The 72089-nt window shown below is 35.1% G+C and overlaps 7 protein-coding genes across 7 annotated transcripts; 3 read left to right on the forward strand and 4 right to left on the reverse strand.

Moving 5' to 3' along the window:
- Nucleotides 1–11044: 11044 nt before the first annotated feature.
- LOC123916642 (cation/H(+) antiporter 15-like) lies at nt 11045–14538 on the reverse strand. Its single transcript, XM_045968150.1, has 3 exons — nt 13625–14538; nt 12535–13533; nt 11045–12433 (listed from the first exon to the last, which is right to left on the reverse strand). The coding sequence occupies exons 1-3, from the start codon at nt 13832–13834 to the stop codon at nt 11114–11116; spliced, it is 2529 nt and encodes an 842-aa protein (XP_045824106.1). The 5' UTR covers nt 13835–14538; the 3' UTR covers nt 11045–11113.
- A 293-nt stretch (nt 14539–14831) lies between these two features.
- On the reverse strand, nt 14832–18681 carry LOC123916643 (2-oxoisovalerate dehydrogenase subunit alpha 2, mitochondrial). The gene is made up of 8 exons (XM_045968152.1): nt 18270–18681; nt 18001–18183; nt 17131–17288; nt 16918–17017; nt 16430–16541; nt 16196–16335; nt 15878–16063; nt 14832–15290 (listed from the first exon to the last, which is right to left on the reverse strand). Exons 1-8 carry the CDS (start codon nt 18561–18563, stop codon nt 15123–15125), a joined length of 1341 nt encoding a protein of 446 aa, XP_045824108.1. The 5' UTR covers nt 18564–18681; the 3' UTR covers nt 14832–15122.
- A 14772-nt stretch (nt 18682–33453) lies between these two features.
- Nucleotides 33454–35373, forward strand: LOC123917092 (ABC transporter G family member 5-like). The gene has a single exon (XM_045968717.1). The coding sequence runs from the start codon at nt 33454–33456 to the stop codon at nt 35371–35373; it is 1920 nt and encodes a 639-aa protein (XP_045824673.1).
- Nucleotides 35374–35649: 276 nt separating this feature from the next.
- LOC123917091 (pentatricopeptide repeat-containing protein At2g13600) lies at nt 35650–39041 on the reverse strand. Its single transcript, XM_045968715.1, has 2 exons — nt 36172–39041; nt 35650–36080 (listed from the first exon to the last, which is right to left on the reverse strand). The coding sequence occupies exon 1, from the start codon at nt 38448–38450 to the stop codon at nt 36351–36353; it is 2100 nt and encodes a 699-aa protein (XP_045824671.1). The 5' UTR covers nt 38451–39041; the 3' UTR covers nt 35650–36080; nt 36172–36350.
- A 1948-nt stretch (nt 39042–40989) lies between these two features.
- Nucleotides 40990–43843, forward strand: LOC123919031 (pentatricopeptide repeat-containing protein At2g21090-like). Its single transcript, XM_045971253.1, has one exon. The coding sequence runs from the start codon at nt 41884–41886 to the stop codon at nt 43660–43662; it is 1779 nt and encodes a 592-aa protein (XP_045827209.1). The 5' UTR covers nt 40990–41883; the 3' UTR covers nt 43663–43843.
- A 1186-nt stretch (nt 43844–45029) lies between these two features.
- Nucleotides 45030–46309, forward strand: LOC123916428. The gene is made up of 2 exons (XM_045967884.1): nt 45030–45677; nt 45955–46309. The coding sequence occupies exons 1-2, from the start codon at nt 45073–45075 to the stop codon at nt 46043–46045; spliced, it is 696 nt and encodes a 231-aa protein (XP_045823840.1). The 5' UTR covers nt 45030–45072; the 3' UTR covers nt 46046–46309.
- Nucleotides 46310–47759: 1450 nt separating this feature from the next.
- On the reverse strand, nt 47760–52069 carry LOC123917364 (tRNase Z TRZ2, chloroplastic). Its single transcript, XM_045969065.1, has 8 exons — nt 51594–52069; nt 50277–50439; nt 50131–50201; nt 49874–49969; nt 49689–49802; nt 49051–49119; nt 48623–48697; nt 47760–48230 (listed from the first exon to the last, which is right to left on the reverse strand). The coding sequence occupies exons 1-8, from the start codon at nt 51969–51971 to the stop codon at nt 48141–48143; spliced, it is 1056 nt and encodes a 351-aa protein (XP_045825021.1). The 5' UTR covers nt 51972–52069; the 3' UTR covers nt 47760–48140.
- Nucleotides 52070–72089: the final 20020 nt, after the last annotated feature.

Raw genomic sequence — 72089 nt, forward strand, 5'->3', positions numbered from 1 at the left:
TGTTGCCCGTTTGCCTTCCATTCAAGTGTAATTATCCTACGTATATATATAGATCGAGAATTTTGAATTTAAAAAAAAAAAATATATATCTGCTATGTAATTTCAGTAACCATATTTAGTGAGATCTCTTTTAACAAATATTTTAATTTTTCTATTCACAAAATTCAAACTAGATATCTTATTTTAAGTTTTTAAGTCTAGTTTAATTCAGAACCATTGTAATGTTAATGAGAAGACTGTGGCATTTGTTTTCTTTTGTTTTATTTATTCCATTTTTTTATGTTGTTTACTATTGATTGATGTTTAATAGAGGAATGAGCTGAATTTAACGGTCCTCATAAGGCTAGTGAGTGGAGACATAATAATACAAGAAATCACTGGATGACAAAGAGTGAATATTCTATTTTGTTGGATTTTTATTCTCTCTCTCTATTATTTTCCTGAATTTCACAGTGAAGTTAAAATGAACGAAAATAACCAAATGATTGATGTCAAGTGAAGATAATTTTTTTAAAAAGAATTTGAGTTGGATTCTTAAAAAATATAATATTTTGTTAGTATTTTATTTATTTTGAAATTAAACTTCAAATTATATCAGACTCTTTTTTTTAAAAAAAAATCTGAGAGTTAAATAACACTTGACACTAGGGGTGTATATGTGTTGGACAAATTCGGTCGACTCAGTTAAACTCACTCAATCCAATCCAAAAAAGTGGGTTGGTTCGAGTCATTGAGTGAGTATAGATTTCAAAATGAAAAATCCATTAAACAAAATCGGGTTTTGGGCAAAACCGGACTCATACCCAAAGGACCCACTGATACATTATTACTATTATTATTTTGAAATATTTTTCATATAAATAACAAAGGTTTTGTTTTTGCCATTTGATCATTAAAAGAGAAAAGTCAAATGTTCAATACTCCAATTTTCAAAATAAGTTGTATTTGTGTATATTTCAAACGACAACACACAATACTCTTTTGTGCTTCACATTCTCAACGCATTTTCTGGTCATCTTTTTCGAGTCTTTGCTATTCGAGTTCCTTTCATCATTTAAAAATAGTGATGTTGAAAAAAATAATATCGTTTTTTGTGGACTAGGCGAGACCCAAAATTTTAGAAGTGTATTTGACCCATAAAGAGAGATGGCCCTGAACATTGGTTGACCCCTTCAAAGGGCTTGATCTGCTTATCTTATCCGATAAGGGCGGGACTCAGTCGCACCTAATTAAGTGAGATATGCCGAGAAAAATAGGGACACATGAGATACCTCCACTACTTCCTCCATTACCTCCACTATTCATATGACATGACTATAGACATCATAACATTAGAAAGAGATATTTTTTATTCACGTCAAATACACATATTTCATTAAACAACATAGGTAAGAACATTTGGCGTCGACAGTGTGGCTCGAACCCACGACCATAAGGTTAAGAACACTTTAAAATATGATGATATTATCATTTTATGATAGGTTACACTATTTTTTAAGAAAATAAAAAGGTTGAGTTGTTATTTTTATGAAAAAATATAATGATTCATCATTATAGTCATTTAATATTAGAAGGAAAAAAAAATGGATAACCCACAACCCATCCAACCCAACCCAAAAACAAGTGAGTTTACCCAACCCGACTCAATGCTAAAATCGGCGATTATTTTTACTCGACCCAATCCAAAGTACCTTATGTTGTTCGGGTTTTGATTTTAGTCAAACTCAATCTAATCCAATCCATGTACATCCCTCCTTGACACCGTAAAAAATGAAAAATTTGTTCAACGGTCAATTTTGTGATAATAACAAGGGCCATATTGACCAACCCTCTCATGATATCCAAATGGACCTTCAACAAAAGCTTATTGCACACATTGCCAGATAAATAACTCATCATTTGAGTTCACATCAAGTTGCATTCTTCCATTTTCGTCTTTTCCCCATTATGTTATTGGCAAGATTCAAAAGAAAGAAAATAAAGAAAAGGTTAAAGAGGTAGCTTCTAAGAGAGTGATCATTTGCTTTTTCATTCTTTTGGGAGATTGAAAAGTATGAACAAATTAGATTCATTCTTTAATGAAATAGTCAAAGTGTTACTATAAAAACAAATTATAATAGTATACTATAATTTTATTTTATCAAATAACTATTACGTACTACTTACGTCGTCTCTAATTTTTCACTCTTTAGGATCTGTTTGGGAGTAGAATTTTGAAAAATGTTCTTAAAAATGAATGAAATATTCATGTAACAAGGACATGTGCAAATTTACAAAATAAATTTGTCAAATTTTATTGGAACTCTAAATTATCCATGGCTTTTTCCTTTATTTTCTTTTGAATCATCCAAGGTCTCTTTCCTATAAATGAAGAATCAAGACAAAAACTTCTAAATATTCAAAAGTTTTAGTCTATGTAATTACAGGTGAATAATGTTGGATATTTTGATCTTATAATTTATTTTAAAGTTATTTAAAATAATTTTATAAATAATTTTAAAAGAATTAATGTTGTTATTATTATTATTATTAATGATTTGTTAAAATGTGTTTTATTATTGGTCAAAGAAACGTTTATCTTTTAATCCCCATTATTTGGTATCAATCCTTATTAATAGGGCCTTGTGGTATTTGCAAAAATAAGATGAAAACATAATGATACATGTATCAACGTGAAAAGCTATGATGAGAAAAAGGTTTATGAACCGTGGCTTAAGAAAAGTGGGTAGAATTGAAGCAAGCTATACTCACGTTTTAACAAATAATTATCCTCTCCTCTTTTGTTTTTATATGTGACCTAAATAGAGAAATTATTTTCTTCTTCCTCACAAATTGAGTTGTTATCTTCCTGGGTTATATCACCGGTGTCTAATAATGTCTTGCTAGTTCTGTCACCTCGGATATGATTCATATCCGGGAAGGACATGTTGAATCCTGGAGGGTTTGCGCTTATGAGGCGGATAAATCCTTAAGGACAGTGCGATCAGCACGCCTCAGGTATTGTTCGATGGTTCACTATTTTGCAGGTCATTCATGATTTTGAAAGTTCATGGCTGCTTATGTTGCGGTGGTTGACGAAATCAATAAAGATAAGTTTCTATAATATCTATTCTTATTTTATGTTATTGGTTATTTGATTACTTATATAAATATATGTGGTTTATTATTCTGATTAGGTCCAATTTTTACAACAAATAATACTATAAGGGTATGTTTGGTGCGTATGATATAAGTGACATGATATATAGTATCTAAAGTAGGATAATGATAGGATATGATACGAGCAAGAAAACAATTATTATATCATGTGTTTTGTGTACACGTGATAACAAACATCCTACTGTCTCACCAAACACTAAATTGAAATATATATGATACAATTATCATATACTATCTTTTATCATGTGCACCAAACAAAAAAATTACATGGATTAAACACAAAAATAGTTATATTTGCAGAGACTACTGGCATATTTAAACCTTTAGAAAAAAATAATCACTTTTATCATTTTAAAAGTGTTTGTTGTAGATTTAGATTTTTAAACAAGTGTTTTTTAATACTTTTACCATTTTAATAGTGTTTGAGATATGCCGTGATCGGTGATCGGTGATCGGTGATCAAATGGTTAAAATTCTTCTCGAAGGTATTATCAGTATCATGAGCTTTTGTGACACAATGATGTGCCACAAAAAATTAGAAAATTAGTTTAGTGCCTAGATGTGAATGCTAAGCATGAAAATGTGAAATGAGATGTTGACGAGGTCCTCCTAGGCCATAGGACAAACATGTTGATGAAATATTGACTTACAATCTTATACCTTAAAAAAAAGTGAGCTAAATTAGGTTAACTTGTGTTTTGGGTTAAATGTTCGGATAATTGACCAATTTTTTTAGCATTATTATATCTGAAATCATTTCATCGTGATTGAAAGAGAATGTATATATCTTTGAACTATTTGGAACCATGAAATACCTTTTTCTCAAGATTCACCAACTTATCATCAAACGATTGAGTTGTTATACTGTTTAATTAAACAAATTTGCAAGTACAAGTGTATTAATGGCAAGCATGTTTAACCGTTTAAATGAGTGTGTAAAAGTATATTTAATCAAGCAAATGTGTAATCTAAAATCTATTAAGAAGTAAAAAAAATCATGCTTGCACATAAGTGTAAGTACAAAATCTATATATTAATTGTCAAAAAAAAAAAAAGTACAAAATCTATATATTAAATAATTTAGAATCTACTTGCTACTTATTGAATTAAGAGTCAGAATCAAATAACACCAATGTGTTGAATGAATTAGATAAATGTAATTTAGATTTCTGTTAGTGTTCATTATGCAAGAAAAAATAAAATTACATTTACATAGAGAAAAAAAAAATCTAACTAACTAATATTCCACATATTAACAACCTTGAGTTTATTTTGCTACCAACTCTATATTTTACTATATATTTCACTACTACATGTTTATTTAGCTCTAAAGATCGTCACATTTATGGAGTAAGTGAAATCAACCTAAAATGTAGTCAATGTTTTTTTGCTATTTTTCTTTATCGGATAGCTTAGTGACTAAAATTTCATATTTTAAGATGAATAAGTGGGAGTACAAGAAAAAATCTTTAAACAAACTTTTAGTCACCAAATTATCAATCATCTATAGCTTTTGCCATATTATTCCTTCACCACCAGTGTCATTTTGTCAAAATTCTACTGCCGTTCCTAGCATCTATAATCAAGATACTCAGTAAACTCTTCATCTACATAAAACACTACAAATACAAATACAATATTTTCTATTTTGGCTTAATTAGTAAAATAATCCCTTAAAGATATTTTTGGTTTTACATTGGTCCCTTAAAGAAAAAAAAAAGTATGAATAGGTCCCTTAAAGAAGAAAAAAAAGGTCCCTTAAAGACATATTCATTAATCAGTTTGGTCCTATTTGGACCTTTTTTAGGGACCAAACTGATTAACGGAGATGTCTTTAGGGACCTATTCGGACCTTTTTTTTCTTCAAGGGACCAATTTGAAACCAAAAATGTCTTTAAGGGACCATTTTACTAATTAAGTCTTCTATTTTTATACCGTGCATTGTGCACTAATTAAATATTACTCGTCGTCAATAATGGGTAGATTCAAGTGGTAAGACATTTAAGTTATTTAACTTAGTGATCGGAAATTTAATATCCGACTTTTGCGTATAAAAGAAATTTTATTTGGAGAAAAGAATTCGGATTGGTGCTTTCTCTTACTACAAAAATTTCTTACCAATAACATAATAACTTGGGTAAAAAATAAAAAAAAATACTCCAGCCATAATAAATTAAAAGTAGAAATTGATATCAAGAAAGATAGTTAATTTACCAACAATGAATTGATCCAAGTAATAAGGGTCTTGGTCCTCTTAAGCATGCGGTCATGGAGATTATTCATCGTTAATGGTGGTGGAAACTTCGTATCAATATCATGGTAATAAAAAAATAATTTTTTCATGCCAATTTTTTTAATAATTAATAATCCTTGCAATTTTAATAAGAAAAAGTGTGTTGCCTTAATTGCACTCAATGACTATTAAATTTGATCATTGTAAATACCAAATGTAAAATTAAGTAAGGCGTGATTAGTCTTCACTGTTATGCGCAGAGAATACTTTTGGTTTACAAAAAAAAATTAAGTAAGCAATGTTTTCACACAATTGAATTTGATGACGTTTTAAAGTTTTTCGATGTAAATAGTTAAAGTTATTTGAAAGAAACTCATCATCTATTTAATTTTTTATTATTGCTTTAACAAATTTTATTTCTAGGAAAATGCTAACCAGTGCCCCTGAGGGGCAATAGTTAATATGCATAAGCCTTTTCTTATGTATGGTGCATAAGTTATTCACAGCCATCAGATGATTTTACACATGTAATAATCATAACTAAAGAACTTTATATTTTTGCTTGCTCAATTTCGGCCACATTTTACATGCGATTCGATCATCGATTTCGAAAATTAATACCGGAAACATTCATAAAATCGAACGACGATCAAAACGGTTTAAAGAACGTCGAGTTTCGTTGATTATTGAGGGAGAACGAACCGGGTCGATGAACCGGGTCGACGTGACCCGTTTCTGCAGAAAATGGGTGAGGAAGATGATGAACAGTGACGCGCGTCCATGCCCACTCTCACTGGCGGCGCGTGCGGTGCCAAGGAGACTCCAAATTTTTTTATTATTTTTACATAAAAATAGTAAATAATTTTCTGAGAATTTTGGGACTAGTTTGGTATTTTTCTGAGACCTGAAACTATTTTTAGTTAATTAAATGAGGTAAATATGCTTTTATAAATATAATATATTAATAAAATTTTCCCAAAATTTTATTTATGGTATTTTGAATTATTTGGATCGGTTGGGGATACCTCACTCTCTTCGGTTTTATATCGTCTTAAAAATTTAAATTTATTTCACAATTTTTATTAAGGGTTAAATATGTTTTTGGAGAACGACTCTTTGAAACCATTCCACAGCAAAAATGATTTCATACCGTTATACGCTGAAACAATTAGTCTAGTTAAATGGTTTCATGGCGTTATACACCGAAACCATTATTATAGTTAAATGGTTTTATATGAGCATTAGTGTCAAGATGTTATACACTGAAACCATTAGTCTTGTTAATTGGTTTCAAGATGTTATACACTGAAACCATTTGTCTAGTTAAATGGTTTGATACTGTTATACACCGAAACCATTATTTTAGTTAAATGGTTTCATATGGGCATTAGTGCCAAGATGTTATACATTGAAACCATTGTTATTAAGTAAAACATCACATAACCATTTTACAAAACCATGCTACATAAAGCAAAAAATCATATAAAGCAATTAGGGTTAGTTTAGTTGAAATTTTTTTGGATAGTATGCATGAGATATTGGATTCGATCATTTTTTTATTGTAAAGAAAAAAAAAAAAATATATATATATATATATATATATATATATATATATATATATATATATATATATATGTAATTAATGTATGAAATTTTATTTATATTGTGATTATGATTGATAAAACTTAAAATTAAATTGTATGTTTGACAAGTATGCTTTATATATACATGAACCATTCGTTATTATGTTGGGCTTCGAGGGGGTGTATGACGAAAATTAATTAAAAATGGATTTTTATAATATATACTTCAAAGGAACAAAAGTTATTATTTAATTGGAAACGGGGACACGCTAGAAATTTGGGGGGGGGGGTGCGCTAGAAGTTTGGAGGAGGGAAAAGAATTGGGGGCGCGCTAGAAATCTAGGGGAGGAAAAAAAATTAGGGGGCTCACAAGAAATCTAGGAGAAAAAGGAAAAAAAATTGGGGGGTGCGCTAAGCAAAAGGGGGGGGCGCAAGTAATGGGGTAGTATATGGGGGGCGCGCGAGTAATGGATTGCCTAATTTTGGGCTTGGGCTGACCTTTGGTTGGCTTTTGGTGTAGGAAGCAAATATGGTGGGTGTAGGAAATAAGTTTATGCATGGTGCATAAGTTTGGGCTTATGCACCATAACCACACCCCCCCTGAGGCACTAGTTAAGGAGGTAAATAAGGTATAAATGTATTGTAAAGTGTGTAATCTACTTTTTATAAGTATAAAAAAATGTTTTTTTCAATGAAAAAATTACTCCTTTTAGTATCCTTAACTAGTGTCCCCGGGGCACTGGTTAGCATGATCCTTATTTCTAATAAGGTTTATATACTTGTTGTAGAGAATGAAAGTGTCAAAACATGTGAAGCTCCGATACTCCAAAAATGGCGAAGTATCGTGTTCGATACGTACTCGATACCGATATTCGTCCGATACTCTTTGATACCCGTATCGGAAATTAATATTTTTTTAAAAAAAATATAACCGATACGTGTCAGATACTTCTCTGATACACGTATCGGAAAAGTATCAGACAATTAATGCTTTTTGATGATGAAAATGTAGGAAAAGAGACTGATACAATTTGTGTTTTCTCTTAAGTATTGAATGTTAGAGTATGATGTTACCAACTATGTCTTTGGGTGGGTGGAGGTTGTCTCAAGTCACATTTTTTCCCTGTGCAATCACACTCATTCATTCCCTTTGGCCCACAAAATTTTAATTATTAAAAAATTAATCAAAGGTGGAGATTTCACCGGATATTATCCAGTACGGGAGAGAATCTCTTCCCGTCTTTGGGTAGTACGTATTTTTTTTTATAAACAAATTGTTAGTATATTATATTGTTATGTTAATTATTCTCCTTGTCAGGACTTGAACCATGGATCTCCAACTCCTTAACTCTTAGCGCAACTAATTAATCAGTTAAGTTACCCATCTCACTCCCCTTTTTGGATAGTACTTAACTTAAGATATGTAATTGTTACTTGTTTGCTCAATTTGAGTAATTTGAATGTTAATTTTTTTATCATTATCGATTTTAATTATGTTTGTATATTGTGCATTTATATATATTTAATTTTAAATTTAATTTTTAAATAACGTACCGCGGCCGTATCGTATCGAGAATTTTGAAAATTTTCCCGTATACCGTATCGGTGTCGTATCGTATCGATATCCAGGGGCGTCTCCAACTTTTTGGAGACCCTGTGCATTATTAAAAATAGGCCCTAATAAAAGAAAAAATGTAAAAAAAAAAAATCAAAAGAATTATCATCGGTTTAAATTATAAATAACATCGATAACACTAAAAAATAATCATTTTTTCACTAGTATAAAAAATGTTTGATAAATAGGACAATCTCTATTATGCTATAGTTTTATCCATTTGATAAAACTATAGTATAACAATTAGCTATAAATAAAACGTCTAAAAAAATTATTCACAATAGAAAAATATCTTTTAGGATTTTTGTACTCCCTTCCATCCTATATATAAGAAAAGTTTTGCTTTTTAGGTTCATTGTAAAATGAATGTATCTAAATATAGTCTAGATACATTCATTTTACAATGAACCTAAAAAGCAAAATTTTTCTTATATATAGGACTGGAGGCAGTAACTAATAAATCTCTCGTTTTAGAATAAAGATAATCTCAAATATCAGGACAACACAATCTCTCATTTAAAAGACTACAATCCCTAATTTAATACCTCTCATTTATTAATACTACTATCCTATAATTTTTTTTAGAGGCCCCTATTTTTTATGGGGCCTTAAGCCATAGCACATGTGGCACATGTGGTGTAGACGCCACTGTCGATATCGTGTCACGTATCGGAGCTTCATAGGTCAAAACAATATAATTGTTCTCATAAGTATAATTTAGTTGGTAGAAATTTCGAGAATGTAATATGTATGATAAAGATATTTTTTAGGCATTGCTATAGTTTTACGTTGCAACCACAAATGTGAGCACAATATTAAGTAGCGTTTCTGTTTGCAACCACTTAATTACCTAGTAAGCTAGTGTTTTTATTATTTATTAATTAACTCTATGATATGAAACCCTGATAATTCAAAGTTCAGTCGTAAATAAAGTCTAATTAATAATTATTTTTATTAAAAATCAAACTCAAATTTTTTGGAACAATTTATTTTAGGAAGAATTCATTAATCACTTAAACATAATATCTTGATTAATTACTCTGCATATCTCTATCAAGTGGGTAGGCAAGACAATTGAACCAACTTAAATAAATGTTCCCCTAAGAATAGGTAAGTTTGGCAACAAGGGGAAATGTGAATAGGGAAAAAGACCAAACAAACAACAAATTGACTAAAAGATAGCCACCAAAAAATCTTTATAGTAAAGATTACTGTGAAGGAATTCAACCTTTTGAACCCTATTTTGTCTGTTATTGGAACATAAAATAATACTGACATTTTAGTTTAATTAATATAACATAATTTTTTTTAGAGAATAATTATTTCTCATGAATTCAAATATTAAAAGTGGACTGGGCAACGATCCAATGAGTATTTCTATCAGGTCCAATAACATCTGATCCATTAAATGCAAGCTCAAAGGATTCGAAAAATGAATAGGCGGGAAAAATGCAGCCATGAACTCCATGTTCACAACATGGCCATCAAAGCTTAACTCCACCATCTCCATGATTTGCACATGTTCTTAGAGTAACCGCCCATTATCCTTGCTTTTGAAAGAAGGTGGAGTGGTTTTTTAAGAATTACACATAAACATGTACATCTACAAATAAAAGTGAATCTTCAAGGAGGAGAGGACAACTCTTTCATTCTTGTAAAGAGAATCAATATTTTTTCTCTGATCATACTTGTACGCATTATCATTTTTGAATATCAATAATATAAACCCCCTTAAATGTTCACCAGAACAATAAGTATCATAGTTGAATGAATGTCAAATATTAAAAACTAGCTACAATTTGAGTATCCAAGTGGATTATGGATCCGTTTGAGTTGCCTTATTTTTGAGCTTATGAAAAATAGTTTATGCAAATAAATAAGATTTTATGTTAATTCATAAGTTTTTTTTTTGTTTACCAAATGTTAATTCATAAGTTCTAACTAATGAAAATTGTATCTTCATAATTTTTTTTTCTTCTCATAATCTACCTTCACAAATTTATAATAATACATAAAACTTATTTATTTATATAAACTGTTTCACATAAGTTAAAAAATAAGTCAAAATCCAAACGGGCTCTATATATAGTTCATTTATAACTTTTTAATATTAAAATCTTTTGTCTAACATGGAAGACTTCATCAAGTCTTCCATGATGTACAAGTTGCCAATATTATTATAACAAATACGAATTTTACAAAATTCATTGTTGGATTGACGATGGCCATTAAAGAATAAGTATTTATGAAAAGTATTCAGTTAGAAATTAGTCTTACTAAAACACTCTGCAGAGGATCTGGATCCCATAAAAAGCAAGAACAAATATTGAATACAACATCAGAAACAAATTAAAGAGCAAAAACTAATCATACATCAATAAATAAAAAAATTGTACTCACATAAATGTATGTACATTCTTAATTCTTATAAGCTGTACCTCACATAAATACACTCTCTACTTTTCTTAATCTTAATATATCTGAAAATGGTAAGGGCTAATAAGAAGTGACAGAACTAGTATATTACAAATTATGAGGACTGATTCTGTCTGTATTAAAAACAGTTTGTCCTCTTGGTGGTGCAGAATGATGATTTATGTCAACATTATTATTATATTCATCACCACCATAACCATTTGGTGTTTCTAATCCATCATCATTTGAACCTGTTCCAACATATTGTTGAACTACTAAAATTGAAGCAGTTGCTGCAAAATCTGAAGAAGCTAATAAATCACCAATTGCACCCATTTCAGGACACTCACTCCAATCAGTAAGTCCTGCTGTCAATGGTGATATCATTCCTTGACCTCTTCCAACAATGAAAAGATCATGAATATCATCCATTGTTCTTATTACTGCAACTGTTTCCTCTCCATTGTTAACTACTTTTTCTAAATAATCAACTGAATTATCATTCCCATATCTCATCCTAAACTCATTTATTAGTTTATCATCAAGTAGTTTATCTATATCATTTTCTGTTTCAACTGTTACCACACTTGGTCCATCTAAACCGGATCCATGTTGTTGTCGAACCGGTCTGCTTACTTGTTCTCCTGGGACAAATCGCATTAACGTTAGGTTTATACCAGTATGTTCCAACATTCTCCATCCGTAGCATAACGCTTCTCTGTCGTCTGGACCACCGAAAAACATAACAGCTACGTGATGTGATGTTTGATTTGAGACTAATCGGTTCGAACCGCTTAAGCCTCTATCAACTAGAATTCCGACAGAGCAAGGTGCATTTGCTAGTACATTTTGGTTGATTGTTCGAAACGCCACGTTTATTGTTTCCATTCCACCATCAACTGTTTGTTGTTTATGAAACGGAACGATTATTAGTGATACACGTTTGTCTTCTGCCAAATTGCATATATCGTCGTGCATTGTTGGGTAAGGGGACATTGCTGTTAAGGGGTGGACCGAGACATAGGATGTGTGTTGTTCGTAGTTTTTAAATGCGTTGATTATGTGGTCGGATTGAGCTTCAGTTCGGTTAAGTGCCGCATGTTCTGGTTTATTGGTGTTGTGAACAATGAGCATCGCTGATGTTCGACCGCTAAGTTCGACCAAATGGAGCACATAGACACATATTGGCGACCCCTTTGTTGGATTCGAGGCTTCAATGAGGTTGATCATTGTTGGCACGTTTCGAGGACTATGTACACAAACTAGTACTCTAAATTCTGCATCTGGTTTTAATATCTGAAGTGTTCTTCTATTGTAATATATGTTTCTCCTTGATGGTCTATAAATTATTGATACAAAAGGTACAATTATTCCTGTCATTAATAATGTTATAACCACCATCACTGCAAATGATTCTTCATCAAAAATCTGCATAATGTTGTAAATAATCAAAATGAGTGAGTCCTTGAAAGGAATTAGCAAAATAATGAAAATACAAATAGCAAATTGTACTGTTATAGTATTTGCACCTTTTGGTCCTTTCCAACATTCAGCACAATCATTTCAACAAGGCCTTTTGTGTTCATGAGTAAACCGAGCGTAGCGCCTTCGCGAATCGGCATTTGATAAAATATTGCAACAGCTAGAGTTCCAACAATTTTGCCAATGCAAGCAAGAAAAATGACAACAATAATAATAGTCCAAGTGTGAGAACCTTGAACAAGTCCTATATTGGTTTTTAGTCCGCTGATGGCGAAAAATAGAGGGAGCAAAAGTCCTGAAACAAAGTCCTCAAGCTTTTCCACAAGAGTAACACCGAGCGGTCCACTCGGGATCGCCAAACCAAACACAAAAGCTCCGAAAACAGCATGAGTTCCAATAGCATCTGTGATGAAACCGGAGACCATGACACCGGCTAATATAAGAGATATATAGAATTCACTAAAAGATTCTCCTTCGGGTGTTTTCTTAACAATCCATGAGGCTGCTGGTCTAACGGCATAAACACAAAAGGCGACAAACGCTGCGCCGGACAATAAAACCCAAAGGGAAGTAAAAGAACTTGTTTCATTCTCAGCCATGGCAATTGCTAAAGCCAAGAGAATCCAAGCACAAACATCATTAATGAGTGCAGATGAAAGAGCAAGCCTTCCTAAATCCGTGTTAATAAGTTTTAGCTCAGCAAGGATCCTAGCTAGAACAGGAAATGCAGTGACAGAAAGAGCGACACCGATGAACAGAATATAAGTTCCTTGGTTCATCTCACTGTTTTTTTTATCATTTAAAAGGACGGCACAAGCACCACCAAGGATGAAAGGCAAAATCATGCCGGCAATTGCTGCAGTGACTGCCTTTTTACCTACGCTGCGCAAAATGGTTATGTCCATCTCCACACCAACCAAGAACAGAAAATAAAGAAGACCAACATTTGCCATTGTTTCAATCACCATCACACTTCTTAGAGGAAACACTGCATTGGCGAATGTTTTGTTTTTTCCGAGTACCGAAGGACCTAACATTACTCCTCCCTGCACCGAAGATAATGTCACGTCACATCACATCTATCAGCACTATGAGATGATCACTGAGTTTTTTGTGTTTGAAAAGAAAACAACTAACCAGAATTTCGGCTATGACGCGTGGCTGGCGAAAGGGCTTGAGAAGAAAGACGAATATTCGAGTGGCTGCAACAACTAAGGTTAATTGCAAGATGAAAAGTGGGAGAGAATAATCCAAAGGGTTATCTCCTTCCCATATTCCATTTGTTGTTATCATGGTTGGTGCATAACACACTATATATTCATCTGTTTTATTTCCTTTATCTCCCATTTTTTTCCTCTATTGCTATATAACAACTTTCACGTCCTGTTATATGCAATCCTAATAGAAGACTATTTCATGTGTCAAACTTGCATTACCAATGAACTAGCAGCATATAATAAAATATATCACATTACAGCAATAAAAAAAAAATCTGAAAGAATATGTTTTGGTCTTGTTCTTGAAAAGATATTGCAGATGGATGATAAGGAGGGAAAAAAATGTAAGAAGATGAAGGAAAACTATTATATTTACTTTGTTTGACAAAAATTAGAAACCAATGGGAGAGAGAGAGAGAGAGAGAGAGAGAGAGAGAGAGAGAGAGAGAGAGAGAGGTTGGTTTTGTTTTGGTGGTTTTCCACTCCAAGTGGAAATTTTAGTTAAATTCTAGGGCCTATGTTAAAGGGAGGAAAGTCTATTTTAAGAAAGCTTATGATTCTATGTTTATGTTTTATGTTATATGACGCAAAGTCTATGGTACACAAGTGTCTTAAGTTGTGCACCATGCACAAGTCACCAAAAACACTATAACGAATACAAATTTTACAAAATCCGCCGTTGGATAGAAAGTTTATATCGTGTAGATCATCCATAAATTTTTTAAAAAAAATTGAAAATCATTTGATATGTTATTGAGACCTGTCAAAATTAACAGTTTATGAATTTTTATTGAATACCGTTAATTTTTAGGGGTCTCAATAAGATATCAAATGATTTTCAAAAAAATTTAAAAAATTCATGGATGATCTAAACGATAAAAATTTTTCATCTAACGGTGGATTTTATAAAATTCGTATTCGTTATAAAAATATCGAAGACTTGCGCACCATACACCATTTAATCAAGTGGTGCATGTTAAACAAACCCGTTATATGAATGATTATTAGTTGAAGAATGGACATGTGTATATGAATGAATTTGTGCACAATTTAAGAAGAGCATACTTGTGGAAATGACAATGATAATTTTGATCTTCTGATGAATTTTGAACCCTCTAGATATTAAGTGAAATTAGTAGCATCTCTTATTGATCAAAATGATATTAAGTTAAAAAGCTTCAAGCCTTCAAATGAATACTGAAGTTGCCACGTGTATTTTTTTTATTAACATGTATTTTTTAAAATAAAAAAAAAAAAAAAAAAAAAACAAAAACTAAACATATACTACTACTGTAACTTATTTGAAGGATGTCACTTGTCACACCTCTCATTATTAGACCATATTCTCCGAATTATAATACAGAGATCAAAGTTGAAGATAATATTCTAGTATCTTCAAACTAAATATTATGGTGAAACTAAATGGAAATATTTGTTGGGTACACATGTTGATGATTTTTTACAGTCTCCTTCAGCCATTTCTCCTGTTCACGGAGATTCGACGGAGGAACATCATAGACATCACTAAACATGTCTGCAAGTGGAGGTTTTTCTACACTCTCGGCAACTTGAATAGTCTGTAGAAGCTGTAGCAGGAAAATTGTGAGTTAGAATAACTATTTAACAATGTTTTTACGGATCCACCTAAATAAATTCAAGTAAATTATGATTATAAAACTGCAAAAATTTTGGTACAATGTATCTTGAAGTTGCCGAGTCTAGGTATCAATTCCAAGTTGACCCAGCTGTAGACTCGAAAGTTAGTAAACTCAAAATGAAACTGATGCTAGACTCGTAGTGAACTCGGGTAAGCTCACCAATTTTTTTAAAAAGTTTTTTTTTTAATCTTATTTCCATCTTAATTTCCACGTCTGGTTCCTTTTCTTGTTTGTTAGCTTAATTTTGTTCATGTCAGTTTTTTGCTTTATAATTGAGTTGAAATTTTGAATATTTATTGTATTGTGTGTGTATATATTATTTTAACATGAGTTCAACTCGTACTAGTCTTCAAGTTGAGTTTACGATTCACATAGGCAAATTGTATTTGCTTAAACTCTTGATTTAGACTCTCTTGGTTGGCTGCGGCAATTGTGTTGGTACAAGGAATATATTTGAAACAGAAGTTTGGTATCTAGTATCAACCAAAGGATTTTTCAGGGAAAAGATGGTTTACCTGCTGTCTCAAACTGTTCCTAAGCTCAGACTCGGCAATGTCATTCCACCAACCATTCCTTTCTATCCACTTTCTAAATCTCGCCACAGGATCACGTGACAATCTCCACCATTCAATCTCGTTGGCGGGACGATACTTGGTAGAGTCATCTGATGTGGAATGGTGTCCTACTCTATATGTAAGGGCCTGCAAAAACAGAAGAAACAGATACAACATTGGTCTGCCGTTAACATGCTTCAATACAAGACCAAATACCGGCATACCGCCATTTTTCTTTTAAACATCCCAAAGATTTGGCTTCAAAGGTTATCACTTTACTTCTATTAGAATTGGTCTCTCTTCGCTAACTGCCATTTGACGAGCAGCTTGAACAGCGCTATAAATGGCCAGAGCATCATTCCCATCTACACGAATGCTACGGACTCCATATGCCTGTCCTTTCACAACAATACCATCACCTATTTATAAAAAGGAACAAGCACAACATGTCGTTAAACACTGCAAGACAATGCTAAAGACTTAGACTTGAAACAGGAGGAACCGAAAAATTACTTCGAAACTGATCTGATGTAGGGGTGCTGATAGCCCATCCATTATTCCGGCATATAAAAATGACTGGGGCCTCCATTACCGCTGCAAAATTTAATCCAGCATGGAAATCTCCCTGTCATAGCTCATAACTCAATCTATTACAATATAAAAAGCAAAACAAAACAAAATCATAACATATTGAGGATCTTTGGTAAGAATTGCTAATGAAAACAAAAGGCCAAAAGCATTCTATCACATTCATTTAACTGGATGGGAAAACGGAAGATTTTTTATTATTTTTTTTATAAAAAAAAAACAAGTACGCGACACTCCTAAACCACAAAACCACAAAAAGATACTGAGAGTTCCTACAGAGATACAGTATAACCTAAACTCCTTCAAAATTTCGAGAGCAAAGCTCTCAATCCATGACGCGTTTAAATCACACAGAAATTTCCTTTAAAAAATGGGGGAAATGAGTCTGCTGTTATGGAAATTGTACAATTTACCTCACTTGAACCACCATCTCCGAAGTAAGTTACGGCGCATGCATCCTTTTTGTCCATCTTTAAGGAATATGCAGCTCCAACAGCATGTGGAATTTGCGTACTACAAATGAAAGTAAAATTTTTATTTTGTAACAATAATAGTATACACTAACAATATTATCATTTTCATTATCATACATTGAAGTCTTGTACATCAAAATTTTCAATACTTACGCAACAGTTGATGCTACATTCATGTAATTGTGCTTGTTGGACCCATAATGGGCCGGCATCTGCCTTCCTTTCCCATTATCAAACTTGTTGGAAAAACACTGATTTGCAAATTCTTGCAGAGTGAAACCACGCCATAACAAGACTCCCTGTTCTCTATACTGCATGCAATCATTCATATTTTCTGTAAGATCGTCTCTGGTCATGAACAAGCCAACTCTTCAGCAAAATAATGACAAAGTAAAAAAACAAATCCCCAATGAAACTATGGAATTCATACAAAAAATATATTTTTCATAGTTTTTTGTTACATTCTAATGCAAGACTGTCAATTGTGGATCGCCAAAAATAGCAGTTAAATTTCGCTTCTCTAGAGTACTACAGCCTGCTATTTGACAGACTTTATAGTTTATACTAAATCGTGTATCACATAACAATAGCGGTTTCTTAAAAGAATAATGCTAGAAGCACACACTTTTTAACACTCTTTTATTGGTAAAATTAATATAATGGGTTCCACCAAATTTATACGGAACCCACATGATTTGGTGGAGCCCTTGAGTTTTTTTTTGTTTTTTGCATTAACCCTCTGGTAAGGGGGCCCGGTAATCAAGAGTTCGGCCGCGAGGTAAGTAAAGTCTGGTCAAGAATTGTTCCCACCAGGAATCGAACTCAGGTTCTCCCAAACAATTGGTCCTAGGGGAAGCTCATTAACCACTTGAGAATTTTAACTAATGAAAGATACTTAAGATAGTGTGTTGCTAGCACAATTTCGACTACATTGCGCTATAGCCACTATTTGTCAACACTTGTTTATTGCAATGAAGATAAAGTCACAAAAATAAATATAAATTTGTTTGTATGATAAGTAACCTGAGGGAAAATAACATCATCCATGGAAAGTGCTGCAGCTGATGCAATATTAATAGCCTCTTCCCCATTTGTTGTTACATAAAATGAAATTCTACCTTGTCTTTGTGCTTCATAGAAGATAGTATCCATAGTTTGAAGTGCAACCATGTCATTATACATTTTAACAGCAACATCTTCACTAACCTAACATCAATTAATTTCACTTCTAAGATATATTTATCTATAGTAAATGCAAAATCAATGAAAGTGTGAATTAAGTGCAAACAAACCTGCACAAAATTAGTCCCTAAAATTGGTTCTCCATTCTCATCAAGAACACGGTAACAAGGAACTCTGTGTTGAAGTGATTCAGATATAAACCTCATTTCATGAATGAATTTGACATTTCCTCCAGGAAAATCAATTACTTGATCATGAATGGGATTGGAAGGGAAAGGATTGTGTGCAGTGGTGGAGTTAAAGCGGCGTGGATGGAGATTGGTGAGATTAGGGTTCCGATGAGGAGTGGAAGATTTGAAGTAGGTGAAGATGGTGTTGATGGATTTCTTTATCATCATGTTCATGCAAAATTACTCCCAACAAAGAAATCAGAAATTAAATTAAACTAGTGAAACTGGGGAGGGAGATAGATAAAAGCGATTATATATAAAAGTGATTATTGCGTGATAGAGTCACACACTTAGGGTCTGTTTGGTAAAAATAAGCTATAAGCTAGCTGATAGCTGATAAGCTAGCTGATAGCTGAAAAGCTAGCTTATAGCTGATAGCTGAAAAGCTAACTTATTGAAATTAAAGTGTTTGGTAAAATTAGCTTTTAAAGTGGTTATTAAATATAAAATTACATAATTGATAATGGGTAGTTTATTTTTTAGAGTGGGTAGTTATTAAATTAAAGGGTAAAAATGGAATAAAGTGTAAAAAGCTATAAGCTATAAACTCAAATGCTACTTGAAATAGCATCTGAAAAAAAGCTATAAGCTAGTACAAAAAGCTTGTTACCAAACACCTCTAATTTTTTGAAACAAGCTTATAAGCTCATATAATAAGCTATAAGCTAGCTTATTTGTGTTACCAAACAGAGCCTTACTTACAATGGCAATGCAATGCCATTTAAATTTGTATAAAAAATTATTTATTGGATAAACTTGAAATTTGGTAAGAGACAAAAATGTGTTCTAAATTGAATGAAACTATGACAGATTAGTCCATACACTTGACAAGTTTACGTGGAAGTCAACTTACTGCCACGTCATAAGGATTAAGGACTATATTGACCAGTTACTTATTTTATCCAAGTCTTATATTTTTACTTTTTAGAATTCTTTCGATTAATAATAATGTATTTCATCTATATTATAGAAGTATAAATCTTCCTTATCACGGTTGATTTTTCATATTCGATCTCCCTTATCACTCATTAATAATATATTTTGCTTATAAACCCAAGGTCTCTTATGAGTTTTGTATCATTGATTGATTCGTTGTTGTTCCAACACCGGACTCTTTAATTTGAAGATTGTATTTTTATTTTATTTTGTAAATCAAGTATCATCGTGTAATTATGGAGATTAATCTCTCGAGTCGTGTAAGATTCAAATGAGACAAACTCTTTTTAAAATTTTTAACACTGCTGCTATTCAAACTAGGGACGAAGATTGGATTATTACATAAACAACAAACCAAAAATATTCGAAAAGTTTACGTATTTTGCATTTATATATTAAATTTTTAAATTTAAGTTTTTATAAAGTGTTTCAGCCGTATTTTCTCGTATTTATAGAATTAGATGAGAGTTGAGTGAAATAAATTAATCATGATAGTTATTAACATTTAAAAATGCTATGTTGTCTATAGCGGATAAATGACTCATATCATGAAATATTCATTCTTCATTTCACACGGTGAACTCACGAGATAGTTATTCACATCATCTCCTATATATGCATGCATATGCACTCATCCTCAAGGTACACACATTTTACCCATTATACACGCTCATCTTAAGTTATTATTGACTTGAGCGTTAATATGCTAACATTCTTGCAGGTACATTTCTCTACTATACCGGAGCTCATCATCATCGCCGGCTACACCAGATTCACCGGAGGAACCATCCAGCTATGCCCGCTCAGAGTAGTGTGGGTACCCTTTCCCACCGTACTGAAGCTCATCATCATCACCGACTACACCAGATCCATCAGAAGAACCATTCAATTCTTCGCGTTCAGAGCAAATACAAATTGTTTCATTCCCCAGATCTTTTGATATGTTGCTTCCATTAATTAGCATTGTTTTCATGGGATTTGTTGCTAACCCAGTAACCTTAATTTCTTTTATGTTCAATTTCTTGTCAACTGATGCATGATATTCAAAATTTACCGAGACATGTTGGTTTTTCATATATCATGCAAAATTTGTGCTTGAAAAAAATGATTGATTAAAATGGAAGAATCATGTTTCTAATGTTCACGAGGATATGCTCGAAAATCCAACAAAGATTGTTTCCATTGAAATGGATGAAGTGACGTAAGGAGCAGAGGAAGATGAACATTTTATCAGTGAGACAAAGTTTATATTATGGACTCACAACACTCACTCCCTTGTCACGAAGTAGTTGGCAGGTCACTTTTAGCCTGCACGCGGCACTAATTCAATAATCTATCTTGCTTTACCATTTTTAGATAGACGAAATGACAATCGTTATTAAAAATTCACAGACGAGGTTAAAATTCCGATCACAACATTCAACCTAAAAAATTTGATATTTTTTATTAGTTGAATTAAAATTTGTGAACTTTCTTTGCTTTTCTTATCATTGTGTGGCATTGGCATTTGAAGCCTTATTTATTCCAATCCTGGAAAGAAATTAAACCATAGACAAGAAAGAAAACCACATCACGGATATGGATTATTAGTTGAGTTTTGTTTGATAGTGATCTTAACTGTTGATCAGAACAGGTAGAAGGCCAGCTGGAAGTCCGTTGAGCAGATGGTAGGCAGCAATCCGAGCAGATGGTCCACGGAGGGGGGGTTGTACCTGCAGGTGCTCCGATGCCAAAGTCAGACAAGGAATAGAGAGCAAAAGAGATACTAGAGAGAAGTTAGAGAGAGAGAGAGTAATTGTGATAATGAATAGTGTTCTACCTTGCTCTCCCATGAGGGAGAGTATTTATAGCCCCCAGCTCTGGGCCAAAGGTCCTCTTAATGGGCTGGTCTAGCCAAGGCCCATTAAGAGGGACTGCCAAGATATTACCCTTAGATAGTGGGTTGAGTAGTAATTTTACCTTATCTTGGTTGAGAGGTTGTGCCATGCTGACATGGAGGTGATTGGGCAAGCCATGTGGACTTGGTGAGGGTCTAGGTGGACTAGCATTAGTCTAGTCCAGAACAGGAGCCCCCCAAGTCGTTGCTCCTAGGCATAGGAGTGATGACTTTAGATGTGTGCCCAAGTGCAGAAGGAAATCTCCTTGCAACCTCTCTTGAACAAAAGTGGACGAGGAAGTTGCTCGTCAAAGCCTTGCTCGTAGCAAGTATCTGCAATGTTTTGCTCGAAGTGGTTTTTCGAGGATATTTAATGTTCTGCTCGTATCTACTGCGAGGAGATAACTACGAGAGGGATTTGTTGCTCGTATTTATGACGAGGAGATAATTTATAAGAAGGAATTGTTGCTCGTTGCTATGACGAAGAAGTTAGCAACGAGGAGGTTTTCTGTAAAGTGCAGCCTTTTGCTTGAGGACTTGCTCGAGTGAAATTCGAGCATCCTTTTTCATTGGGGATGTGAAAGGGTGCATTTACTGCTTTGATTTTTACGAGGGAGTGTAAGGACCATTGGATCAAAGCGTCTCTTCACTTTCCTGGCTTGGTCTATATAATAGAGGAGAGTGAATTTCATTTTTACTTTTCACTCTCTCTCTTCAATTGTGAATCTCTCTGAAGTTCCAATTTACTAGTCAAATCGTTCTTCAGATTTTCTTCATATTCAAGGTAATTCTTTCAAATTTTGTTCTCTAGATCCATTTTTTGTTGTTCCTGCCCAGCTTTGGGCGTTTTTTTTCATGAAGATTGTATGAATGTATGAATATTAAGATGAATGTGCCGGGCACCATATGAATTTAGTGCCGAGGAGCTTTCCTCCCCTTTAAAACTTTAGGTTAGACGACTAGTGACGGGGAGCCTATCTCCCCGTTTCAAGCTTTGGATAGTTTATTAAGTGACGGGGAGCCTATCTCCCCCTTTTTTTTAACTTGGAGAATTTTGCTGAGAATTTGTTGTTAAAATTTCAACCCGGGAGCTTACCTCCCCGTCCTCGATTTAAGAATTCTCATGAAATTTGTTGTTTAAATTTCATGCCGGGGAGCTTACCTCCCCGTCTTTAACTTAGAAGTTTTGAGGAAATTTCGTTATACAACCTTAGTGCCGGGGAGCTTACCTCCCCGTTTTTGCCTGCCTTACCCTCCTCGGTTTGCTTTTGATTGCCATTTGAAAAGGGCTTTGGTCGGGGACAGCGTCCTCGTCCTATCTTGCGCCCTTTCACTTGAATTGCGGTGAAAGGGTGGATTTGGTCATCGAATTCACTTTGTTTTTACTGCATTTCAGGTTTTAAAATGTCAGAATCCGAGGAGGTTGTGGAAAGCCAGGGTGCGGAGAAGTATACGCTGGTCGACTGTATAACTGATCCTGCATTGGATTGGGTTGCTCCTGAGCCCCGGGGAATAGCTTCGGCGCTTACTCCCAAGGATCCTAGATTATATACCACGGTCGAGCAGAGGAGAGCGAACGAGCCCCAACACTGGTCGATCCGTTTACCCGGGGAGGAAGAACGGGTGTGCTCGTCTTTTGCCGGGCATGATTTCGCTATGTATGAGTTCGTCTTCAAGGAGATGGGGCTTAGGCTGCCGTTCAGCCCTTTTGCGGCCAGTGTTCTTAAAGCCTTGCAAGTGGCTCCGTCACAGCTGCACCCGAACTCTTGGTCATTTATAATGGCGTTCGAGCACCTCTGCGTATATAAAGGTGTTCGTCCCAGCCTTCCCCTCTTTTTTAGGATCTTCAAGATTCAGCGCAAGCCGACGAAGGAAGTAGGACGAGCACCTCGTCAAAATTGGGTTTTGTTGAAGCATCACGAGGATGTTAAACTCTTTAAGATGTTTGTGGATTCCGTTAAGGATTTCAAGGAGAGGTACTATGTCGTCCGGCCAGAGTCTCCATCTGCCCGGGAGAGTTTAATGGAGCTGGAGGAAGATAGGGACGAGCAAGGTGTTGCTCGTAAGGATGCCGGCGGGCAAGTTATAGTTCGGGCAGTTCCTAAGTTCCCGTTAAGCTGGTCGTACACCCACTTCCAGAAGGAGCCTAAGGAATATACAACCGGGGACGCAGATTTGTCTCCCGAGGACATGGCTGCTTTCGAGGATTTGAAGGCCTTTGTGGCCGGTTTTACTCCCGGGGTCTGGACGACTCGTAAGGGAGTTACAATAAGAGATGAACACGGGGTGCCTAAGGCCTCTCCTCGTCTTATTAATACTAGGACCCTCCTCAAGTGCAGAAATGCCGGGGAGGTCAAATTGTGTTTGGGTATTGTTTCCTTTCTTTTTAACTTAGAAAAATTTCTGTTATTGTTGTATGTATTCTTCGTCTTTTACTAACTTGTTCGTCACTTGTTTGCAGAAGAAATGGAAACTATTGCCGAGCGCATGTTGAAGGCCAAGCAGGATGAGAAGGCGAGCAGGTCTGGCCGAGGAAAAAAGAAAATTGTTGCCAGAGCTTCCCAGGAGGTGAGGCCGGGGACCCCTTCCGTGCAGGTTATTGGGACCTCGGGGGGTGGTTCGGGCAGCCCTTCCTCAGCTCCCCGGCCTCCTCCAGCGAAGAGGACAAGAGAAGAAGATCCCCCGGTTGAGGAGGCGGGCATGGGTGCATGCAGCAAATTTCCTGTTCCTCGGTGCTTTACCGTGGACAGATTTTTTGAGAAGTATCCTCCGGAGGTCTTTGAAGCTGAAAGGGCTGCTATTCTCAACCAAGAGCCTGAGGTCCGCAAGCAGCAGCATGCTCGTGACATGGCTGCTGTGGTGCGAATGGTCTCGAGCTCCCTAGTCCTCGGTGACGAACGAGAATCCTTAGTCGAGCAGCTGAACACTGCCCAGGTCAGGCACGAGCGGGCCAAAGGTCGGATCAACCAGCTCAAAATTGTTGTGGATGACCTCAAGGAGAAGCAAAAACGCTGGGGTGACCAGCTGGATGAGCACCGTAAAAGGGGAGAAGAGTTGGATGCTGCTCGGGCTGAAATTGAAAGGCTTAATGCTGCCATGGCGCCGGGCGAGAACGAACACAAGGCTGCCGAGGGGTTGACCACCCGAGCAGACTTGGTCAAGGTGATTGCTCAGTTGTCCCATGACTTTGTAGAGGGCACTGAGTACGCCTTTGAGAATGCCGTGCAGCAAATCAAGTGCCTTAATCCTGACGTGGAATTGGTGACCCGGGGAATGCATGTGAACGGGCAGGTCAAGGATGGGCAGATTGTTATCCCGGCTGGTCTGGCCGACTCTGATGAAGAGGAAGATGATGTTGAAGTGGCGTTCGAGGAGGGTCATGAAGACGAGCAGGGTGACGGGCACGAGCAGGAAGATAGGTGCGAGGAGTAGATGTCCCCGGCCTTTCTATTGTAATTTCCTTTCTATTGTAATTTATTTTGTCTCTTTGAATTTTTGGGGCCTTTGAGCCATGGTTTGTAATTTTGGAACAAGTAGGCTTTTGTCCCTGTTTAATTTTTATGACAATTCCGGGCAGGTGCCCGTTTTATTTATCTATGCTTGTTTATAACTGCTCGTCTATACCTGCTCGCATGTATGTTTCCTCATTCTTTAACTTAGAAAATTTTATGAAATCTTGTTGTCTAAAATTTCAACCGGGGAGCCTCCCCGTCTAATAACTTAGAAAATTTTTGATGAAATTTTGTTGTTAAAATTTCAACCGGGGAGGTCTGGTCCCTATCTTTAACTTAGCCAAATTTTATGCTAATTTCTTGCTCAAAATCTGAGCCGGGGAGCTTGTCCCCATTTTTAACTTAACGATATTTGTTGTTTGAACTTCGTGCCGGGGAGCTTACCTCCCCGTTACTGAGGTGCTCGTCTGGGCATGCTGGTATGTTCATTCGAGCAAGTTGGTGTGCTAAGTTTTGCCTGTTTTGTATGCTTATTATATTTTTGCATGTAAAATGCTGCGCTCGTTGTTACTTTGCCGGGGAAGTTTCCCCTGCTTGATACTGAGCATGTTTTACTGAGGGTAGTCTCCTCTGTTTTGACTTAAACAGTTTAGGGAACTGTATAAGCACTTAGAGTTGTTTCTAAGTTACGCGAATACAGGCACGCTAGTGTACCTTTCTTCGCAACCTGAACCTCCCATCGCGAGCTGGGTGCTAGGTCGTGGCACAGGGACGATGGGCTCGTTTCAAGAGTTATCCTCGTCTAGCAGGAGTTCCATTTCCCTTATGGTGAATTAGTTCCCCTGCTATGGTTTTAGATGAGCACGTGTGCCATGGTGCCCTCCGTTGTTTAAGGTGCTCGATTCGTTGTGTTCTGAAGTGCGAACAGCCTTTTTTGGTGTGGCAATAACTTAGCTGTAATACTGTTTCAATTTCTGAGCGTTCCAAGGTCGAGGAAGTTTCTTTCCTCGAAGGTCCTCGAGATAGTATGCACCATTCTCTGTTTTGTCAATGACACGGTATGGTCCTTCCCAATTGGGTGCAAGTTTGCCATCCTGGGAGTCTGCATTGCGTCTTAGGACGAGGCTGCCCACTTCGAATTCTCTTTTGATGACTTTGGTGTCATGCCGGGCAGCTATTTTCTGCTTCAGGGTGGCCTCCTTTAAGGAAGCTCCTGTTCGAATTTCTTCGACGAGGTCAAGCTCCTCTCGAAGTGCTTCGTCATTCTGTTCCTCGTCTAGAGGTTGCTCAGTCCGACGAGATGGTTCCCCAATCTCTACAGGGATAACTGCCTCCGTTCCATATACCATTCGGAAGGGGGTCTCTCCAGTTGTGGAGTGTGGGGTTGTTCGATAGGCCCAGAGTACATTGTCAAGCTCTTCGACCCATTTCTTTTTGTTTTGGTCAAGTCTTCTTCGTAACCCTCTTAGGATTACTCTGTTGGCTGCTTCAGCTTGCCCGTTGGTTTGGGGGTGCTCGACCGATGTGAAGTGCTGCTTGGTGCCCAGGGCAACAAGGAATGCTTGAAAATCTTTGTCTGTAAACTGTGTTACGTTGTCTGTGACTACCACCTGTGGTATTCCGAATCTAGCTAGCACATTTCTTTTGAAGAAGCGCAGGATTCTGAGCGACGTTATGTCGGAGAGGGGTTCGGCTTCCACCCACTTTGTGAAGTAGTCCACTGCTACTATTAAGTAACGATTTTGATAAAGTCCTTTGGTAAAAGGACCAAGTAAGTCCATGCCCCACCAGGCGAAGGGCCAGGGGGAAGACAAAGACTTTAGTTCTCGAGGGGGAGCTAAGTGCATATCCCCATGCCTTTGGCATTTGTCACATTTTTTTACGTGGTCTTTGGCGTCCTGTTGCATAGTAGGCCAATAGTACCCTGCTCGTAGAGCTTTCCTGGCAAGTGACCTTCCTCCCAAGTGTTGGGCGTTAATGCCCTCATGGACTTCGCGCAGTACGTAATCTGCTGTGTCCTCGTCCACACATTTTAGGAGAGGAATGGAAAATCCTCTCCTGTATAATTTTCCATCAAGGATGACATGGGAGCAGGCTCTTCGTCTGACTACAGCTGCTTGTTTCTGGACGTCAGGGAGAGTTCCGTGCTCGAGGAAGTTGTATACTGGAGTCATCCAGCACTCTTTGTCGCCAATGACGTTTATGTCCACACCTTTGCTTGGTTTTTCTATGCTTGGACGAGGGAGTATCTCTTGGATGACAGATTTGTTTCCGCCCTTCCTTTTTGTGCTTGCCAGCTTGGACAGGATATCTGCCCTTTTGTTATGCTCGCGGGGAACATGTAATATTTCAACGGAGTTGAACTTGGTGATCTTTTCCTTTACTAGCACTAGGTATTCAGAGAGGTTATCATTCTTGGTCTGGTACTCTCCTAGCACCTGTGAAGCGACCAGTTGTGAATCTGTGTAGATTTTTATCTCCTTAGCTTGTACGTCCTCGGCCAAACGTAGTCCAGCGAGGAATGCTTCATACTCTGCTTGGTTGTTTGAAGTTGGGAAGGATAGTGCTAGGGACACCTCGATTAGTAAGCCATTCTCGTTTTCAAGAATGATGCCTGCACCTGCTCCTGTAGCGCATGATGCTCCGTCTACAAAGATTGTCCATTTATCTGCTCCGTCCACTGTAGGGGAGGAGTTCGTCATCTCTGCAACGAAGTCAGCTAGGACTTGGGCTTTTAGAGCTTTTCTGCTCTCGTAACGAATGTCGAATTCTGAGAGTTCGAGGGACCATTTGAGCATCCTGCCCGCCATATCTGGTCGGCCAAGCAAAGACTTGATTGGTTGGTCTGTTCGGACTACAATTGTATGAGCCAAGAAATAATGTCTTAGTCTCCTCGCAGCATAAACTAATGCAAGGGCTATTTTTTCAATTTGTTGGTACCTTAGTTCAGGACCCTGCAAGGCTTTGCTCGTAAAGTATATTGGTTTCTGCCCTTCGTTTGTCTCACGAATAAGAGCTGCACTTACGGCCTCTGAGGCGACGGAAAGGTACAGGTATAATACCTCCTCGTCAATTGGTCGTGAGAGGACAGGTGGCTCTGATAAGGCCTTTTTCAGATGTTGGAGAGCTTGCTCGCACTCATCTGTCCATTCGAAGACTGCTTCTTTCTTTAGTAATTTGAAAAAGGGAAGTGCATGTTGTGCTGATTTGGATACAAATCTGGAAAGCGATGTTAGCATTCCATTAAGAGTTTGTATGGTCTTCTTATCGCTCGGAGTGGGGAGCTCGGCAAAAGCTCTGCACTTGTCAGGATTGGCTTCAATTCCTCGCTCGGTTAGGTAAAACCCCAGGAATATTCCTGCTCGGACCCCGAAGGTGCACTTCTCTGGATTGAATCTCATGTTATATTTCCTGGCCTGCTCGAACACCTTTCGAAGGTGCACGACATGGTCGAGTTCCTCGGGGGATTTTACGATCATGTCATCCATGTATACCTCGAGCATGTCTCCTATTTGCCCTCGGAAGACTTTGTTCATCATTCGCTGGTATGTAGCTCCTGCATTTTTGAGACCGAAGGGCATTACGTTGTAGTAATAGTTGCCCGACTCGGTCATGAAAGCTGTTTTTTCTCTATCTGTTACTGCCATTGGAATTTGGTTATAACCTGAATAAGCATCCATAAAAGACAATAACTTAAAGCCAGAAGAATTATCAACAAGTCTATCAATGCAAGGTAAGGGATAAGAGTCTTTAGGGCAAGCCCTGTTAAGATCGGTATAGTCGCAACACATCCTCCACTTTCCATTAGATTTTTTGACGAGTACAACGTTGGACAGCCAGGTTGTATACCTGGCCTCCGAAATGAAATTTGCCTCTAAGAGGTCTTTTACACATTTTTCTGCAGCCTCCGATTTCTCAGGAGACTGCCTACGCCTACGTTGTACAATGGGAAGTGCAGTGGGATCAATAGTCAGCTGGTGACATGCTACGTTGGGGTCCAAGCCGGGCATCTCGGAAGCGTGCCAGGCGAACAGATCAGCATTTTCCTTCAAGCAGGCTTCAAGTTGCTTCCTAGCAAGTTCGGGGAGCCCAGTCCCAATCTTCACTGCCCTGCTCGAGTCTTCTCCGAAGGGCATCAGCTCGAACTCCCCGTCTGGAACCGGACGACGGTGCTCTTGGCTTGCCTCGTCGTCTTCCTTCTTCTCCTTGCGGAGCTTCTTCTCATCTTTGTTTTCCTGTTTGGAAAAGCGGCTGTCGAGGTCGATGGAGCTGATTTCTGGCAAGGGCAGGGAAGTTGTTGCCTTGGATTTCTTGGACTCGGGGAGCTGCCCGATATATTCATTTCCTTTGGAGGAGGCATTGAAGACTCTCCTTGCAGCTTCAATGTCTCCATGCAGTGTCGCAACTTGGCCTTTATGAGTATAGTACTTCATCTTGAGGTGGGCAGTTGAAGGGACAGCCATTAAGTCAGCAATAGCTGTTCGGCCCAGGATGCACTGGTAGAGAGAAGGGCAGTCTACTACCAGGAATTTCACTTTGATAGTTTTTGAAGTTTCTTCAGAGCCAACGGTGACTAGCAGGTCTACATAGCCCCATGGCTTAGTTGTTGCTCCATTAAATCCGGAGAGATCAGATCCAAAATAAGGAGTGAGGTAGGTTTCATCTAGTTGCAGAGTTTTGAAAAGTTGGGAATACATGATATCACAGGAGCTTCCTTGGTCGACCAGTACCCTGCGGACGTCCATATTTGCCATGTCCACTCTGATGAGCAGGGGTATCTGGGAGTTTGCAGTTCCACCGGGCAGCTCTTCCATATAGAAGGCTAAGGGCTTTGATTGCCCTTTCGGTTTATCTAAAGTTGCGTTCAGGTTGGAGGAGCCATCTATCAATTCTTCAAACTTTCTCTTGATGGATCCCACAGTCTGTTTGTCAAAACCTCCACCAGAGATAACCATAGCTTGGGCAAGTGCGTCCCATTTGTTCAGTGTGGGAGCAACATAGGTGTCGTCCAAGTAGTCAGGGACAAAGAAGTCTTCAGGTCTGGAGATGGCAAGGGCAACTGGCTTGTGCCCGGATTTTTCTGGTGCAGCTTCTTCAGTGTTGCTGGTCTCAGCAGCTTCTGCCCGGGGAGCATTGCCCCTCTTTACGTACTGTTTGATTTGCCCATTTCTAATCAAAATTTCAATGGCATCCTTCAATTGGATGCAGTCGTCAGTCAGATGGCCGTAACCTTTGTGGTACTTGCAGTATTTGCTCTTGTCTTGGCCAGGCTTTGTGGGTTGTTGTCTTGGAAATTTAATTCCTGCTCTAGTGAACTCAGCTGAGTTGCACTCTTTCCAAATTTCTTCCCGAGTTTTACTAAGGGGAGTATAGTTGCTGAAAGTGCTGGGAGGTCCACGGGGTTCTCTAGGCCTTTCGCCTCTTCGTCTTCCTCCTCCTCGGCTGGACTGTTCAGCATTCGAATGAGGAGCAGGCTGGTTGTTTCCTGCTCGCCCATAACGGGCAGCATCTGCAGCTTGTTGTTCCTCATATTGGATGTAGGCTTGAGATTTAAGGAGGAGGTCGCTAAAGGTGCGTGGTTTTTCAATTCCCACGGCTCTTGCAAAGTCACTATTTGGCCTAAGGCCCCTTTGTAGCAGGTATTTCTTCATGTCATCAGTTGTTTCTACCTGGACGGCTTCCTTGTTGAACCTCTCTATGAAACTGCGGAGAGATTCATTATCAGCTTGGAAGATTGCGTCCAGGACTGCTTCAGTCTTTGGCTGCTTGCGGGAAGCAGTGAAGTGCCTGCAGAATTGGTCGGTCAGATCCATCCATGAGATAACGGAGCGAGGAGCTAGGCTGTGGTACCAGGCCATAGCTCCCTTTCTTAGTGTGGTTGGGAAGATTCTGCATCTAATTGCTCCGCTGACCCTTAAGAAGTTCAGGGTAGCATTGACTGATGCGATGTGTTCATCTGGATCAGTAAGTCCATCATAAGCTGGGAGAGGGGGTGGTCGCTCACATCCCTTTGGAACGGGTGCTTGAAGGATGTCGTGAGATAAAGGGCAGCGGGGATCCTCCTCGTCACTCTCTTGTGAGTTTAGGGGAGGTGAGCCTTCACGATCAGGAGTTGGGCTCCTGGAGAATTGGTCAGTGTGATGGCTGCGGCTTACTGGCTGCCCTTGTTTGGTCATCAAGCTGAGTCCCTGGGGAGAATGACGACGAGGAGGTGTTCGGTCCACAATTTTTCCTTTTTTCACATTTGGAGAAGATATACCCTCGCGGGGAGGGGAGACATGGTCTCTTTTCCTGCCAGGTTGCTCAATCCTCTCAAGGGCAGGTCGTCGTTGCCTGACAGTTTCCTGACGAGGAGGGGATTGAGAAGTAGGAGTTCTCCTCGGGGGAGAGTTGTTCCTTGAGAGTCGCTGATTCCTTTCCAAGCGATCGAGTCTCAGATTCTGCTCGTCCATTCGGCGATTCTGGCCTTGGAGAGCTTCGGTGGTTTGCTTCAGGGCAGCAATGAGTGTTGCTAGTTCAGCATTGGTAACTGAAGCAGCGGACAAGTCGGTCTCTGCTGATTTGCCCTGCTCGGACTGGGGGCGCTTCCCTGCCTGCTTCTCAGTCAAGACGACCAAGTCGCCATCCTCAGAGGTCCAGGAAGTTTCCTGCCCGTCTCTAGGGTCTGACTCGGGGAGGGCCTGGAGGTCAGTGATGAGAACAGGAGACAGACGGGGAGAAGATGGAGGAGCAGCGTCCTCAACGTCATTGTTGAAATGAGATGAACTGGCCATGATGAAAAAGTGATTGATTGGTTTTGTTCTTTGGTTTTCTTGCTCGAAATAAAGAAGGGGAGAACTCAGATCCCCACAGTCGGCGCCACTGATCTTAACTGTTGATCAGAACAGGTAGAAGGCCAGCTGGAAGTCCGTTGAGCAGATGGTAGGCAGCAATCCGAGCAGATGGTCCACGGAGGGGGGGGTTGTACCTGCAGGTGCTCCGATGCCAAAGTCAGACAAGGAATAGAGAGCAAAAGAGATACTAGAGAGAAGTTAGAGAGAGAGAGTAATTGTGATAATGAATAGTGTTCTACCTTGCTCTCCCATGAGGGAGAGTATTTATAGCCCCCAGCTCTGGGCCAAAGGTCCTCTTAATGGGCTGGTCTAGCCAAGGCCCATTAAGAGGGACTGCCAAGATATTACCCTTAGATAGTGGGTTGAGTAGTAATTTTACCTTATCTTGGTTGAGAGGTTGTGTCATGCTGACATGGAGGTGATTGGGCAAGCCATGTGGACTTGGTGAGGGTCTAGGTGAACTAGCATTAGTCTAGTCCAGAACAGATAGCAAGAAAGAAAATATTCAATGTGAGGGCAAAAAACATACATCTACATTTTTGTTTTTGTTTTTGTGATAAACACATTTACATGTGTTAACCTTTTATGGCCACTAGTATTATCAGTTCACAGACAAAGATTGAAGCTACCATCAGTTTTTGGCATACATGTCCTAAGAAGACCTTGTAGTTGGATTTCTTACTTGCTAGTATTATTCTACATACATCAGAAAATAGATAATCCTTGCGGATATATTGATGATTAATGGTATGGTGTGTTTAATTATTAATTCTACTAATCACGGGTTTTTAACGTCTTTTTTTATTCCGGTAAAAACAAATTCATGGAATAGAATAATCAAAGAGATTATATATTGATTGAGACAAGTGTTTTGATACTCTCCATTCACTTAAAAAAAAATTAAATTCTAAGATTAAATCCTAACAAGACATGAGTAAATTAATCCAACTTGTCTTTCCCTGGTGATTTTTTTTTTTTTTGTTACAGAAAATTTAAGGTGAGAAGATGATGCTTCAATCCAAAATAGGAAAGATCTCTTAGGGCTCAAAAAATGCTTACAAAGATCTTTATATTTCTCTTTCTTCAAAGACACTCATGGGGCACGAACCCGAAACCTCTTGAATTCTAAAACCTGATTTTTACCATTAGACCAAGCACTTAAGTTATCTTTGCCTAGTGATTGAGGTGGAGTGAGTTTGCTTATTTTGTCACCTATATGTATATTTCTGATAATTCATTTTTCTACTGTATTAATTTCTCTCAAGAATAGTTAATATAATATTATAATCTTAAAAAAGGCAAATGAAAACAGAAGTAGGAATTTATTTGGATTACTCCTCATGAAAACAAACTAAAAGCACACTACTAAGAAACAGGCAAAGCCTTGGGTTTCCTAATGTTAGTTTCCTATGAATGAACTCACTTACTATGTCATTAGTTTATAGTTCAAGAAATCTGTTGACATGATTACTGATTATGAAAGTGAATTATTACCATGTTTTAGCTCGTGGCAATGTGCTAATAAAGACACATTTGTTACTGAATCATGCATGTAGCTGGATTTTGGATCCCTTTTACACAGTCTAGAACTAAGCACAGTATTCAAGGTGACAATGAGAAGGAAGGATTAATAATATTCTCTTATGTTGACTACCAAACAAATACAGTGACTCTCTAACGTGAACTATTATATTTTATTTGAATATTTCTATTTTTTATTTTTTTTATGTCAATTTGGTGAAGAAATTGTAACAACAAATGCACGTGAACTATATGAATCCCTTAGAACCACTAATTATTTTAGTGTCAGTAGTTTAGGACAAAACAGTGGATTATTAGACAATAAAAACAACATGGAATAGAGAAAGAGAGCCAAATGGTTTTGAAAATTATAAGAAACAAGAAGTAGAATAAAAAGAGGGAAACATATTGAAAAGAAACAAAACAAGAAGCAAAGAGCCGATTCAATGAAGAAACAATGGTGTGAGATTGAGGCCATAGGAATCAATTACAAGGTCCACAGCACAGAAACAACAAAACAACCTTTTAAAATCTTCAACAAACCTCCAAAACCAGAAAATGAAGCAAAAGCTGAACAATGGCCAAGTAGTGGAGTTAAGCATGTTCTCAAGGATGTTAATTGCATAGCCAAGCCATGTGAAATTCTTGCAATTGTTGGGCCAAGTGGAGCAGGAAAATCATCACTGCTTGAGATTCTTGCTGGTAGAGTTAGTCCACAAAATGGTGGTTCTATCTTGGTGAATCAAGAGCATATAGATAAATCTCAGTACAGAAAAATTTCAGGGTATGTTACACAAAAGGATACCCTTTTTCCCTTACTTACAGTTGAAGAAACCATGATGTTTAGTGCAAAACTAAGGCTAAATCTTCCTCATGAAAAACTATGCTCCAAGGTTAAGTCTCTGATTCAAGAGCTTGGTCTTAGTCATGTTGCTAGGACTAGAGTAGGAGATGGAGATGACAGGGTTCGTGGAATATCCGGTGGTGAGAGGCGCCGAGTTTCCGTTGGTGTTGAAGTCATACATGATCCAAAAGTGTTGATTCTTGATGAAGCAACTTCAGGTCTTGACAGTACCTCAGCTTTGCAAATAATTGGTATGCTTAAAGTCATGGCTGAATCTAGGGGAAGAACTATAATACTAAGTATTCATCAACCTGGGTTTGGGATAGTGAAGTTGTTTAATTCAATACTGTTGTTAGCCAATGGCAGTGTGTTACATCATGGTAGTGTGGATCTGTTGGATGTGAATCTAAGGTTGATGGGTTTAGAGCTTCCTCTTCACGTTAATGTTGTTGAGTTTGCTATGGAATCCATTGAGACCATTCAGCAACAACAGCAAAAAAGTCAGCAAGTTCAGGTCGAAGCACCAAAACAATTACTAGGGACAATGCGACAAAAGAAAGCTGATGATCAAGGTGAAAGTAGAAGTGGTAAGTTTACTCTACAACAGCTATTTCAACAATCCAAGGTATTTGACATAGAAAACATGAATGTAGGAATGGATTTCTCTTGTCATCATGCTAATTCTAGATTGAGAGAAACTGTGATTCTTGCTCATAGGTTCTCCAAAAACATAATTCGTACAAAAGAGCTGTTTGCATTCAGGATAATTCAGATGCTGATTTCTGGGCTGATTTTGGGATCCATCTATGGTAATCTCAAAGATGGTATAGTGGGAGCAGAACAAAGGGTTGGTCTATTTGCTTTCATATTAACGTATTTGTTATCAAGCACCATTGAAGCTCTGCCAATTTTTCTGCAAGAAAGGGAGATTCTGATGAAGGAGATTTCAAGTGGAAGCTACAGAGTTTCATCCTATGCTATTGCTAATGGCCTAGTTTACTTGCCATTTCTACTCATACTAGCCATTTTATTCGCAGTGCCACTATACTGGCTTATCGGTCTCAACCCAAATTTCACGGCATTTTTGCACTTTCTGTTGCTAATATGGCTGATTTTGTATACCGCGAATTCGGTTGTGGTATGTTTCAGTGCTCTGGTGCCTAATTTCATCGTTGGAAATTCATTAATCGCCGGTGTCATGGGTTCATCTTTTTTGTTCTCTGGTTACTTCATATCCAATCATGAAATTCCGAAGTACTGGATTTTCATGCATTATTTGTCTCTATTTAAGTATCCTTTCGAAGGGTTTCTAATCAATGAGTTCTCCAACTCAAAGAAGTGCTTGGAGTACATGTTTGGGGCATGTGTAATGAGGGGAGAGGATGTACTTAAAGAAGAAGGGTATGGAGGTGAGAGTAGTAGATGGAAGAATGTTGGGGTGATGGTGTGCTTCATCTTTGTTTATAGATTCATTTCTTATGTAATTCTCAGATACAGATGCTCACAGAGTGTCACCTTCTGAAAACCATGCTGATTCTCAAAGAGGGTTCACATGTCTTGTACTTTTCTGCAGATAGCAACCAAAGAAGATATGTAATAATACCAGCCAAATTATATACATATAAACTATTGGTTTGTCAGTGCCAAAAAATTGTAATATTATATTATGTTGGTTTGTATTTTCTATGGTTACCTAGTTTGATCACATAAATATGCTTAATACATACTGTTTTCATTTGTAAAATTGTTGCTGCAAAATAATTGGATACAACAAATTATAGATCATATCAGATGAAATTTCTTTCTATGAATTTTTTTCACTTGCAATGCACTGGTTCTCATGACTAGTACAGTAAAAATCAAGGATACTTGTCACAGGTTGCTCAGTGGGAAGCCTAGTTTCAATTACAATCTACATTCCGGATATGAAATACAAATGATATAATAAAACAAACTAAAGATTAACATCACAATGAAGCAATTAGTGAACTACGGGACACTGAAGAAGTTTTAAGGAGATCTAGGGATCAAACCCTCGAAACTAACATAACCACTAATTTATTAACATTTGATTTGACTATAACAAAATAATGAAGCAATTAGGAAACATACTGAGAACATTCTCTGCTTATATATCCCTGTTATTCCTTTTCATTGAAAGTGTCCATGTGATATACAGGATACGTTCACTCTGTAGAAGTGGCAGTTAAACTTTATGAGCTCATCTATCTGGAAATCAAACCGAGCATATGGTCAAAACCAATCAAATATTTTGTTTAACCGCAAGAAAATGGGCAGATTGAGAGTATCTAGTATCTACCTCTTTTGACTTTTGCACTGAAGCCAGTAGTAACAACAAACTGAGGAGTATGTTCAAGACTCTGTAGCATCTCAGATATCTATCCGCTGCTCAAAGTCTAAGAAAAGAAAGCTTCATATCAGATCTTTCTACTTTCTTTGAAAGATACTTGAGCTATGATCCAAAAAAAAGTAAATATTTTATCCAACGGCAGCATCTACTTCCATTTCCATTTCATTGTGCAAGATAGATTCAGAGTCACTTTCCTCGTCATAAGTCTCATCATCGTCGACTTCTGGCACATAGCCAACTTGCTTCAACTGTTCTGTGAGAATTTTCAGAATTAAATAGATGTCGTTTTTATTAGGGTGTCTTTTATCTTTTACCATGAAAACATGTAGATGACTCTGAATTTCAATCCAACTGCAACCAGGTTGCTTAATTACTCCCATTTGCCTCATCTGTTTCCTGACTCTCACCACATCTTTCCATCTACCAAGCTCAGCGTACATATTTGAAAGAAGAACATAAGGTCCAGAGTTCAAGGGATCAATCTCCAAGAGCTTTTCTGCCACATACTTCCCTAATGTAATGTTTCTATGAACCTTACAAGCAGCGAGTAAAGATCCCAAAACAACAGCATCAGGTTCCATTGGCATTGTTTGTATCAAATTGTTTGCTTCATCAAGGCAACCTGCGCGCCCAAGTAAATCAACCATGCATGTATAATGGTCCTTTATAGGTGTTAAACCATGTTCGGACGTCATTGACTGGAAGTAATGGCGCCCTTCTTCAACAAGTCCTGCATGACTACATGCAGAAAGAACTCCTATCATAGTAACATGATCTGGTCTCTCTCCAGACACGAGCATTTTCCTGAAAATTTCTAGGGCCTCAGTACCATAACCATTTTGCGCATATCCGATTATCATGGCATTCCACGAGACTTCATCCCTTTCTACCATGTGCTCGAAAACCACACGTCCATCTTCAACTAATCCACATTTCATGTACATGTCAATCAGAGAATTCCCTACAAAAATATCAGATTTTTCCCCAGATTGAAACCAAAAACCATGCTTCAAAATGTTAGCATGAGCCTGTCTTCCAAGCTTCAGATCAGCAAGATTTGCACATGCACTGAGTAGGTTTCCAAAGGTGTAATGTGTTGGCCCAATAGATTCCTTTTTTAGGAGGAGGAATAGTCTTACGGCCTCTTCATTCTCTCCATTCTGTGTATAACCTGCAATAAGTGCATTCCAAGACACCACATTCCTCTCCATCATGTTCGAAAACATCAGTCTTGCAGCTTTCACACTTAATGCCTTTGCATATCCACTAACCATGGAGGTTTCAGATACCACATCCCTAAACGGCATCCTATCAAAAACCAACCGAGCTTTGTTAACTCTCCTGCATTTTGCGTACATATCAACCAAAGCATTGCCTAACACAAGGTCATTCCGGAATTTATCCCGTTTCATAACGCGAGCATGAATTTGCAAACCTTCCCTAATTGCCGATAAGCTTGCACAAGCACTGACTACACTGGCCAAAGTAATCTCATCGGGCTCAATCCCACAATTCATCATTCTTACAAAAACCTCCAGAGCTTTTCCCGCAGGACCATTTTGCTCGTAGCATGTAATCAAACTGTTCCAAGAAACTATATTCCTCACCTCCATGTCATCAAAAGCTCTCTGAGCACTATCCACCACCCCACACTTGGAGTACATATCAACCAGAGCAGAAATCGTGTAAACATCAAACGAGTAACGAGACTTCGATATCAAACCATGTATTTGAACACCAATATTCACATCTATCAACCCTGCACAAGCACTTAGAGCACTGCCAAACGAATACTCATTAAGCACAAAATCCTCACAATGCATATCAACAAAGAATCTCAAGGCTTCCTGAAAACGTTCTCGTTTAGCAAAAGCAGACACCATAGCATTCCACGAACACTGATCAGGCTCAGGCATACACTTAAACAGGTTCAAAGCCTCGTCAAGAGCACCAGACTTTGTCAAAGCACTCAAAACGGCATTCCAACTAAAAGTATTCCTCTCCGGCATATGATCAAACACCTTGTGTGCATCCTCCAAACAACCACATTTCCCATAAACATCGATGAGCCTGTTCTGAATGAAGATATCTGATGAAAACTGTGTCTTAATGATTCGAGCATGAACACGACGCGCTTCAAAAACAGACTTTGACCTAATACAAGAGTCCAATAGCTTCTCAAAAGGTGAAGAATCTACCAATTTTCGGACCAACCCATGTTTACTCATTTCATCACTTTTGAAAAAGATTCTTAATTTCAAGTATTAGAGGAACTGTGTCCCAACTCCCAACCACTTACGAAACCTCGTACCAATTTTGTCGTTTCCGATTGTACCACTTACGGAATTTAAATTTTAAACTTTTTGTCTTAAAATTTAAAATTTTAGCGCCTCTATTTTCATTTAATTTGGATTTTAATTTCATATTTTAAAAAATGTGTCATAATATGAATAAAAAATATTATAAAAATAAAAAATGAAATAAATAAATATCATCAAACTACTATAAAATATAGTAGAAAATTAGGGAAAAAAACCCAAATTTAATTAGAAAATTACTTTCTTTTTTGTTAAGCAAAATGTGCTAGTGACAGCATGCCCTCCTCCAAAAGAAGTAATTATCTGTTTTTTTTTTCCTAACTTTCTGACATTTATTTTTAAATAATGAATATATATATACTTTTAAATTAAATTATTTTTCTACGATAAAATGGTAAATTATCAGAAATAATTATATGAGAGCAATTAAGCTATTGGCAATTAATTGCGCACATCAAAAGGTAGTCCTCAAGATGTGCCAAAATGATAAAATCCAAAAACAACTTGCCAAAGAAAAATCCATAAATCATAAAGATATGGGAACATTTGCAAACAATTTAGTTTACTTTTCTCAAAGAAATCAAAATCCAAACTCAACCTTACTCCACTTAACTTAGTTCAGTGATTGACGCTGAACTTGGTAAGGAGAACCGCGGTTCGATCCTCCTCAATTGCGAGTGGGAGGGGGCTGGAATGGAACCACTTGATGTCAGAACTAATCCTCGAACCAGATTAAACCGGTGGTGAAAACAAAAAAAAAATATTCCACTTAACCAAAATTTTATAAGCATAGACGTCATAAACCTCATAAAAAACTCAACTATGAGGCTGATGGTGGCTCTGTAAGTACACAGAATCGCAATCAAGTAATAAAGTGATAAGTTTATCGTTCTCCACAGAAATTGTGCCAAAATTACTAGTTTTGCTTAGGAATCTAGATAGTTTGCATTCGCTTTGTTGTTTAGAGATAGTTGTGCGGTAAACTACAGGAAAGTAAATGATTGAAAAATAAATAAGAGTGCGTGTCTGTCCACGCGGAGTGGTTAAGTGTTTTCGAATCCCTCACTTACTCCTGTTTGGTGGTTAATTCCCTTGTTCCCCTATATCAGGATTAGTCTTATAAAATAGGTTCGGAAGCACTCGTTCCCTATTTCTATTACAAACTGGTCAGAGTCTAGTCTAGGTTGCCCTACTCTGCTTAAATATCCTCGCCCCAGTCGGTTATACTTTTTCGTTTAGACTTAGGTGTCGTTACCCTTAAGGCTCAATGTGTCGCAAGCTGTCACGTGTGCCTCAAACTAATCCTAACTCTGACTTCAGGTAGAATTTATCGTTCTAGATTAAGCTTTTAATCTATATTAAGACCTCAGATACTGAATTTAATGGTCTCATGTTGGACCTTAGCACATTGTCCTTCGTTCGGGATAATTAGCTTTGTTTCCTATCTGATATCCACTAATTTCCTTAGATTTTATCCTAATGTGATCAGTATTAAAATAAATATAAAAACCAGACAATAAAAAAGTTTCAATAGGAACAACAAAATTTATACCCAAATTATACAAAATCAAGCATTCGTAAGGGAGTTCAACGACTCCACCTAACCTAGGAAAAATAAATTACAAAAACAGAAAAGAAAAGAACCTTCTTGGCCTTGGAGTTCCTTGGCCCTCATTGCCTCCTCCTTAGAGTTCTCCTAACTCTAGAGTGAATATTGAATATGTTTCAATATTTCTGAATGAATAATAGTGAATGAGAAAGACTCTATTTATAGTTTTTCAGCTGGGTTTGGGCTTTTTCTACGCGTCCATCGCACCCATCGTGGCCACGATGGCGTGTAATTTCGCCTCATCGTGGCCACGATGGATCATATCGTGGTACGATGGAAGATCTTCTCCAGATTTTCTGTTTTCTTCAACCGCCTTTCATCGTGCCACAATGACAAGTCATCGTGGTACGATGGGAAAGATTTGTTGCAGATTTTCTTCAATTTAAACTGCATTCTAATCGCGCCACGCTGGATCTCATTGTAGGTACGATGGATTGCGCAGTTTATTACGTTTTTGCCCTTTTTTGCTGTATTTTTCATTTTTTTGCTTCTAGGCCAAGTAACTTCACTTTTCCAAGTATTTGTTTGCTTTTGGGCTTCAATTTCTATTAAAATTACCCTAATTTACTATTAAAAACATTATATAATTGACTGTCATCAGTGGCCAAACTAGATAATCAATTTCACAAACCGATCTCGCCGAAGACCGAACAAAATTCTAACAAAGATATCATAAAAAAATTACAATTATTGTTGGATTACACTGTAGTTACAGTAGCGACTTTTACTCTACCCAAAAAAATTAAAATAAATAAAAAACATCAATTTTTCTGTAGAAATAGTTCCGATTATAACTTAAATTGTGGAAACAATAAAATATTTTATTTTCTATTTAAAGGAATGGCTTCTCATAGTGAGAGGCACCCTTAGTTTTCACAAGTATAGAGAGTTTTAGAGAGTGTCTAAGCAAGTATTATGATATAAGCTTCTCTTGTAAGTTTTCTAAAATCTTTATTCTATCTTAATACAATCAATTTTTGTCATTTTGTTTTTCTCTCGCGTTCATATCTTCTTTTCTTTTATGTTTAATATCGTTAATCTTGATGGATCTCAATAACATATAATCCCACAATAAATTTTATAAAATTCATATTCGTTATATTGTTATTAATGACTTGTATACTGTGGGGTACTCGCTGAAGTTTTATGCTAGGGAGACTTTGCCTCTAACATAACCTCCCCCAAGGCTCCAATATTAGGATCCCTCCTTCCTAACATGCCTCCCTCATTTCCACTAAATTATTTTCACCAAAGCATAAGTTATACTTCCGTTTGATCTGCAAAATATAAATACTGGACAGAATAGTACAGGACAGTACAGGACAGAACAGCACAAGACAAACGTTTAAGGTATTGAACAAACTTTGTGTTGTACGATGTTTGGTGGACAAAATGTTATTTTGGTATTTTAGACAACTTGTGCTGAGCACAAAAAGTTGTCCCGTGGTTCTGTGGGGGACAAGAATTTCAAGTTTTGTCCTGTCCCTTGGCCCCAGTTTGTCCAGTACCAGGAATAGTTTTAAAATTAAACACAGTACAATAGGAGTTGTCCTGTCCAGTCTCTTATTTTTTAGCAGATCAAACCACCCTATAACTTATGACTGATGTGTTCAATGTAGTACTCTTACTTACGAAGAATGAATGGAACATGAACTCTTGTTCCCCTCAAGTACTACATTATTATTATTATGTGATTGGGATCTAGGAGTATAAAACCAAACCTCGTACGTACCTATGTTGTCCTTTCCTAGCTCAGAAAAAAATACGTTCACATTTCCCACAAATCCCACCATTCAGAAGCTTTCATCTCTTATTTCAAACTGTGTTACCTCCAGAAGCTTGAAACATGGCAAAGCCATACACTCTCAACTTATCAAAACCGCGCTTTTCTTTGACGTTTTTCTCGCCAATGGACTCATCGATTTGTATTCCAAATGTGGCTGTAAAGAGAGTGTTCACAAAGCCTTTGATGATCTTCCCAACAAGACAACACGTTCGTGGAACACAGTGCTCACGTTTTACTTGAAAAATGGTTTTTTCGATCATGCTTATAAACTGTTCGATAAAATGCCTCAAAAAAACCTCGTCAGTTTTAACTCGCTTATATCCGGTGTCACACGTCATGGGTTTCACGAACAAGCGGTTGATATGTTTCGGGTGATGCAAAGGGGTTCTAGGGGTTTGATGTTAGACGCGTTCACGCTTGTTAGCATAGTGAGTAATTGTTCTATTTTGGGTAACGTTAAATGGTTGCGGCAGGCTCATGGAGTGGCTGTTATAGTTGGATTTAACTCAAATGTGATTCTCAACAATGCTTTTATTGATGCTTATGGTAAATGTGGGGAATCCAATATGTCGTTTCGTCTGTTTCGTTCGATGTTAGAGAAAGATGTTGTGTCTTGGACATCAATGGTTGTTACATACACTCGAGCATCTAGAATAGATGATGCATGTAAGGTGTTTAACGAAATGCCAGTTAAGAACACAATTTCTTGGACTGCTTTGATCACGGGTTTTGTGAAAAATAGACGTTGTTACGAAGCTCTGAAAGTTTTTCACCAAATGATTGAAGAAGGGGTAATGCCTAGGGAACAAACTTTTGTAAGTGTTTTAGATGCTTGTGCAAGTGAAGCTCTTATAGAAAGAGGTAAACAGGTTCATTGTCAAATTATAAGAGGTAGAAATAATGGCAACTTTTTTAATGTGTATGTATGTAATGCTTTGATGGACATGTATGCAAAATGTGGTGATATGAAATCAGCTGGAAATTTGTTTGAGATGATGATTCGTGTGAGGGATGTAGTGTCTTGGAATACATTAATAAACGGATTTGCACAAAATGGTTGCGGCAAAGATTCGTTGGCAGTTTTTAGTAGGATGATAGAAGCCAACATAGAACCAAATCATGTGACATTTCTTGCTATACTATCTGCTTGTAACCATGCTGGTTTAGTTAATGAAGGGTTAGAGTTTCTTGATTTGATGGAAAGGCAGTACAGAGTGAAGCCGAAAAGAGATCACTATGCTTTATTAATTGATTTGCTTGGAAGGAAAAACAGACTTAAAGAAGCCATATGTTTGATTGAGAAAGGGCCTGATGGAATTAATAATCACATTGCAACGTGGGGGGCAATTTTGAGTGCTTGTAGAGTTCACGGAAACTTGGAACTTGGTAAAAAAGCTGCAGAAGCTTTGTTTGTGTTAGAACCTGAAAACGCAGGTAGATATATTATGTTATCTAACATTTATGCTGCTTGTGGTAGATGGGGTGATGCTAATAAAATTAGAAAAGTGATGAAAGAGGGAGGTTTGATGAAAGAAGTAGCTTGTAGTTGGATTGAGTTGAAGAATTCAAGGTGTGGATTTGTGTCTAAGGATAAGTTTCATCCACAGATTGCAGAGATTTATGAAGTGAATAGTAAATTAGTTCTGCATTTGATGGATGCTGGATATCAACCCTACATTAGTTACCCTTCTCTTCTTGATGAAGATGATGATTTTTACTTTAGTTAATTAGTTACAGATGCATTCATCGTAAGTTGTTACTCCAGTAATTTTTATATATTTGTGAAGTAGATTGTTTTTTTTTTTTTATTGATGGCAAATTATAATGTTCAATGAAATATTTGTTACATGTCAATTTTGTGTCCTACTTAACAGTCCCTCACAATAAAATCATCTATTGTTTTGTGTACTGAGTTGTCTGTGGGAGAGGGACACAATAGACCTTAATTTTAAACTGACCGTAGTCAAGGTTGTTCCAGAATGACATGATAACAAAACTTATGGTCATTAGAGACCAAAAAATTCAAAAACTCTTGTGGACAGTGTTGGGTCAAAGCTCCACTGATTTTTTTTCTTAGAAACTTCTTGGTAGACTGTGATTCTAGAAGCCAGGGTCACCTCAATGTAACCTCTTATACTTCATTTGGAACGAAATATAAGCGAAGTTTATCCAAAAAGTCAAATGTATTTGGTCCAAAATTTATACTAAATACATTTTACTTTATGAATGATTTTGGCTTATATTTCATGTCACTTACGTTTAATCATTAAAGTCGAATACAATCGAAGGGAAAGCCTAATAATCTAGATTTGAATTCCCTACATCAACGAATGCCCACATTTATGTGCATTATTATCATTAATTTGAGATTAGTCGGCTCACATTACACTTTCAGTCAATAAACACATAATTTCTTAAATTTGCATTTCTAATTTCCAACAACTTATATCTCTAACATGGATCTAAAAATATAGGGAAGAACTTACCCCTTCCCTCAATATAATTTATGATGTACACAATAATAAAAAATGTAAACTTTTAGCGTATACTTTCAAACAAAATATTTTATCTAGAAAACATGTGTGATATGAGACTCGTGAAATTTTGTCATGAAAACATGTGATTGAATGCGTTGAAAAGTTCCTCTAAAAAACATATCTTGGAAAATAAACCATTCAATATTTTGTGATTGAGTACTCTTTTTTTCTTTGACTGGTTTGTAATTGAGTACTTGAAGGATATAAATGTGGAAAATGGATGGTATTTTTTTAAAAGGTATCTTTCACGCGCAACTGTAAAGACTAATCTCCTTAAAGTAACTGATCAATTTAAGGGGTTGATCTCTTTCGACAAATATTTCTCCATATGTACCGCCGGTACCGGCTGGAGATCGAATCCAGAACCAAATAATTAAGGGACCCAAATATCTAACGCTTGTGGTAAATGAATGAATAGTATTTTGACCATTTGCTTTATTTTACTTCCATATAAGACGGCAACGACTTATGACTCACAAATTCCATCAAGAAAAAGACATTGACTTCATTTTCCTATGATAATATGAACCTCACACCCCTCTCTATTTCATACTAAAAACCATTTCTTCTCTTTTCACTCATCTCTCAAAGACTCAAACCATGAGCTTCCAAACACACTCTAACAATAGTGATGAAGGAAGCAAGGAATTCAGTTTTTGGAATACTTCACCAAATACCATCATAACAACATCTTCTGAAAAATGTGATTGTCATAATACTCAACTTGGTGGCAATGAAACAAGAATATTCAATAACCATTGTTCAAGGAGTAAAGATATTTTAGAAGGAAAGAATGAACTTATGGAGATGATGCAAGACATGTCTGAGTCTTGCTATGAACTCTCTTTTCAAGACATGGTTGTTGAGCAACATCAAGTGTTGCAATCAGAAACAGAAACAGAATCAGTATGTAGTAAAGCTCAGAATCTTCGACACGAAAAGCTGAAGAAGAAAAATAAGAAGAAAAAGGAAAACAAAAGTAATAGTAGACATGGTAAGATATTGAGAGTTGAAAGCATGGATAGTGAAACTTTTTTACTTAAGATGTTTTTTCCAACTTCTCTTGATTGGATGAAGAAGACTAGTAAAGTACAAAATGGTTCCAAGGTAGAACAAAAAGATAAAGAATGGAGAATCAAAAGATTGTTCACAGAAGATAAACAAAATACCGGTAGTAGTAGCAGCAGCAGCAACGATAAAAGCAGGTAAACATGATTATTATTTTTTTTCAGAAAATTCAAGTTATGAAACACAGACACGACACTGACATAGTGACACGCTGATGTTGATAATAATTTGAGATAACAGAATAATTGAATGTAATGTCATGTGTCAATGTCGAACACCAAACAGACCTTGTGAAGTGTTATCGGTGCTTCATAGCTATTAAGTAACTAATATTTGCATGGACAAAAAAAATTGAATTGGAGTTGTTCAACTTACACTAATGGGTTTTTTTTTTTTTGGTTTTGGTTTCACTAGGTATGTTGATCGCAGCACCTCATTCTCGCAAAGTTGCTTCCCATTCTTTCATGATATAAAAAGCAAATCAAAGAAACTTGGAGGAGGATGAATATGTTGCTTACAATATGAAGAGTCTCTTGCTAGCTTGGATGGAAATTCAGAATATTTGAAATAGAGGATTCAAGGGTGGAGAATTGCTAAGGACACTGTAGTCATTCTTGAATTATTGGGTTTTGATTGAAGTATAGTGGCATTCATTTTACATATTTGATTTGATAATTAAAATTCATCTTCAAATATGAGGAAAAGATGTAGTTTTAGCCACAAGAATCTTTGTTTATTTCACTCCATCAGCTAAAATATTAATCCAGTATACTTTTCATGTTTTCTATTTTTATTTTTTAGGCTAAATTACATTTTTTGTCCCTTTTTTTTTCATGTGTTGACTTGCTGACGTAGCATGTGAATTATTGTTCACGTGTGTGTTGACTTGGTCAAAATCGATGGAGGGTCGGCCTTTTGCAAAAAAAAGGCTAAAATTAGTAGGCAAACGGTGCTATTATGAAAGTCATGGGGCTAAAGTTGCAAGTTTGTGAAAGTTAAGGAATTAAAAGTGCAATTTAACTTTATTTTTATTTCAACTAATAAATATGACAGAATATCTAGATTCAATATTTAGCTCTACATTTTATTCTACGATTTTTAAAATCAGATTTAGCACTATAAGAAATTCTAAAAATGTCGATATTGTTTTCATTTTTTCTGAAAATGTATTCTCTTTAGATGTTTTCTCTTCCCACCCCCCGTGAATCTTTTACCCCCTGAATTTCCAATTTTGCCCTTGAAAAAACTTCGGTTCGTAGAAACCGAAGTTTTTTTTTGCCTTGAAAACAAATTTCGGTTTCTAAAAACCGAAATTTACTTTGAATTTGCACTAGTAAAAATTCGGTTTCTGCGAACCGAATTTTTCTGCAAGGGCAAAATTGAAATATTGGGGTATAAAATATTCATGGGAGGTGGGAAGAGAAAACATCTTACAATTATTCACTGCAAGAATCATATTCATAGGGCTAGTTTGGCCCAACTTTTTTTAGAGCTTATGCAAAGTAATATAAATTAGATTTTATACTATTTTATAAGTTCACACTAGTGAAAATTGTAATTTTATAAACTATTTTATCATAAACTACCTTGACAAACTTATAATAATATATAAAAATTGCATAAACTGTTCGCATAAGCTCTAAAAAAAGCTGAGCCAAACGAGCCCATATTCTTATTAGAAATTTTAGAAACACAAAATTTAGAAAACGAACCCAAAAAATGTTACTACCGAGTCAAGGAAGCATTAATTAAGAAAACCATATCCTGATCTGGTTATACTGAGTCAATTAGGAAGCATTAAGCATACAGATAATGACAGTTACCAGGTCCTGATTTTAATGAAATCATTTAAATAGTGTGTTTATGGTATATGGTATTGCTACATTGCAAAAATATTGAAGTATAATACTCCCTCCGTCCCAAAAAGAATGACCCAGTTGACCGAAACACGCATGCCAATGCATAACTTTGGCGACTAATATCTTTAATTGTATAATAGTAAAAATTATAAAAAATTGATATTTTGAAAATACTCATCGAGACGAATCTAACAACATCTTATATGTTAATATTTATTTTTATTTATTAGTAGAAAAATATGGTCAAAACAATATATATGAATAGTGCATATATTCAAAATGGGTCATTCTTTTTGGGACGGAGGGAGTATACTATAGTATCAATGTTTCATCATAGAAAAATGCAAGGACCAGCAACTATTAGAACAAGACAACAAGTATTATTTTCCTTGCAGGAGAAATAGTCAAACAGCTAAAAAAGACTAATATAGTATATGACAAATTTCAACCAAAACTAAAATATGATAAATACTTTACCAAGCTAACCCTGCTACCTTGAGACATAATTTATTTCACATAACAAATTACTACCAATTATAACTGCACAGATCAGTAACTGCACGGAATTTTTTTTTGAATCCATGGCTACTAGTAGGCCTGAACCGCCTAACCTGCTAAGTCAAATTAGTTTACAAGATCCCTAGCATAGAAGCTAATATGACTGATAAAACCCACATTTTAGGATCTCTAAGTGATCATTGATATACAAATAATAGTACAATTTATGTTGACTTTGAACACCTAAGAGTACAATGACTTGAAGCCTTCTGTAAGAGGAACCACTTTTGCTGATAGCTTGGACTGCAATTTTGCTACAGCTTGATGAATATCCTGCAGATAAAGTGCTTATTTCACTCACTGATTTGTTGAAGAGGCACTTAACATTATTATAAAATGCAAATTTACTGTGGTGGTACTAGAGGTTAATGTTTATGCCCAATGTTAATCGTAAAAAATAGTGATTTGTTCAAATTTCACTATACTGCAAGTGCCGCTATAGCCACTATTTGACAACACTTTGTACTAAATAGAGTGTATTGCACAACAAAATTAATCTGTTCGAAACGCAATAGCTCTACAAAATTAATTTGTTTGAAATGCTATAGCCACTATTTGACAACATTGGTTATGCTCCTCTTTGCATCTAAATAGTATCATGCACATATGACCATTTGGGGATGCAAGTCCATAGAACCACTATTGAAGGAAAACTATAACATTACCTCTATATTGTATCTTGATGAAAAATGAGTCAATAGAACTGTTTTGTTGCGAATCCACTGAGCATTTTCAATAAGCTGCATAATTAACACATGTTTATAAAATCAGGAAGCGTGAATTTGTCAGATCAGGTGTGTCTATGAGGTTCTAGGTTCTTTTATCTAGAAACGGCATGAGATCGAGTCATACACACAGTATGTCATAATATGGTTGAACTATCATGTAAAAACTTCAGTTGGCAACAAAAAGCTGTTGATATGAAGATATGGCTTTAAATTGAACGTAGACACTTGAGTTGTACAATATAGCAACACAAAAGAGGAAGAAGCGAAGGGCATGCATGAGACCAGCAAAAGTTCATCTTTGTGCGCCTTGATTTTATCAAACGGCTTATAAAGTAGCCATAAAATAATGAAAGATGTCACCTTACCTCAGATATATGTGTATGACCATGTTGGCGTGCATGCTCTACGCTGGTTGAATCATCTAGGAAAGTTGCCTGTTAAAATAGTTTCAACAATCGAATCAAACAAAAAATATGTGATAACAATATAGAGGAAGTAAGAAATCATAGCCATAACACTTCAGTCACACAACAACTCCAAATGTTGCGCCATGGCTCCCCATTCTTATCCCTCAAAGAAAGCAACCCCTAAGTTATCAATTAACTCTAACACCATGAAATGAAAACTATAATATCGGCCTTTTTGTTCTTTGTTCTTGTTCATTCTAAGACTACAATAACCAAGTACAAATGAAAAGGCTTAAGCGAAAACTCCCGTGGCAATACATCAAATGGTATACATGAGCAGCTTAAAGGACAAGTTTCCAACTTGAGAGAAAAGGTTAAATTATAAATCCATTTAACTTGTGAAATAAGAAAAACTTTAAGGCCATTTGCTATAACTTCTTACATGGTTATATATTTTAAGATGTTGCCGCATACTTGATTTCTTAACATATATTGCAAATTTGTTCTATTACTATGGATTTCAGCTAATCGTGTATTGTTGCCAACTCTCAAAGACAAAATAATTGTAATCATTCTATTAAAAGATTGTCATGTACCTCAGTTATAAGAACTTTAGCTCTCAATGCATCAGCATTAAGTGGATCAAGCATAAAATCCGATGTTGTATCCCCAGTGAAGGCCACCTCAGGCGATAATATAGTGTCTGTAATCTAGAAACAAGAGTTCATTAAAAGTAAAGATAACAAATTCAAATCAGAATCGAGTTTGCGATATTACAAACCTCAACACCCGACTTTTTTATTTTCTCAATTTGTTTCCCATTCATGTGACTGTATTGTTTCCTCAGCTTTTTCCTAATTGAGTAGACTACATAACCCTGCAAAATACAACCAGGTTTCCCTTGTCTTCTTAACAAAATTTCTGACCAAAAATATGTGGCATCACAAGACAATACTGCAGATGGTAACATGAATAATATACCCTTAACCTGCTAATTAGGGGCAAGTAATCTATTTAAAATGCTTCTAATATTGATACCTGGCTCGGTATAACATGTTGTGTTTTGAATGGTCGAACAACAAGGTCATTCCGTATTTCGTATGTCTCCCCTGAAATGAAAATTTACAAATCATTTCCTCATAGAGATAACCACTGACCATCAAAGAAAGGCAAATGACACATACCGACATCCAAAGCAACCAATTCACAATTAAGTTCAACTTGGCCTAATGTCTCGTGGACATCGAGCAGCTTCTGAACATCGTCTTTGATGCATGGAGGTACAAATACTGTTGGAGGTTTCAAATTGTATAAACCACGGGTTCCTACATACATTGGTAGCCCTCCCTAAATCATTTAAAATCATCATGAGCTTATATTCAATTTACACTCGTCAGCCATTGTAAAAAGAGAAATAGAATGCTAAAACTCACGGAAAAAGAGTATGAGGATGTGAAGCCAGATTTACAACAAATACATTGAGATTAACAAATACCTATAAACATGACTATGTTCTAGTAAAAATAATTACATTCTTTACTAAGCTCCATTAGAATCTATTATGAATTTGACTTTCAATCAATAAAAATAGGGAAATCTGCTGCTATAAAGTTCTTGTTATAGATAGAAGGGTCATCCATTGTAGGTCTACTTTAGGCCTTTCCTCACAAATTTTCATCAATAATCAACATAGAGACAGTTAGCATAAAATTCTCTAGCAACACATGAAATAATAAATCTTAACAGAATTATACAACAAATGACATTTTTTTCTCTATAAAATCTCTCACATAAGTTGAAGTTAGCTTCTACGTCTTAATTTCTTCAGAATCTCTATCATCTAAACATATTTCAATAAGATGTGGTGTATATAAATGACCCAAAGTTCCCTCCTTTACTACTCTTAGTTAAAACTAGCTTCCACATCTTAATTTTCTCATTCTCTTTTAAATTATGCTTTGCCAAGAATGACATATGCAACGAACCTTTTCCTCGTATATTAACCTCAGTAAAAGTTAAAATTAACTACTCTGTCTTAATTTTCTCATAAGCTATCTCATTTAAATAAGGTCAATGTTTTTAAAACCAAACCAGATATCGAACCAGTGACTCAAGATTATAGTTCAAACCGGGATTAAACAGCATTTCAAACTGCTCAAATATCTGAATCATAGATAGTACTTGTTCACATTTCGACCAGTTAAACCATCTAATTCAATTCAATTTTTAAACCATTTATTCAAATAGCATGCTATATGCCTATATGCTATGAAGTATGGACAGATACACTCAACACTGATAATAATTTGAGAAAATGATATAATTCAATGAATGTGTCAGTATAGTGTCAAACACTGACGCATCTTTGACGCCAGAACACGTGTAATCCAAGAAGTGTCTGTACTTTTCCTTCTTGTTCTAATCCAAAAGCAAAACTACTAATCCAATAGCAAAAAAGGAAAAACTTTATTGGTATAATAAGCAAAAAAGGGTGAACTTACAATATGATCAAGATGAGCATGAGTAATAAAAACAAAATTCTGATGAATAGCTCTTGTGGGGCATCTACCAATATCAAAAGCACACTTAAATTCAGGAATAATAATACAAGTTTCATGTCCACCAATTGAAACCCCTTCAATTGAATAACCTTCTAAGTTCAAACCTTTACGATTAACCTGTGACTTTGCAACACGGTACTGTTCTTCATAATCAATTGCTTTGGTGATTTCTGATAAATAACCAGAGCCTTTAAGGGAATTGGGGATGTGGGTTTGGAGTGAAAATTGTTTTGGGTTATGAAATGGGAAAATTTGAGGGGGTTTGAAGGGGGAATTGGTGAGAGGGATTTGCATTTGGAGAGTTGAATGGCGAATCATTGGATTGGTGAGAAGGAAGGGTTTAGAGTGGGTTTTGAGAACAGACAGTGATACTGATGATGGTGTTTTTTGTGTGGTAGGGGAAGATAAGGTTAACTGGCTAGTAGTTTTTTTTTTGTTGTCTTATAAAATTAGTAAATTATTTGTTTTTGAATTTTTATAAAAATTTGTGGAGTTGATCTACTTAACGAGATCTTTGAATTTAACGGTTGGATTGAAGAAATATAATGCCGACATCGAGTTATTAAGCGGAGTATGGGTCCGTTTGGCCGGACTTTTTTACAGTGTAAAAGTTACTTTTAAAATAAAGTTAAAAGTAACTGCTTAACAAAAGTTAAAGTTATTTGATAATTTTTATTTTTTTTATTCTAAAGCTATTTTTTTGTTAAAAGTTGTTTGGTAAAATATATTTATAAAGATTTAAATCTATTACAAATTAAATTATCATGTAAATAAAAAAATAAAATGTTTAAAATATAAAAAATAGATACTTCCAATATTTTCTAATGAGGCGTTAATTTGTCTTGAATCTATTTTCTGATCTAAATTTTCAAATTCTAATTTTGAATTTATGAACTATCACTTATAGACGATTTTTAATATAATTTTTATTAGCACCTTTATTTTTTAGATTTACATGAAAATGTTTTCTTTTGTAAGAAAGACAAATACAATTAACTTAATTTAATTATGAGAAACTAATACTAGTGTAAAAGAAAATATTCATTCTGGCAAGTATAAAATGGTGTTTATTTATATATAATAGGATAAGATGGATGAGTATTTTATTTTATTTTTCATTGGATAAGTGTGGAAAATTCATAATATAGAAATAATATATAAAACAGTAAAACAATATGCAGATGATCATCACTATATAAAATACCAAAATAATTTATTATATTCTTTTCAATAAAAAAATGTGAAGTCCTAGTAGAAAAACGTTAAGCAATAAATTAATTAGAAAGTGATGAAAATGAAATTGTGGCTAGTGAGTATCGAATGGGAGACTAAGAGTTCGTTTGTTATAGCTTATTTTAGAGAAAAAAAATTACTTTTTTTTATAAAAATAATCACTTTTAATTGTTTTGTGTCCGTTTGTTACAGATTTTTAAAATAATCATAAGCTAAAAATAATCAGAAAACAACTAAAAATGAGAAGCTACTTAGAGTAGCTTATAAAATAATAGATTTTTTTTAGAGGAGAGACGAAAGAAATGTTAAAAGAAGAAAGTTGTTTGTAATTAAAAAAATCACTTTTATAAGTTGTATCCAAACAAACTAAAGATTATTTTATTTAAAAAAAGTGATTTTTATTATAATAAACAAACACAAAATAAATTCAACTTTTCTAAAAATCTCTAAAAACTAATCTCTAAATTATTTTACATCAAAATCACTATTTTTTTAATCCGTAACAAACGCACCCTAAGATATTATGCTCCGTCTCCGTGTAAAGTTGTTTCAATGTATGTTTCAACTACTTTTGATACAAGCTCCTTCCATTCATTTTTGTTCATTAAAATAAAAGTTTTTTTTTATTAAGTATTTATTTGAAATTGTGTTTGGCCTGAATTCTCCTTAAAATCGTAAAAAATAGAAAATAAGTCTGGCCAAACGGTACCTAAGTCAATGAAGACTTACTCCTTGAGTCAACGGATCCCTCCTATATATATATATATATATATATATATATATATATATATATATATATATATATATATATATATATATATATATATATATGTGTGTGTGTCATATATATCATATGATTAATTCTCTCATCAATGATGTAATTTATTTTACGGAAAATGTTAACTAATGTTCTTTAGCTATTAGTTTAAAAATTAATTAGAGTAAATTTTTTTGAAACTTAACTATTTATTTTTTAAATTATAAAAAAAAATGTTATTATTTTCAAAACAAAACTTATTTGTTTTGATTTTCTTAACTAATGCTTCAAGCACTAACTAGTTAGCATACCCTTATTTTATAAAGTGAACAGGGGTTTAGGTAGTACGTTATAAGTTCTGGGTTCGATCTCTAGTTCATTGTAAACAAAAAAAATATGTATCAACTTAATTTATTTTTTTGTATCAACTTATATAAACTATTAATAATAACACTCAATTATTTCCATATTGATGGCTAAGAAGCATAAAAAGAATACTCTTAAGAAAAGTGACAGTGGTATAAGAAATAAGAATATATACTAATTAGTAAACCAAAAAAAAAAAAGAATATATACTAATTACAACAATAACACTAACAAGGGAGTGTAAATGCTCCAAAAGATCATAAAATATATGACCAAATGCATGCATGTAAGTATAAAATTACTATTTAGTGGAATTGTCAATGTAACAGGCACACATTTTTTTATGGACAATCATAACCTCGTGGACTATAACGAAAAATATGTGACGCTTGATGCGGCCTCTCATGGGTAGCATAACTCGCTGTTGCCGGCCACCACCATCTCCGCCGTGACTCAACTTGTTCATTTTCTTCTCCATTTGATTCTGATTGAAACAATCTATCAGCTTGTATAGTTATCAGTTATCACATAAAGCTTGTATTAGTATATATAGTTGGCGAGGGTGAGAAGATACTAGGAAGATGTGGCATGGACCTGTATACATTATGAAATTGATGGACGTATATATAATTTGACAAGAGAAGATACGTACTAATATTGTGGTTGACTTTATTTATCAAAAAAAAATGCGGTTGACTTTCCTTCAAAAATAAAATATCGTGGTTGACAATATTAGTATCTGACAAGATCCAGAAGAGTGAGCGTATCTAACAATATTTGTGTATTACTCTCTCAGCCGCCTCCCCCTTCCCCTTCTCAACCCTACTTTACTATTTTCTTCATCCACCAAAAAGGGATAGTTTTTGGGTCAATTTTCGACCCAAAATCACCCCTTGTTCTTCATTTTCTTTTGATTTAAATGAGTGATTTTCACATATTTATTTGTTTTGATATTTCGTCTTCGTACTGTATATTTTGTTGTCCGGTCTTTGTGCGCTGTATTGTTTTGTCCCGTCTTCGTATGATGTATTTTCACATATTAATTTCGATATAGTGCAGATTCAATCAATGCCAACTTTGGTGTCATCAAGACTACAGATTTGAAGACATAGATATTTCTGACACTCCAATATAGTCATATTTAAATTTGAAAGCATATGCAATTTGTGATTTCATGTTATTAACATGTGAGTTTGTTCGCAGATTTATCCTTTTTTATTTTTAGCCACTTTGAATTTGTATTGCATCGACGTACTCTATCAATTTTAATGAATGGATATCATTTATTTTAAGTAAAAAAAAATCTAGGAGAGTGAATAAAACGTTAGTAATATCCTAGGTGTGAAATTTGTCAAAATAAAAATAAAAATTATAGGTGTGAAACGGAACAATTTCCTATTAGAAGCCTCTAGAAGATATACTTTTTTTTTTACGAAGACTCTAGAAGATATACTATATAGTTATGTGTTTGGTTCTATAATTGATTTTGGCAGTATTGTGTTTGACAGAATTGATTTAGAAAAAATTGAGTTTGACAGAATTGATTTATGTTTGGATACAATAATTTATAATTGATTGTTATCAATCCATGTTGTTTGGGTAATTTTAAATAAAATTGTTTTTGGAAGTATAATTACCATAATGGACATAGATAAATTCATTTAACATACATTATTTTTATTTGGGTTTGTTTAACATGTGCAACTAAAAGTAGTAATTTTTTATTGAAAAACAACAATTATTTATTAAAAATTATGCATTTAATATAAAATGGACAAATTTTAATACAAATTTCCTATTTTTAACTTTTTAATATGTATAAATTTGCATATAATAGAAAATTCTTCTTATTATAGTACTTATTAAAACATAAAATAAAATTATTAAATATGTTTTTGGTACCAATAAATAATATTTTTTACAAGAGTTTAATGGAGATGCACTGACAGTGTAAAATAATATTACACAGACATACAATAAGAAACCACAAATCTTCCATGTCATATGAAGAAAGTGGGGTGACGTAGCGGAATACATAGTTGTGATTGATTGATAGTGTAAAACGTGTAAAATTATTTTACATTATCCGTGTATATTCTTTTTTCTCTTTTTACAATACCTATAAATATTGTTAAATTATCTAACATAAAATTTAAATAACCAAAATAAAAAGTAAAATAAAATAATTAATGGTCAAAATGAAAATTAATAGACCAAAAGTAATATTTTGCTAAAATTTATAAGAATATATATTGAGGTTAATTACAATAAAACATGGTGATATTGAATCATACTAAAGTTAATGACAACGTTTTCAGCAAACACGGGGATAGAAATAACGAGTAATTGGGGAATATGTGCTTTTTGATGATATAGATTTTCTTGCTTCTATTAAACTCACGTTTGGAGCCGAAAATCCATTTTCCCTTAGAAACCCAACAAACAGCAAGATAGCATGATGAAATCACGGTAGACCTAGTTAACGTACGTTTTTTGTCATATGCCGGTAAACCAAACATAGGCATAGTACGTGGTTGGTTCGGTGGCGAAAAGAATTGATTTTGGCATAATTGAGTTTAACAGAACTGATTTAGTCAAAAAGTTCTTATATATATTTTGTGACGGAGGGAGTATTAAAATTCCGTAAGGTATATTATAGAGATTTAAATTTATTTTGGATGACTAAATAACTAACTTTAATTGATTCTCATTAGAAAACAAAGCTAAATCTAATTATTTATTAAGTAAACTGTGAAACCAACGTTTTTTCATCAATTGTAAAAATTAAACAAACTGCTTGGTAAAAAAATTTGAAACCAATTCTCAAATAAAAATAATAAAATAAAGTACAATGGCCCTTCAAAGCGGATCTGGTTTACATATATTTGTTTCTTTTATCTTCCAGTAAACCAAAGAGTCAATTCCTCTTATCATCCCTAGCCTCAAAACGCGGATACTGTAGCAGAAAAAAAATTGCAGGTGAAAGAAGAAGGAGCAAGCTTGAAACTTTTGTGTAATATTCTTCTTTCGGACGAATAATAATAGAAGTTATTGATGACTATTATTAAGGGCAATAATGGAATAGAAAAAAAAAAAGTTTAACGGTTACCTAGGAGAATCGATTTACCTCAACGTGAAAGCTACAAATATTTGTTTCTTTTATCTTCCAGTAAACCAAAGAGTCAATTCCTCTTATCATTCCAAACCTCCCTCTATTTTGAAATTGACATTCTAATTTACAAAGTTTTTAACCTCTTTTATTGTTTAATAATTTATAAATGTTTTAAAATGTGTAATTTATTTTGTCAAAGTATTCAAGTATATTTTTTTTTGAAAAAAGTACTCAAAATTTTTATTTAATAAACCAAACAGTCAATTCCTCTTACCATCCCTAACCTCAAGACGTGGGTACTATAGCAGGAAAAAAATTGCAGGTGAAAGAAGAAGGAGCAAGCTTGAAACTTTCGTGTAATGTTCTTCTTTCGGAAGAATAAGAATAGAAGTTATTGATGACTATTATTAAGGGCAATAATGGAATAGAAAAAAGTTTAACGATTACCTAGGAGAATTGATTTGCCTCAATGTGAAAGCTATAAATACTGGTTGTTAGGTGTAATCTACCCTCTAAGAATCTAGTTTGAATTGTAAGCATTGGGCTTGCCTATGGGCTTGTGGCTTGTGCTAGTTAGCTTGCTTGGCCCATAAGCTAAGTGTTGTAACTCCTATATAAGGAGCCTCCCTTGATTGTGAATGAATAGAATGCACACTTATGATCTTAACAAGTGGTATCACAGGCCTGAAAGATCCTTTCTCATAACAAACACAGTTTGTTAGTTGTGTGCATAAGAAAAGTTAGTTACAAAATCAGAAAAACGGTTATCTTCATCTTCTTCCATTCTTTCTTGATCTTCTTCCTGCAATTCTTTCTTCCTTTCTCATCATGACTGAGAAATATCGTCCTTCAGTTCCCAAATTCGAAGGATATTATGAGCATTGGGCCATGTTAATGGAGAATTTGCTTCGTTCCAAAGAAATTTGGAATCAGATTGAAGATGGATGAAGTGGAAGAAATAGTCACAAGAAAGGGGGGGTTTGAATTGTGACCCTTTTAAAAATTTAATCCTGCACTACAGAATTGATCTCAAGTGTATACTTGGATAAATGTTAGTTAAATATAAAACAGCTTGTTCAGAGAATGTTCTCTGCTGTGTTCGGAGAACGTTCTCTGCTATGTTTGGAGAATGTTCTCTGCTGTGTGAGAATTCAAAGTGAATGTAAATTAAGTGGTTTGTGTGATGTGTGTTTACAGAAAATAAATAGTTAAAGGTAAGAGAGATTCACACACAAAATTTATACTGGTTCACCCGAATCCTGGGCTAGTCCAGTCCCCACGCCTGTGAGTTTTCCACTATAATCTAGATCCAGATTACAGAAACTTCCCTTTGATCTAAGCCCAGATCAAAGACCCTTTATGATCTAAAACCAAGATCACAAAGTATCCAGCTATATCCAGCTGATCTACCTTTACAAGGTAACCTCAATCAATTATACCCAATTGACTTGAGAAAATCCTAATGATTTATCAATGGTTTCTTGGATCTAAGCTTTTAATCACACCTAACCGGTTGTGAAGCTTACAATGAAATACACTCAAAATACTCTACTGAATATGATCCTAGATTTATAGAGAGCTTGGAGTATGAGTGAAAAAGAAGAGACAAAGATACAATCACTTAAAAGTGAGTTGTGTAGCAAAGTGGTCTCTTGAAATATTTGCTTTGTAGAAACTCAAAGGTTAGTTTGAGAAGCAAATAAAAACACCCAATATACCAGAAGTATATATGAGAATGAAGATCTTTGAGTGTAGAAGAGTTTTATGACTTGTAGACAAAAACAAGTGTTTGATGATTTGTAGCTTGAACTCTTACTCTTCTTGTGCAACCAACCATGCTATTTATAGATGGAGATGTCCCTCTGTAGTTTGAACATCAATTATAACCGTTGAGAGTATAGAAATAGCTGTTGTGAGAGAAACAAAACAGTCCATGTGAATTTGTCCTTTAGATGCTTCAGGAGATCATTCTTCCGATGGTCTCTGACTGTCACATTGTACTTGATGGCAGAAATATTCTTTAGCCAACTGTCAATGAGTTGTTTCTGAGTATATATCCGTTGCAAACATATTCCCCATGTGTGGAAATCAGATTGGGATGCCTTTGGATAAGATTGCCACATAAGTGCAAAAATCTGGGAGATCATTCTTCCGATGGTCTCTGACTGTGACATAGTACTAGATGACAGAGATATTCGTTTTGCCAACTGTAAATGAGTTGTTTCTGACATATATCCGTTGCAAATATATTCCCCATGTGTGGAAATAAGATTGGGATGCTTTGGATAAGATTGCCACATAAGTGCAAAAATCTGGGAGACCATTCTCCAGAATTCTGGAGATCATTCTCTGTACTGGTGTAGATAATCCCCATGTGCTTAAAGAGCTGTTGCAAGTTGTCAAACAGCTGTAAACACTCAATAAAGGCATAGAGTAGCAACTGTTCACTTGTCCTTCAAAGGACACATGAATAGTAAAGGAATTATTCTTTTATGGAAGAATGTAGCCACCCTTGTCATACTCTTGTACTTGGATCAGTATTGAAGCTTCTTTGCAAGCTGTATGTACTCTTTGTTGCTGCATTTTCATTGGTCTAAATAACAGCACCAATTGTCCATGAGGGAATCATAAACCTTGGCAAGGGATATGTTCATGTAACTCCTTGAATATGACAACAAGAGAATGTTCTATAGTCATAATTCATTCGTTGCCTTATATTATTTATTCCACTGCTATGATCCTTGGAATAACTCTCATATAAAAGTTCATTCTTGTCTTGTACCAAGTTGACTTATGAAAAGTGATTATCCTTGAACACGCAAACTTGGGAGACCGTTCTGAGAACGTTCTACTGACTTATAAATAATTCAACCTTTGAAATGATTTCTTCTTCAAAGTTGATTCTTGTAATTGTGCTGAACTGATATGAATGCTCTTGAGGAAAATAAACATGTTCATGATGAGAACATTGTTTCATAAGAGTTGATAATATTTCTTTTCTTTATGAGAAGATAATATCTTCTTTGGTCAATCAACTTTGAATTCTTTTGTTGTTGCAAACTTCCCATAATTCCTCTTTGAAGTTTTGCACACATTGTTGTTTGTTCAATGAGTATCTTTAAGATTATTTAGTGGAGGCGTGAGTGTACTCATCATTAAGAATGATTGAACTTTTATGCATTGTGCATAAGCTCTTTTGAAAACATCGTGGAAGATTATTCTCAAACATTGTCATCTTGACAAGCTTTGGTAGGATGATACTTTGAGTAGCTTTTGACGATCTTTCGTACATGCATCATTCCTTTTGACATTAATTGCAATTTTAATTCTTCAAAGCATGTAGTACAAAACTCAATGTAAGTTTTGTCACACAACATCAAATATATTCTTTTGTAGCTTGTGATGCAGGTTTTTCCATCTTGATTCTTCAACTACGATCCTCTTAATCTTCCTTGAATATTTAATTCCCATTGTAAACCTTGTGGTGAAGATGAAGACTATTAACCATGAAGTTCACTTTCTTGCTTGAACGTTCAATGAATCCTCGTATGATTCAAACAACAGTCTTTAAAAATCTTCATGAAGCTTGTGATACTATTGTTGTAATTATCTGATGATACTCCAATTCTTTCATTGTTTGAGTATATAAAATGCACTTGTTGATGTGAGCGGCCTCTAGCTCGTCCACTTTTGTCATTATCTGTCTTTGAACAAAAACTCAAGTGCAACCATCAGTAGATCACCATTCATAAAAATTAACATTTATTCCATAAGGTTTGTTGTCATTAAAACACATATCAAAAAGGATTTTGCTTCAACAATCTCCCCCTTTTTGATGATGACAAACCTATTGAATAAATCTTATGTTTTATGGATGGATATAATAACAAATGCAAGAATGTTCATAGATATGCAATTAAGCTCCCCCTAAACACATGCAAGAGTTTAATGTTTATCATTCTAATTAAACTCCCCCTAAATACATGCAAGAGGTTAATTCATAACATTCTTCATTGATTAGTTTCATCTCACATTTCTCTCCCATCATATATATCTCTCCCCCTTTTGTCATCTATCAAAAAGTATTAAAAATAGTATGAAATTTGAAGTGCAATGATAGAGATCAAAAGTAAGAATATATTGCATATAGAAATCAGATAATTGGGAAGTTCTTTCACATATCAAACTTATCAAGTTTGCATTTAAGCATTAAAGCACATATCATGTACGATGATTAATAATTTTTTCAATCAATATTTCAATCATAACATGAATAATGATTATATTATATGTAAACACATGCAAGCAATTGATTTTTATTTTTTTTAAAAATAGATGCTATACATTCTCGATTTTTAGAAAAAGTGGTTTTGATCTTAATGACAATGAAAGTTGTAAAGAAACACACATTTTAAAATTTAGAAAACTCCCCCTAAGTTTTATGAGATAGATATTCTCCAAATGTTTCAATTTCTTGGGTAGAGGTAACATTTCCTTTAAAACATGATTATTCTAAAAATGATGAACAAGACTATGTTGTAGTTATTTAAAGAATAAAAGATTATTTGAAAATTGTCCATGAACTTTTAAAATTAGAAAGAAAATGACGCATATTAGGAAGCTGTGAAATCAGAGTAATATTGAAAACATGTCAAAAACGATTTCTCTCTTTTTCAAATATTCTCACATTGAAGATGATTCTTTTTCAAAGCAAAATATTGAAAGAATGATCATTTGTAAAAAAAGTTTGTTCACGTGTCAATTTTGACAACATAACACACAAGTCTAGAAATATGATCAAACATTAAAATCAACACTTTGATGTTAAGAAAGAGTCAATTGTGAGTTTAAAAAGATAATGTGTAACAATTTTTCTTCTTAGACCAAATTGTAATCTTATGGAGAGTAGAAACATAAGTTATTCTCATGAAGACCGGTCATTTGGTCTTTTGTTAAAATCCTTCAAAGAAAAATCCAACAAAAAATGGATATTCATTTAAAATCATTGAAGAATGATCTTTAGATAAAGCCATATCAAAGTCTCAATTTTTTGAAAACCATATTCAATAAGTTACACTTGCATCAAGCAAAATATATATATATAAATCAAGATGTGTAACAAAAATGGTTTCATCCAAAGCTTTATATTGAGATAAGTGTTCATACATAAGACTTGTAGAAATAATATTTTTCATAGAAGGAGTACTATAAGTCAAGCTTATGTAATAACGAAATATGACATATACAATTGATTATCAAAATCATGAGTTTTTGTCATTTTTCTTGTTTTAAAATGTTTGGCCTATCATGAAGGATAATTAAGAGACTAACTCCAAAAATTATTCATTGATCATTAAGAAAAAGTTTTCATTAAGCACATAACATGCCTTGCACTTAAAAAAAAATATTAATCAACAATGTAATCAATGCACCAAATTTTTTTTTTTTTTAAAACATTTTCAACAAGAACGTTAAAAAATGAATTAAGACAAGTGTTATTTCAATTGGTTTATGGCATGATAAAATAAATTGACCATTGTGAAATGTGTGAGAAAAACTTATGTTGAAAATCAAAACCAATAAAACAACATTTGATAAAGTAATTTGAGGATATTTGAAAGAATCATTACTAAGGTGTAAAAAGGCAAATTTGCACAAAAGATTTATTCTTTTCACACTTAGCATGATATTTTGAAAGAGATTATTATTCTTGTATGAACAAAAATCATGAGAAAAGTGTAAGATCAAAGATTGCAAAATATATTGCATTAAAGTTATGGAATTAGAATATATACAAGTCATGATGACACAAACAAAATGATATGTCATTTAAGTTTTAAAGTCATATAATTGCATGGAGAACATTCATAATGCATTCTAGATTTCAAGATTATCCAATCAATCACATACTAACATTGCATAAAGATATTCAAGCTTATTATGATGCAAATGTTATAAAATTCAGAAGTGTACCTCATTAGATGGATTTTCTCAAGTGAGATTCAAGAATGAGAGAATCTTTAATTATTTTGTAATTCCACCATATGCTCATCATTGTTAAATAGAGGACACTTGATTGATGATTGAGTAGAGAAAATTTATCCTTTGATGCATTCTCCAATGTTGAGTAAATTCATCCTCTTAGATATTCTCTAAGAAATATCATCCTTGTAAAGTAACTTTAGGTAATATGGATGACTAGGACATTAACTTTTACTCATGACACAATGTTGTAGCCAGAAATATTGTGATTTCATCACCATTTGATTTTCCTTAAAAACGTTGTGATTTTTCAAGAATGACATCCATATGTATATTCATCTTTTACTTTATTCAAAAGAAGATTTAGTTCTCATTCCATCAATAGTGTTTTTAACCAATTCCTTAAAAGTTCAAAACTAAAAAAAAGATTCTAAAGATCCTTGGGTAGAATTCACCAATGGTGAAAAGAGTGATTGGTTAATCGGGTTGGTTGTAAAAGTAAAACCTTCAAATGTCATAGCAACGATTTGAAAAGAGATTAATCCAAGATTAATGTCAATGGTAAAATCAATGAGGTGCAAAGGTAAAAGAAGGGTATGAATGAAATTGGTTATCTTCAAGTAAAACTTCTTTGTTTTGGCAAGGAGAACATTCTTAGAATGATCTGCTGGAACACAACTTCAAGTAACTCATTCAAGTTACTTTCTTTTTCAAAAACTTCTCCTTTTTATATGAAAAACATTTTCAAAGTCAAAGATAATGCAAGATTTGATCATTTCCTTCTTGAGAGTTGACGAGAAAGATTTTTTCATTTAAGTACCAAAAGCATTAAACATCTTCATGATTAAATAATTTCTTCAAAATTTCAAAGTGGTGTACCAATACCATTTCCAATGGAGAAGGTTCTTATAATATGGAGATATGATATTTATGATATCTTGTCATTGTTGTTCATTATTAACACCATTATCATGTCTTCTCTTATTGTTAGACTCATCAAAAATGATATGCATGCTTTTTTCAAATATGAGTTTTGAGATTGTATATTCTATAATCTTTAGTGAATGTAAAGAGGGTAGTATCCCTAAAACTATGCTTTTGTTATGTTAAAACAATTTTCTCAATGTTTTCTTTACTATGTTAAAAATAATAATTACATCAAAAATATAAAATGATGATATGATTGAATTTCTATATTTTTCAAAATGGCATAGATTTTACTAAAGATAGAAACATGATTCAAAAACATAGCATGCAATATCTAGGGTTTCTTTCAAAAGTGTTTTTCAACTCTAGATTAAAAATATTTCAATCAATTAATTTTTCTATATAACAACTATACTTTTGGAGAGTTTTAAAGCAAGAAAAATAAAGTGAAATACTTATTTTGATCAAAACATGTTTTGAAAGAAAGTTTTTCAAAATCTCCTCATGATCACTACTTATACAAAATGACTTTTGAGATTAAAATTTGAATCATTTTTCAAAGAGCTCAAAAGGCATAGAAGACATCACTCTTATGCGTTAAAAATAAATTCCAAGTGAATCTTTGAATAAATTCTCAAGTATTACAAAGTCATAAGACTTGTAGTTTTGAAAAAACAAAATAAATCAGTATGAAGTAGTTTCAAGAATTTATGGTTGAAAAAATATTTTTGAAAATGAACACTACTCTTGTCATAATAAATACAAGTTTCATAAACTTAATCATTTTCTCAATCAGTTTTTTGAAATATCTTACTAGACCAAATTTGGATAAATTTGCTATAGTTTTCATACTTACTTGACAAACTCTTTTTATGCCAAAATCGTTTGTCTTTTTCAAAACACATGAAAACATGATTTGGTTTTAAAATTCATCTAAGTATGTAAACAAAGATTTTAAAAGAAAGATCATGATCAGAAGAATGAATGTGAAATAACTTCAATTTTAATTTTGATAAAATGTAAAGAAGTTATGTTTTGACTTTTAACCATATCAATCGTCCTTAATATATGCAAAAAAAAACATTTTACTAGTGATACATGTACCTTTGGTTTGATTTTGGTCAATGATTCCAAAGGTTGCAGATTCACCATTACTCCTTTTTAAATATGAGGAAATATTGTCTTTCTAAAGTCATACTCATTGAGTATTACTTTTTCAAGCTTCAAAGCTTTTTCTTGATTACTTGAAAACATTCCTCTTCATTTACCATTAGACACGTGCTTTCTTTTTCCTCTGTTTTTGAATCATCAAAGTCACCTTTTGAAGCCATCGCGGATTTCTTCTTGGAAGCAAGCTTTCTTTGCACTTTCTTGTTTTGTCCATTCTTTTTGCATTTAGGACATGTACTTTGATTTGCAGGTTTTGACATCACTTCTTCCCGAATCTTTTCCTCTGACACTGTTAAGTGTTCAAACCTTAGAGGCAGTGCTCTGATGCCAATTGAAGTGGAAGAAATAGTCACAAGAAAGGGGGGGTTTGAATTGTGACCCTTTTAAAAATTTAATCATGCACTACAAAATTGATCTCAAGTGTATACTTGGATAAATGTTAGTTAAATATAAAACAGCTTGTTCAGAGAATGTTCTCTGCTGTGTTCGGAGAACGTTCTCTGCTATGTTTGGAGAATGTTCTCTGCTGTGTGAGAATTCAAAGTGAATGTAAATTAAGTGGTTTGTGTGATGTGTGTTTACCGAAAATAAATAGTTAAAGGTAAGAGAGATTCACACACAAAATTTATACTGGTTCACCCGAATCCTGGGCTAGTCCAGTCCCCACGCCTGTGAGTTTTCCACTATAATCTAGATCCAGATTACAGAAACTTCCCTTTGATCTAAGCCCAGATCAAAGACCCTTTATGATCTAAAACCAAAATCACAAAGTATCCAGCTATATCCAGCTGATCTACCTTTACAAGGTAACCTCAATCAATTATACCCAATTGACTTGAGAAAATCCTAATGATTTATCAATGGTTTCTTGGATCTAAGCTTTTAATCACACCTAACCGGTTGTGAAGCTTACAATGAAATACACTCAAAATACTCTACTGAATATGATCCTAGATTTATAGAGAGCTTGGAGTATGAGTGAAAAAGAAGAGACAAAGATACAATCACTTAAAAGTGAGTTGTGTAGCAAAGTGGTCTCTTGAAATATTTGCTTTGTAGAAACTCAAAGGTTAGTTTGAGAAGCAAATAAAAACACCCAATATACCAGAAGTATATATGAGAATGAAGATCTTTGAGTGTAGAAGAGTTTTATGACTTGTAGACAAAAACAAGTGTTTGATGATTTGTAGCTTGAACTCTTACTCTTCTTGTGCAACCAACCATGCTATTTATAGATGGAGATGTCCCTCTATAGTTTGAACATCAATTATAACCGTTGAGAGTATAGAAATAGCTGTTGTGAGAGAAACAAAACAGTCCATGTGAATTTGTCCTTTAGATGCTTCAGGAGATCATTCTTCCGATGGTCTCTGACTGTCACATTGTACTTGATGGCAGAAATATTCTTTAGCCAACTGTCAATGAGTTGTTTCTGAGTATATATCCGTTGCAAACATATTCCCCATGTGTGGAAATCAGATTGGGATGCCTTTGGATAAGATTGCCACATAAGTGCAAAAATCTGGGAGATCATTCTTCTGATGGTCTCTGACTGTGACATAGTACTAGATGACAGAGATATTCGTTTTGCCAACTGTAAATGAGTTGTTTCTGACATATATCCGTTGCAAATATATTCCCCATGTGTGGAAATAAGATTGGGATGCTTTGGATAAGATTGCCACATAAGTGCAAAAATCTGGGAGACCATTCTCCAGAATTCTGGAGATCATTCTCTGTACTGGTGTAGATAATCCCCATGTGCTTAAAGAGCTGTTGCAAGTTGTCAAACAGCTGTAAACACTCAATAAAGGCATAGAGTAGCAACTGTTCACTTGTCCTTCAAATGACACATAAATAGTAAAGGAATTATTCTTTTATGGAAGAATGTAGCCACCCTTGTCATACTCTTGTACTTGGATCAGTATTGAAGCTTCTTTGCAAGCTGTATGTACTCTTTGTTGCTGCATTTTCATTGGTCTAAATAACAGCACCAGTTGTCCATGAGGGAATCATAAACCTTGGCAAGGTATATGTTCATGTAACTCCTTGAATATGACAACAAGAGAATGTTCTATAGTCATAATTCATTCGTTGCCTTATATTATTTATTCCACTGCTATGATCCTTGGAATAACTCTCATATAAAAGTTCATTCTTGTCTTGTACCAAGTTGACTTATGAAAAGTGATTATCCTTGAACACGCAAACTTGGGAGACCGTTCTGAGAACGTTCTACTGACTTATAAATAATTCAACCTTTGAAATGATTTCTTCTTCAAAGTTGATTCTTGTAATTGTGCTGAACTGATATGAATGCTCTTGAGGAAAATAAACATGTTCATGATGAGAACATTGTTTCATAAGAGTTGATAATATTTCTTTTCTTTATGAGAAGATAATATCTTCTTTGGTCAATCAACTTTGAATTCTTTTGTTGTTGCAAACTTCCCATAATTCCTCTTTGAAGTTTTGCACACATTGTTGTTTGTTCAATGAGTATCTTTAAGATTATTTAGTGGAGGCGTGAGTGTACTCATCATTGAGAATGATTGAACTTTTATGCATTGTGCATAAGCTCTTTTGAAAACATCGTGGAAGATTATTCTCAAACATTGTCATCTTGACAAGCTTTGGTAGGATGATACTTTGAGTAGCTTTTGACGATCTTTCGTACATGCATCATTCCTTTTGACATTAATTGCAATTTTAATTCTTCAAAGCATGTAGTACAAAACTCAATGTAAGTTTTGTCACACAACATCAAATATATTCTTTTGTAGCTTGTGATGCAGGTTTTTCCATCTTGATTCTTCAACTACGATCCTCTTAATCTTCCTTGAATATTTAATTCCCATTGTAAACCTTGTGGTGAAGATGAAGACTATTAACCATGAAGTTCACTTTCTTGCTTAAACGTTCAATGAATCCTCGTATGATTCAAACAACAGTCTTTAAAAATCTTCATGAAGCTTGTGATACTATTGTTGTAATTATCTGATGATACTCCAATTCTTTCATTGTTTGAGTATATAAAATGCACTTGTTGATGTGAGCGGCCTCTAGCTCGTCCACTTTTGTCATTATCTGTCTTTGAACAAAAACTCAAGTGCAACCATCAGTAGATCACCATTCATAAAAATTAACATTTATTCCATAAGGTTTGTTGTCATTAAAACACATATCAAAAAGGATTTTGCTTCAACAATGGAATCATAACAGCACCACCAAATGCGAATGAAGAACAACTCAAAGCAGCATCAGATAGCAGATTGAAAGATCTAAAGGTAAAGAATTACCTCTTTCAAGCTATTGACAGAGAGATTATAGAAACCATTCTCAATCGAGGATCTGCAAAAGAGATTTGGGATTCTATGAGAATGAAGTACCAAGGCTCAACCAAGGTGAAACGAGCTCAGCTGCAAGCTCTGAGAAGATATTTTGAGATTCTTGGCATGACTGAAAGTGAGTCAGTTAATGACTACTTTGCAAGAACATTGGCGATTGCAAATCGCATGACAGCTCAAGGTCAAAGAATGGAGACTAGTACCTTTGTTGAAAAGATTTTGCGATCTTTAACTCCTAAGTTCAACTATGTTGTTTGCTCAATAGAAGAATCCAATGATGTTATAACAATGTCAATTGATGAGTTGCAGAGTTCTTTATTGGTTCAAGAACAAAGATTGAAATCTCAGGCTGAGAAGGTTGATGATCAAGTCCTCAAAGTAGCTGGTTCTGGGCGTGGTGGTAACACACGTGGTAGAGGGAGAGGTGGCTACAGAGGCAGAGGGAGAGGAAGAACTGACAGAGAAAATGTTGAATGTTTCAAATGCCATAAGTTGGGTCATTATCAGAGTGATTGTCCAAGTTGGGAAGAAAAAGATGCAAAGTATGCAGCCTTTGATGAAACTGGAGAAGTATTGCTCATGGCTCAACAAGATAAAGAATCAATCTTGAAAGATGAGGTATGGTTTCTTGACAATGGTTGTAGCAATCATATGATTGGAAACAAAACCTGGTTGTTTGATTTCAATAGCAATATCAGAGAATCTGTGAAATTAGGTGATGATTCTAGAATGGAAGTCAAAGGAAAAGGGAATTTAAAATTGTGTATCAATGGAATCACTCAAATCATCACCAATGTGTATTACATTCATGGTCTAAAGAACAATTTGTTAAGCATTGGTCAGCTTCAACAAAAGGGTCTTACAATCATCTTCAAGCATGATTACTGCAAGGTCTATCATGAGGAAAGAGGATTGATTATGTCCACAAAGATTGTTGAGACAAAATCTTATTTTGATGTTTTAAAGATAACAACCCTTAATTAAATTTTAATTTGATTCTGATCATTTTGTGATCTAACAAGTGCTCTTGAGTGATTTAATTTAAGAACAGATGCAATGGATTAAATTAACCTTGTTTCACTCATAAGAAAAGAATCAAACAAGTTTTAGACAAATCTGCAGTAAGAGAATGATCTCAGATTGGTCCCCAGACTTGTGTATTCTAAGGCATAAGCACTTATTCAAGTCAACTTGGTACAAGACAAGAATGAACTTTTAAGTTGGACTTATTAAAGGATCATAACAGTGCAAATAAGTCATTTAAGGCAAGGAATTAATTTTGGTTCTTGAGCTTACTCAAATAAGCTTCTTTAAGGAATAATAACTTCACATCTTGCAACAAGGCTTTATGTTCTCATAGAACATCATTAAAGAAGATAATCTAGACCAATAAGAACTCAGCAACAAGTACATACAGCTTGCATAGAAGCCTCACATCTGAATCAAGTACAAAACTTATGACAAGGGTGGCTACATTCCCCCATAAAATATTACTCATCTTACTATTCATGTGTCCTTTGAAGGACAAGTGAACAGTGACTACTCTATGCCTTTGATGAAGAGTTTACAGCTGGTTGACAACTTGCAACAACTTGCAACAGCTATATTTTCGTTGGACCTTATCCACACCATCTCAGAGAATGGTCTCCAACGTCCTGGAGAATGATCTCCCAGTTTCTGCACTTAGGTGGCAATCTTATCCAAATGAATTCAAATCTTATTTTCCCACATGGGAAATACATTTACAACGGATATACACTCAGAGACAACTCATTGACAGTTGGTGGAAGAATATTTCTGACCAACAAGTACAATGTGACAGTCAGAGACCATTAGAAGAATGATCTCCTGAAGCATCTCAAAGACAAAATCACATGGGCTGTTTTGTTTCTCTCACAACGGCTAGTTCCTCACTCACAACGGATATGTGTGATGTCCAAGCAACAAAGGAGCATCTCCATCTATAAATAGCACGTTGGTTTAATTGGAAGAGCAAGAACTTCAAGCACACAAAGCAATCTAATACATTCAATCAAGCTCTCCTTTTCACTCTTACTCTAAAGCTCTTTAGAAATCTAGGATCATATATTTGTAGAGTACTTTGAGTGTATCAATTTGTAAGCTTCACATCCGGTTAGGTGTATAAGCTTAGATCCAAAGAAATTGTTGAAAAAACCTTAGGATTATCTCAAGTCAATTGGGTATAATTGATTGAGGTAGAGCAGCTGGTTATAGCTGGATACTTTGTGATCTTGGTTTAAGATCATAAAGGGTCTTTGATCTGGGCTTAGATCAAAGGGAAGTTTTCTGTAATCTTGGTCTAGATTATAGTGGATAATCTCACGCAAGTGGGGACTGGAGTAGCCCATACTATTAAGGGGTGAACCAGGATAAATTCTTTGTGTGATCTTCTCTTCCCTTACTCTTTTATTTGTGCAAACACTAACTCACACGAATCACTATATTGCACTTACATTCGAGGAGAACGTTCTCCAGTTAATCTAACCATTTACTATCGTAGTGTGTTATTGTGCTTAAATTGTTTTGCAGTTAAATTTTTAAAGGGTCACAATTCAAACCCCCCTTTCTTGTGACAAACATTGTTACTTCAATTGGCATCAGAGCACTGCCTCTAAAAGCTAAGCATCTAACAAGTGCTTGAGGAAAAGATTCAGGAAGGAAGTAATGTCTAAACCTGCAAAATTCATCTCAGAAGGAGGATCATCAAATAGACCACCTCTTTTTGAAGGAAATGACTACTACTACTGGAAAGACAAGATGGAATTGTTTCTTAGGTCACAAGATATCAATATGTGGGCTGTAGTAGAAGTTGGAGACTATGCTCCACTGGTCAAAGACTCATTCACACCAAAACCACAGCTTGAGTGGACAACTCAAGAATCTGACAGGGTACTACTAAACACTAAAGCTCAATTATTTATTAAAAGTGCTTTGTGCAGGGAAGAATATGACAGGATCATGGAATGCAAGACGGCCAAAGATATGTGGACCACTCTTCAAACACACCATGAAGGAACCAGCCACATAAAAGAAACAAGGATTGACATAGGAGTAAGAAAGTTTGAACTGTTTGAAATGAGTAATAGTGAAACTATAGATCAAATGTATGGAAGGTTTACAGTTATCATAAATGAGCTAAATTCTCTTGGTAAAAAATATACCACACATGAGAGAATAAGAAAGCTACTAAGATGTCTACCAGAAGAATGGAGACACATAGTAACTGCAATAACTGTAGCAAAAGATCTCAAAACAATGGATCTGGAAGATTTCATTGGATCCTTAAAAGCTCATGAAGCAATACTTCAAGAAAAGAAACCAGCAAAGAACAAAATGATTGCTCTAGAATCACAAGTAGAAGAGAACTTAAAAAGAGAAATAAGATGTGATGAAGAGAATCATCTTCAACAAGACGATGAGGAAGAAATGGCTTTTCTCTCGAGAAGAATCCAAAAGCTAATGATGAGAAGAAATCAAATCAAAAGATCATTCCCACCAAGAAGAAATGAAGCTGACCTAAG

Source organism: Trifolium pratense, linkage group LG3 (genome assembly GCF_020283565.1).
Source record: "Trifolium pratense cultivar HEN17-A07 linkage group LG3, ARS_RC_1.1, whole genome shotgun sequence".
NCBI lineage: Eukaryota > Viridiplantae > Streptophyta > Magnoliopsida > Fabales > Fabaceae > Trifolium > Trifolium pratense.

Coding starts and splice junctions, on each gene's coding strand:
- LOC123916642 (XM_045968150.1), bottom strand. CDS start 13,834: ATGGGAGATAAAGGAAATAAAACAGATGAATATATAGTGTGTTATGCA. Junction 13,534..13,624: donor GCGTCATAGCCGAAATTCTG/GTTAGTTGTTTT, acceptor TCTTCGGTGCAG/GGAGGAGTAATGTTAGGTCC. Junction 12,434..12,534: donor ATGTTGGAAAGGACCAAAAG/GTGCAAATACTA, acceptor AACATTATGCAG/ATTTTTGATGAAGAATCATT.
- LOC123916643 (XM_045968152.1), bottom strand. CDS start 18,563: ATGAACATGATGATAAAGAAATCCATCAACACCATCTTCACCTACTTC. Junction 16,064..16,195: donor AGAGACCAATTCTAATAGAA/GTAAAGTGATAA, acceptor CTGTTTTTGCAG/GCCCTTACATATAGAGTAGG. Junction 15,291..15,877: donor GGAACAGTTTGAGACAGCAG/GTAAACCATCTT, acceptor TTCCTGCTACAG/CTTCTACAGACTATTCAAGT.
- LOC123917092 (XM_045968717.1), top strand. CDS start 33,454: ATGAAGAAACAATGGTGTGAGATTGAGGCCATAGGAATCAATTACAAG.
- LOC123917091 (XM_045968715.1), bottom strand. CDS start 38,450: ATGAGTAAACATGGGTTGGTCCGAAAATTGGTAGATTCTTCACCTTTT.
- LOC123919031 (XM_045971253.1), top strand. CDS start 41,884: ATGTTGTCCTTTCCTAGCTCAGAAAAAAATACGTTCACATTTCCCACA.
- LOC123916428 (XM_045967884.1), top strand. CDS start 45,073: ATGAGCTTCCAAACACACTCTAACAATAGTGATGAAGGAAGCAAGGAA. Junction 45,678..45,954: donor AGCAGCAACGATAAAAGCAG/GTAAACATGATT, acceptor TGGTTTCACTAG/GTATGTTGATCGCAGCACCT.
- LOC123917364 (XM_045969065.1), bottom strand. CDS start 51,971: ATGATTCGCCATTCAACTCTCCAAATGCAAATCCCTCTCACCAATTCC. Junction 50,202..50,276: donor ATTGGTTGCTTTGGATGTCG/GTATGTGTCATT, acceptor TTTTCATTTCAG/GGGAGACATACGAAATACGG. Junction 49,120..49,688: donor CTAAAGTTCTTATAACTGAG/GTACATGACAAT, acceptor CTATTTTAACAG/GCAACTTTCCTAGATGATTC.